This window comes from Microtus oregoni, unplaced genomic scaffold (genome assembly GCF_018167655.1).
Source record: "Microtus oregoni isolate MIOR12 unplaced genomic scaffold, Mior012 000015F_ref0000493, whole genome shotgun sequence".
Lineage (NCBI taxonomy): Eukaryota > Metazoa > Chordata > Mammalia > Rodentia > Cricetidae > Microtus > Microtus oregoni.
The window spans coordinates 15,884,598-15,947,633 of NW_024543074.1; the positions used below are offsets into that span (position 1 = coordinate 15,884,598).

Sequence of the window (63,036 nt, forward strand, 5' to 3'; positions counted from 1 at the left end):
TGTAAGCATATGACTCTTAATCTCAGGGCCATGGGTTCAAGCCCCACATTGGGTACCAATTGTAAGCAGAGACTGCTCTTTCATTCCTGGCCACCCAGACCCAAATAATCACACAGAAACTATATTAATTACAACACTGTCTGGCCAATGTCACAGGCATATTGCTAACTAGCTCTAACATCTGAAATTAACTCATTTCTAATATTTTATATTTTACCATGAGGCTTGTGATTTACTGGTAAGGTTCCGGCTTCCTTCTCCTTAGGCAGCTACATAGCGTCTCTTTGACGCTGCCTACTCTCGCTCTGTATCTCTGTTTGAATTTCCTACCTGGCTCTACTCTGCTAAGCCTTTGACTAAAACAGTTTTATTCATTAACCAATATAAGCAACCCATCCATAGAAGGGCATCCTGATATGGGATTCCCCTCTGTATTCTGTGAATGCCACTGGTTACAACATCCCTCATCAGATAATAGTATCCTTAACTGCATTTCCTAATAGGAAAATAGCAAGCATGGGCAATGAATAAGTGTCCACAATGATATGAATATATTTCAGTCACCCAAAGCTAGGGACATGATTAATATCCATGTGCCCCAGAGAAAGGAGTGGCCCTATTTTTTTCTTCTTTTTCTTTTACCTTTTGTTTTATTTTATTTTTTTTTTAAAAGAAAACAAGCCGGGCAGTGGTGGCGCACGCCTTTAATCCCAGCACTCGGGAGGCAGAGGCAGGCGGATCTCTGTGAGTTCGAGGCCAGCCTGGTCTACAAGAGCTAGTTCCAGGACAGGAACCAAAAGCTACAGAGAAACCCTGTCTCGAAAATAAAAAAAAAAAAAAAAAAAACCAACTATCCTTTTTCATTTTACATACCAATCCCAGTTCCTACTCCCTCCCTTCCTCTCATTTCTTCAACCTTCCTACCCACCCCAACTCCCATCCACTCCTCAGAGAGGGTAAGGAACATTGCTTTGGAGAAGGTCCAAGGCCCTCCCTACTATATCTAGGATGAGCAAGGTATCCCTCCAAAGAGAATGCGTCCAAAGAGCCAGTACAAGCAGTAGGAATAAATCCTAGTGCCACTGCAAGTGGCCCCTCTGTCTGCCCCAGCCATACAACTGTCAACCACATTCAGAGGGTCTAGTTTGGTCCTATGCTGGTTCCTTCCCAGTCTGGCTGGAGTTGGTGAGCTCGCATTAGCTCAGGTAAACTGTTACAGTGGGTGTCCCCATCATGGTCTTGACCTCTTTGTTGATATTCTCACTCCTCCACTCTTCAATTGGACTTTGGGAGCTCAGTCCAATGCTCTGCTAGGAGACACTGCGAGTGGTCCCTTTTTAAAGATGACTTCTTTTAAAGCCTGCTGTCCTGAGTTGGGTTATTTCTTAATATGTTACCATATGTTGGTAAGTATCCTGTGGCTGCCAGACAGTTTAAAATGTTAATAGAGTGTCTTACAAAGTTTGTTTATTTATTATGTATACAGTGTTCTGCCAGTACAGGCTTGCACACCAGAAGAGGACACCAGGTCTCACTGTAGATGCTTGTGAACTACCATGTTGTTGCTGAGATTTGAACTCAGGACCTCTAGAAGAGCAGCCAGTGCTCTTAACCTCTGAGCCGTCTCTCCAGCCAGTAGAATGTCTTAGGAGTTTAACTTTGTAGGCCTACCAATAAGAAGACCACCTATGCACTGAGGTAAACAGCTGTTCTTTAGAGCCAAAGACTCTCATTATATGTGGACAAGGCTATTGGGTAGAAACCCAAAGACCCCTGGGACAACCAAAGTTCGAACTGAGAGTCTGTATTAAGCCTGAAGAGAAACACTTTTCACAGAACAGTCTCGAATGCATATTACAGGGATTTTTTTTCTTTTTTGGTTTTTGGTTTGATATTTTTTGGGGGGGTGGGTCGTTGAGACAGGCTTTCTCTATATTGCTTTGGGACCTGTCCTGGAACTCGCTCTATAGACCAGGCTGGCCTTGAACTCACAGAGATCTTCCTGCCTCTGCTCCCAAGTGCTGGGATTAAAGGTATGAGCCACCACCACCCAGCTTACAGGAAGTTTTTGAAGACAAAGAACACAGAAAAACTACATCCTGGTTGTCAATTGCAGGGGACAGTAAAAGTTAGCAAGCAGTTTAACAAGAGCCAAGAACACGCAGTCAGCTGCGGGATTTCCACCCTGAGCTTCTAGAACAGGGCGGAGGGCTTTCAGGGAAGGCAGTAGAAAGGGCAGGGAAGGGGAGTGTTCAGTTTTAGTCCAAACCAAGATGGCTTCAGCTGAGACAAGATGGGGAAACTTTTGCCCTGTTACACTGTCACAAGGATTCAGAGACCTGTTTGGGAGGCACTGCCTAAAGAGCCACTCTCAGGCTACAGACATGGTTCAGCAGTTAAGAGCACTGGCTGCTCTTCCAGAGGACCTGAGTTCAATTCCCAGCAACCACATGGTGGCTCAAATAGTGTCTTCTTTTGGCATACATGCAGACAGAATACTATATTCATAATAAAATATTAATCTTTAAAAAAAGAGCTGCTTTCAAAGTATCAGAAATAATTCTTTTAAAGACAGACATGAATTATGGCTTGGGATACAGTGAAATGCAGAAGGAAGCATCCACTACACATTTTCATTGGGAATAAACTAAAATGGCAGAGGTACGTGGGAGTGTTGAGTGTAGCTTAATCTCTCCTGTTTTAGTTGCCCTCAGATCCTGAGACAATCAATACTGCACAGTAGCTTAGAATATTGGAGGTACTGAGCTGTTACATGGAGGTGCTAGGGGGCCAAAAGGCCATATCTGAGAAACTTGGAAACACTCTTGTGTTTCCGCCTTGCCTCAGGATTGAGAAGACACATGCGTGCCTGCTGCACTCAGAGGCCAGGAAAGGGCATTGGATCCTGTGGAATTGGACGGTTGTAAGCTGCCATGTAGGTAGGTGTTGGGCCTCAGACCTTGGTCCTCCAGAAACACAGTCAGTGTTTCTAATCTTGAGCCATTTCTCCAACCCCATTAAATGAATAAACACCAGATAGAACATTGATTGTCCCAGGGTCTCTACATCTCAGAACTGAGGATCTTCTTGAGGTAATATGTCTTTGTGTTTTTAAGATTGATTGATTGATTGATTGATTGATTGATTGATTGATTATGTGTAGTGTTCTGCCTGCATGTATTCCTGCATGCCAGAAGAGGGCGCCAGATACTATGAATGCTTGTGAGCCACCATATGGTTGCGGGAATTGAACTCAGAGGAGCTGCCAGTGCTCTTAACCTCTGAGTTATCTCTCCAACCCCTTGGTAATATTTCTAGAGAAACATTTGAGGTGTCCTTTGCCACCTTGCACAGAGCACGCTAGTGAAAGAAGATGTACTCTCTGGGACCAGTTGGAGGGTTGCATTCAAGAAAGCTAAAGGGCATCTTTCTAAGAAAAAGATAGGACCTTCAGGAAGACCTAAAAGATGAGCAAAACTAAACCTCCGAGTCTTCCTGCAGACAGTTCAGTGAGACCCAGGTGCTAAGCAATACCAGTTGTCACCGTCTAATGCAGACAGCTGCCTGGGTCCAGCAAGGCAGGGAAGAAAGTCTGTGTTCAAAAGGAAAGGGATACTTTTACCTGCCATTTCCGGCCTCCAGTTGCCAAAGTGACCTTCAGCAGGGACATCGATGCTCAAGCCTCCACAAGACCCAGGTATGACCTCAAGTCATATTCTAGAGCCATAGTGACAAAACCTCATGGTAGTGGCACAAAACCCAGATGTGTAGACCAGTGGAATAAAAGAGAGGATGTAAAAATAATCTACACACTTATAGCCACCTAAGTTTTGATAGATCATAAAAATAGATATTGAGACATTCAAGAATATAGCCTCTTGACCAACTATTCTACTTCCTGTTTGTGCTTGGGTGCTCTTCAATGAATTTTATGCTTAGACAGGTAAATTCTGAGCTAAAATCAGATATCATGTCCCTCTATAGGTCTCAGTGGCCATTCTGACTGGGGTGAGATGGAATCTCAAAGCAGTTTTAATTTTCATTTCCCTGGTGAATATGTATCATTACTTTTAAAGATCTGTGTTGTTAACTTGTAGTTCTGAGGACTGACATTTAGCCTCCACATAACTCTTCTCGTAGTAAAGACTTCACACGCCTGGCTCTAAGTGTCACTCTGGTACGAATTTCCATCAGCCTTTTAATGTCTCATGTGATGAAGATCTGCTAGTGACGAATCTGTATTTTCTATCCACTGGGTGGAGAGAGAGAAGGGGGGGGGGGAGAGAGAGAGAGAGAGAGAGAGAGAGAGAGAGAGAGAGAGAATTGAATTATTGAATTCCAGGTCGACAGTCTTTTCCTTTCAACACTGTAGATTCATGGTCCTTGATATATGAACAGTCTGGAAAATAAACATTATAAAGAAAACCCTGAATATGGTGGTAGGAAGATGTACTAAAATGGAAAGTTTGGAACCGTGGAAAAACAGGTTATGAACCACACCGTGTATCATGATGCGGCTGTGCTGACCATGTGTAATAAGTGTACACGCATTAGTAACACACGACATATAAAGATCTGCAAGTATGAAGGGTTAAGGATGGTTTGTTTTCCCCTGAGGCTGGGGCTGAGATCCTGATAAAAACTCCACTCTCACTCTCCTTCTAGACCAGCGTGAATCTGCACTCCTGCCCCGGGTTTTCCACAGCAGAGAATTCAGTCCTCAGTCAGAGAGTTCCACCCAGGGCCCAGGAGGAGGGATTAGCTAAAGAGGGAAGAGCAGCTAGAAAATTAGATTCATCCTAAACCGAAAGTGAGGTCAACTCGGCGGCGGGTCAAAGATCTGTAGCTGACTGGAAAAACTCAAAACAGTTCCATTGTCCCCCAAAGCAAGGAATCAGAAGTTAAAAGGCTTGTTTCAAACACTTGGCTGCCACCACCGCCAATCCCACGTGGGAGCGAGTGCTGCTCCTCTGAGCCTCACCTGCGGCTGACCAATTCACGACTGGAACGCCACCCGACAAGCAGGATTTGTGCCAGAGGCCGAGTTCTAGAAGGAAAAGGTTCCTGCCTGTTTCCAAGTTCTCCTGAGGCGGCCAGGAGAAGCAGAGCGAGAGGACTGAGTCCTTACCGCAGATCAGAAGCGGTGAGTAGTACCCGGTGCGACCTTCGCAGGGACAGGGTCAGAGGGAAGAAGGAGGCAGAGGGAAGGGCCTGGGAAGAGCTTTTCTCCCGTCTTGTGTCACTCTTATAGCATTTGATTAGATTCGATAGATTAATGGTAGATGCAACCGCTGGGCAGGTGACAGAGCGCTGGGAGAAAGGAAGACCAGGGAGGAGTAAGAATGGCAGCTAAGACCAAAAGAGGAACCAAAAACGCTAGGAACAATCCAAAAGCTCAATATGTCTAAAGTTTAGGATGATAAAGTTTAGTTTATTAAAGACATTCTGTGTCCCGCAAGGATGACGCGACCACCGGAGCTCTTCTCACTGCAGTTTTAATCCAGGACTTTATTCACTTTCTCTCTCTCTTCCTTCCTCTCTCTCTCTCCTCTCTTTCTCTCCCTCCTCTCTCTCTCTTCTCTCTCTTTCCTCTCTCTCTGACCTCTCTCTCCTCTGGGCAAACCTCTCTTTTCTCTTCCCTCTCTCTCCCTGGGCAAACCCTCTCCCAGCCCTTAAAGTAGGCATGGGCTGCCAATCCCGAACTGCCAAGTGGGCATTGCCCATAGGTTCACGCATATGCAGGCAGCTGATAATCATTGCGTGATCATAGCATAGGTCAGGCCTTAGCCATCTCAGGAGTTGATTATACATCTCCATCAGGTGTGACACCACGCAGCTCGCTACAATTCTGAGATTCTAGTTTCCCAGTATTTAATAGACTTCCTATTGGTCTCTTCGTTTCCGCTCCTTTGGCGAGGGGCGGAGCCAACCATTGCTAGCTGGGCCAATTGTAATTGTAATTGGCCTGCAATTGTAAGGCCAGTAAGGGGTGCTTAGAGCCCTGCAACTCCATACCACCACTACCACTACCACAACCACAACCACCGCCAAATCCGGGACCTGAGTGGCCTGAGCAGCCCAGAAGCCAAGGTGACATCTGTGTGTCTCTCCTGCCTGAAGGCCCAGGTATTTTATCAGGCTTAGCAGCAAGTTCGGTAAAAAGCAAGAGAGTGATAAGGATGTCTGGGGTGGGTGTGAGCCTGGCCAGGCTATCACAGGGGACGGGGAGAGGGCAGAGGAATGAGGGTCGGGGCAGAGTGGGGCAGGACCACTTGCCCAAATGCATGCTAGGGCACAGGTGCAACACTCAGCAGCAAAATTCTGTGCTGGCAAAGCCTGTCACTGTTAGCAGGTGTAAGTTAGTGCAAGTGCCTCAGGCCCCCAGTTGCAGTTTTTGAAATTATTGTGTTGAAAGATTCTGCAGATGCTACTGAGTCACCCCTGTAATATACTGTCCTTAACTAAGAGGCGCTAAGAGGCAGAAACAGAACCATTGCTATCTAACCCAGAGTTTATCATCTAGAAGCTATTGGAAAAGAGCCAAAGACCCTGTGATTTCAGTTTTCCTAATGCCACCTGTTCTACAGCCCTATTTCCTTTCTGTTCTGGTTCCCCAAGATAGCCAGTACCAGTATAGCTTTATTTTGTGTCGTATGACATTTTTTTAAGATTTTACTTCCTAAAAACTCTGCTGTATGGAGCTGGAGAGATGGCTCAGCACTGAAGAACACTTTTTGCTTTGGCAGAAGACCCAGATTCAATTCCCAGCATCTAGAACTCAGGTCCATAATGCTGGTCCCAAGGATCTGATGCCCTTTTCTGACCTCCACAGGGACCAGACAGGTGGTACAGAAGCATACATAAAAGCAAACATTCATATGCACTGAGCCATCTCTTCAACCCCTCGTCTTTAAGTTTTTTATGCAAACACTATCATACACTATGTACACTATCATAATTATAAAATAGCTTTTTCAAGTAATTATTACACTTCCCAAATTTATGTGTGTTGGATGCATGAAGACATGGTATAACAGTATTCAATGTCAGCTTGATGGGATATGGAATTGCCTATAAGAAAGGCCTCCAGGCACATACCTAGGGGATTATTTAATCTGTGTGTATATCTGTGAGTGATGATGTTGACTGAGAAAATTAAGAAGACTCATTATTCTAAAGGAGGGTGGCACCATTTCCAGGCTGTGGTTGCTGGACTGAATATAGGCCTTCCCCACTGTCTTCCTGACCGTGGGTGGCTACACTGTGACCCAGCTGTGTAAGTTCCAGCTGCCTTGACATCCTGGCTCTGGTGATGCCTACTTGGAACCCTGCCTTCCTGAAGTGGCCTTTGTCTGGGCAGTTTTATCACCGCAGCAGGGGAGTAACAAGACACATGGCTCCTCGTTTTCTCTGCAGTATCTCCCTGTGCGCACACCCTTTGTCCCCATATCGCTGTGATGTCTTCTCAAACTTCTCCCTCTCTGTCACCTACATTTCTCCTGCTTTTTCAGCAAAGGGTTCTTTTCAGACAGGTGACTTTGTTCCCTAGCTGATGGGAGAAAAGGAAGGCATTGGAAGACTCTCCCTTCTGCCTCCCCCACAGCTATAAACCTAACCTCACCACCAAAGGTTTTCTTTTCTCCTCTTTACCTTCTTCCAGATTCTGACCCACGATCTTGTCCAGACCTTGACTCTCAGGATCCTATTGTTTCAGTCACTCAGTCTCCTCCTTCTCCTTTAAGTTCTCAGCTCCCTACTGCCTTTCTCTCATCCATGGTAAATATGGTCAAGCCTTTCCCATCTTAAAGAAAAAGCAACCTTCAACTTCTCTTCCTTCATACACATCTGCACCTCTCTTCTTTAGTAAGTTTATCTAATGACTGATTGTCTACATTTGATAATATTATTACTATGCCTGGCATTCACTCCTCAGCCCATGTGACATTTTGCTTACTGAACATCTGTGAGCCAAAGCATAGTGTTCAGCACTTGGTGAATTATTTAATCCTTACACTAAGAGTCATATCAAGGTAAAAGATCCTTGCCCTGTTAGCAAGCACATAGGGTTAGGCATTTTAAGTATCCATATAAATAAAACAATAGTATGCTGTAAAGAGTCTTTCTCTGTCCCAGAAGGTAGCTCCCAAATAACAACATGGAAAATTCTTATTAATTGTGAATGCTCGGCCTTTGCTTGTTTCTAACTAGCTCTTACAACTTAATTTAACCCGTTTCTATTCATCTGTGTGCTGCCATGTGGCTCGTGACTTTTGCCTCTCCTTCTACATGTCCTGCTTCCTCTGTATCTGGCTGGGAATCCACCTTTCTTCTTCCCTGAGTCCTCTCTACCCCCAGAAGTCTCATCTAACCTATTCCTGCCTAGCTATTGGCCCTTCAGCTCTTTATTAAACCAATCACAGTGCACATCTTCACACAGTGTAAAGGGATGATCCTCAACAGTATGGGATAGAGTTGCCAGCCAAGCCATGTCTGTTGGCGCTCGTCTCTAAGACCTCAGCTTCTGCAGTCTTCAAAGTCTGTGTCATGCATTAAATCTATTTTTGCAGGAGAGAATGGAGACAGGGTTTCTCTGTGCAGCCTTGGTTGTCCTGGAACTCACTGTGTAGACCAGCCTGCCCTTGAACTCAGAGCTCCTCCTGCCTCTGTCTCCCACATGCTGGGACTAAAGACGTGCACCACCAGCTCCTGGCAGTTCACTAAATCCTACAATAAGGCTTTCCAGTCTCACTTGCAGCACCTGTAGGTCGCTTAGAGACCTGGAAAGTCAGCAGGTGGCCTTGTGCTCCATTCCCTGATGCCATATTCCTTTGGTTGTCTCCCACCTCTCCGGGTTTTCATGACCCTTTTGACATCTCCTTTGAGTATATTCTCTATTTATCCCCTAATTCTTTGAGAATATGTCCCAAGCTGTGAAATCTCGTGCCATGCCATACCCTTTTGTTAGGTGATCTCTCCTGCTCCTGTACCTCAGTGCTGATACTTTCACCTTGACAGTTCCAGTGAGTGGGTGACATTAGCTCCTCCTGGGAGCATTGTTAAACTAAAGAGTAATAGCCAAAGTAGTTCAGACACCTCTTTAGTGTGTTTTTCCTCCTATAACCCATATCACATGTGATACTAAGTTCTACTTTACTCTCCCTCAAAAACAATTTCTAAGAGAAAGGACTGTTTTTATCTTACTTAATATTTTCCTGCTTTGACAGAATATATTTGGCTTAAATTAATATTTTCAGTAAGTAGATGAATGAATTGTGTCCATGAGAGAATTAATCTTAATAAAAGTAAAACAAGTGTTTGGATTGTTTGACTGTAGGATCAACATGGAAAGAAATCTCTCCTTAGAGATGATAAAGTCTCACCCAGACTTGATCATCCGCGTAAAAGATGTGACTCTCGGCGAAGAAAACCGAAAGAAAATGGACTCGAAGAAGAGAAAGCTGGAGAAGACAAGAGTTACAGAGGCTGTCTGTGCTCTGTTAAACTCCGGAGGAGGAGTGATTGAGATACAAATGGCCAACAAGAGTGAGCAGCCTGTGGAGATGGGACTGGATTTGGAACAGTCTTTGAGAGAGCTTATCCAGTCTTCTGATTGGCAGGCTTTCTTTGAGATCCAACAACGAGGGAACCATTTTTACATTTTTGTTAAATCTTGGAGCTGCGGCCCTGAACATGGTTCTTCTAAACCTCGCATTTGCAGCCAAAACTCTTTCTTGTACCGTAGATCTGGCACGTCAGTAATTGTCATGAATTCAACAGATGCATTCGCATTTCTAAAACATAAGAAGAGTGACAGATGTGACCTGACTGATGGAGGAGCTCCACCTGTTAAAATTCCCAGAGTTATGCATCAGAACAGCCGTGAAATTTTCCGAAGTGAGAAACTCGAATATGGTCAAATCTTGACTTTTCCTAAATCTATACAAGTAGAGTTTAAACAATTCGATACAAAAAAAGCCCTAGACTACATTAAAAATATAATTCCAGAGTATGTCTCTGCATTTGCAAACACCAGGGGAGGCTACCTTTTCATCGGTGTGGAGGACAAGAGCAGGAAGGTCCTGGGATGCCCAAAAGACTATGTTACCCATGACTCTTTGGAAAGAGTGGCAAAAGAAGCAATATCTAAGTTGCCAGTTTTCCATTTTTGTTCATCTGAAGAAGAAGTGTCTCATGAGACCAGAGTCATAGATGTGTTTCACGAGGGGAATTTGTGTGGTTATCTCTGTGCGATCAAAGTGGAGGCTTTCTGCTGTGCAGTGTTCTCAGAAGTTCCCATTTCATGGATGGCAGACAAGGAGAAAGAAGACATCTACAAAATGACTACCCATGCCAAGGAATGGGTAGGCATGATGATGGCTGCTGATCCAGGTAAGAGGGGAGAGTTCTTCCTGCTCTGTGCTTTCTGCCTCTTTTGAGTTCCTCTGTATTGTTCACACTTTGAAAATCTGAGTTTATTACTTCTACTGAAGTTGGGTCTTTATGCTTTTTGGACACAAGAAATTTAGGGCTGGAGAGATGGCTCAGAGGTTAAGACCACTGGCTGCACGTCCAGAGGGCATTAGTTCAATTCCCAGAAACCACATGATTGCTTACAACCATCTGTAATGAGATCTCGTGGCCCTTTTCAGGCTTGTGTGCATACATGTAGGCAGAACACTGTATATATAGTAAATAAATAAATCTTTTTAAAAATTGAATAGGGACTTCTTTTGTGTTTGTTTGTTTTTTGAGACAGTTTCTTTGTGTAATAGTTCTGGCTATTCTAGAGCTCACTTTGTAGACCAGGCTGGCCTTGAACTCACTGAGATCGACCTGCTTCTGCCTCCCCAGTGCTGGGATTAAAGATATGTGCCACCACGATCCGGCTGAATATGGACTTCTTTTTTGGCACACACATGCAGATGCCACAGTTCACACATGGAGGTCAGAGACCAACATGAGTCACTTCTCCTTCCACCAAGTGTGTGCCAGAGCAAACTCAGGTCATCAGGCCTGGAGGCAAGCACCTGTCTTAGTTAGGGTTTCCATTGTTGTGAAGAGATACCATGACCACAGCAACTCTTTTTTTTTTAATTAGGGGAAAGCACAAGTGTGGTCCCCACTACCACAAATTATGCAGTCCAGTGTCCCACATTTGAAGGAATCCCAGGAGTCAGCACATCCAGAGTGCAATAGATAAGCCTTGGACCGATCATGGCAACTCTTATAAAGGAAAACATTTAATTGTGGTGTCTCGCTTACAGTTTCAGAGGTTCAGTCCATTATCATCATGGTGGGACATGGCAACATCCAGGCAGATATTGTGCTGGAGAAATAACTGAGAGTCCTACATCTTGCCTTCAAACAAGAAGTGATCTGAGAGACTGTAGTCTCTTAAACATGTATGAAACCTCAAAGCCTGCTCACACAGTTACTTACTTCCTCCAACAAGACCACACCTAATCCAACAAGGCCACCTTCCCAGAAGTGCCACTCCCTTTGGGTCCATTTTCTTTAACAAGACCACACCTAATCCAACAAGGCCACCTTCCCAGAAGTGCCACTCCCTTTGGGTCCATTTTCTTTAAACCACCACAGCACCTTTACCCACTGAGCCATCTCACCAGCACCATGAAAATGGAGTTCGTATTTACACGCATGTTATTTAAACTGCTCGCACTGTAATTTGCTGGAACCTCATATAAGAGTGGTCACCTGGTGCCAAAGTTTAGCATGTTACCAACTCTGGGAGTCAGGAACCTGCACCAGATATGGTGTATTTTGGTTAGACCTAATTGCTCATTTTGCTAAAGGCTTCTTTGGCTAACCAGTCTTTTGTGCTTCTAAATGAATATCAGGATTTTTCTTAGTTCTGTGAAACACATTGGAATTTGATAGGGTTTTTATTGACTCGGTAGACTGAATTAAGTAACAGCCTATTTCGTAGGAGGCTTTTTTCTTCTGGGTTCTGCCTCAGTGTTTGAAAGTTTTCATCATATAGGCCTCTTGCCTCCTTGGTTAGGTATGCTCTCATGGATTTGTCTGGTGCAGTCATTAAGGAAATTTTCCAGATCTGTTTCTCGGCAAGTTTGTTACTGGTATATAGAAAAGCTGCTTTGTCTCTTGGTTTTTTTATCCTGCTACCTTGCTGAAAGTTATCAAATATAAGAGCTCACTGGTAGAGTCTTTAAGGTCTTTATGTTTAAGGTCAGATCATCTGCTAATGGGCATGACTGAGTTCTATTTGTACTCTTGCCTTGAATGAGAGTGAGCCCTCGATTTTGAAGGCGGAACTTTTTGCTTTTTCTCACCTAGTCTGATGTTAGGTTAGGTTTGTCATATGCAGCCTGTATTGTGTTGACGTCTGTTCTTTCTGTCCCTGGTTTTTTCGGGGTGTTTAAATCATGGAAGGATGTAAAATTTTGACATTCATATTTTCTGCTTCTGATGAGATGATGGAGGAAGGTCATTGGCTAATAAAGGAACTGCCTTGGCCCATTTTATTGGTTAGAACATAGGTAGGAGGAGTAAACAGAACAGAATGCTGGGAGGAAGAGGAAGTGAGCTCAGACTCCACAACTCTCCTCTCGGGAGCAGACGCCTCAGAGAGACGCCATGCTCCTGGCTCCTGGGCAGACGCACGCTATGAAGCTCCAACCCAGGATGGACATAGGCTAGAATCTTCCTGGTAAGCGCACCTAGGGGCGCTACACAGATGATTAGAAATGGGCTAAATTAATATGTGAGAATTAGCCTAGAAGAGGCTAGATAGAAATGGGCCAAGCAGTGATTAAATGAATACAGTTTGTGTGTTGTTATTTTGGGCATAAGCTAGCCAGGCAGCCGGGGTGCTGGGGACGCAGCCCCGCCGCCCTTATTACTACAATGATCTGTGATTTTTGTCCCTGATTCTACTTATGTTACACATTGCATTTATTAATTTGCCTTTGTTAAGACACACTTGCCTCTATGGAATGAAACCAACTTGATCTTTTCAGTGTTAGGTTAAGTTTGGTTTACAGATTTGAGTTTATCATGGAAATTGTGCAGCTGGGTTTTTTTTGTTTTGTTTTGTTTTTTTGGGTTGTTGTTTTTTTTTGTCTTTTTATGGTTGTGCTCCCAAAGTAATTCAGCTTTATGGGGTAAATTAATAGTGTCTCTTCCCTTGTATTTCACAGAATAGTTTTAGGAACATTGTTATTAATTCATAGGTGATGGTCTATTAGAAGTCACAATGAATCCATCCAGTTCTGGACTTTTCTTTGCTAAGATTCTCTTTATCTTCTCTTTGGGTAGGCACAGATGGGACTGTACTTTTGCCTCAGCTCTTTGCAAAGAGACAACACAATCTTCCTGGAAATGTGAAAAACTGCATTGAAATTAAAGGGATTTAGCTTCATTTTGATGGCTGTCACTTGAGTGATCTTGACTTAGTTTGGGTAGGTTATGTGTGTCCAGGGATTTCTCCTTTGATCCAAAACCCTAGCACCCTAGCTTTTTCACCTCTTTAGAATATAGGTTTTCAAAGTGTTCCCTAAAAAAAAAAACCTGGATTTTAGTGATACCTGTTGTAATATTATCTCTTCTCTTTCTATAGTTGGTTAGGTAAGGTTTATCAATCTTAACTATTTTTAAAAGGTCTGTTTTGTTCATTCTTTTGATTATTCTTTTCATTTCTACTTGATTAATTTCTATCCTGGTCATTATTATTTCTTTCTATCTACAAATTTGAGGCTTGGATTGTTCTTGTTTGTTTAATTGTTTCTCTTAGTTAAATTTCATGTTGTTTCTTTTTTATTATTTTAAATTGATTTTTATTGAGCTCTACATTTTTCTCTGCTCTCCTCCCTGCCTCTCCCCTTCCCCATTCATCCCTACCCTAAGGTCCCCATGTTCCCAATTTACTCAGGAGATCTTGTCTTTTTCTACTTCCCATGTAGATTAGATCTATGTAAGTCTCTCTTAGTGTCCTCATCGTTGTCTAAGTTCTCTGGGATTGTGGTTTGTAGACTGATTTTCTTTGCTTTATGTTTAAAAACCACCTATGGTGAGTATATGAATAATTGTCTTTTTGTGTCTTGGTTACCTAACTCAAAATAATGTTTTCTAGTTCCATCTATTTTCCTGCAAAATTCAAGATGTCATTATTTTTTTCTGCTGTGTAGTACTTCATTGTATAAATGTACCACATTTTCCTTATCCATTCTTTGGTCAAGGGGCATTTAGGTTGTTTCCAGGTTCTGGCTATGACAAACAAAGCTGCTATGAACATAGTTGAGCACATGTCCTTGTGGCTCAATTGAGCATCCTTTGGATATATACCCAAAAGTGGTATTGCTGGGTCTTGAGGAAGGTTGTTTCCTAATTTTCTGAGAAATCGCCACACTGACATCCAAAGGGGTTGTATCAGCAATGCAGAAGTGTTCCCTTTTCCCCACAACCTCTCCAACATATGTTGTCATCAGTGTTTTTATATCTTGGCCATTCTTACAGGTGTAAGATGGAATCTCAGAGTTGTTTTGATTTGCATTTCTCTGATGACTAAGGATGCTGAACATTTCCTTAAGTGTCTTTCAGCCATTTTAGATTCCTCTGTTGAAAGTTCTCTGTTTAGGCCTGTACTCCATTTTTTTATTGGATTATGCATTCTTTTGGTGACCAATTTCTTGAGTCCTTTATATATTTTGGAGATCAGACCTCTGTCTCATGTGGGGTTAGTAAAGATCTTTTCCCATTCTGTATGCTGTCGTTTTGTCTTATTGACCATATCCTTTGCTTTACAGAAGCTTTTCAGTTTCAGGAGGTCCCATTTATTAATTGTTTCTCCCAGTGTCTGTGCTGCTAGGGTTATATTTAGTAAGTGGTCTCCTATGCCAATGTGTTCAAGTGTATTTCCCGTTTTCTCTTCTATAAGGTTCAGTGTGGCTGGCTTTATGTTGAGGTCTTTGATCCATTTAGACTTGAGTTTTATATGTTTTATGGTGATAGATGTGAGTCTATTTTCATTCTTCTACATGTTGATATCCAGTTTTGCCAGTACTACTTGTTAAATATGCTTTCTTTTTTCCATTTGATATTTTTTGCTTCTTTGTCAAAAATCAGGTCTTTGAAGATGTGTGGATTGATATCCGGGTCTTCTATTCAGTTCCATTGGTCCGCCTGTCTGTTCTTATGCCAATACCAGGCTGTTTTCAGTACTGTAGGTCTGTAGTAGAGTTTGAAGTCAGGGATTCTGATGCCTCCAGAAATTCTTTTACTGTACAAGATTGTTTTGGCTATCCTGGGTTTGTTTTTGATTTTTTTGTTTTTTTGTTTTTTTTTTTGTTTTTTTTTTGGTTTTACATATGAAGTTGAGTACGGTTCTTTCAAGGTCTGTGAAATTTTTTGTTGGGATTTTGATGGGCATTGCATTGAATCTGTAGATTGCTTTTGGTAAGATTGCCATTTTTATTCTGTTAATTCTGCCTACTCAAGAGCATGGGAGATCTTTCCACTTTCTGGTGTCTTCTTCAATTTCTTTCATCAAAGATTTAAAGTTCTTGTCATACAAGTCTTCCACTTGTTTGGTTAGAGTTACTCTGAGATATTTTATGCTATTTGTGCTATTGTGAAGAGTGTTGTTTTTCCTATTTCTTCCCCAGCCCTTTTATTATCTGTGTACAGAAGAGCTACTGATTCTTTTTAGTTAATCTTGTATTCTGCTACATTACTGAAAGTGTTTATGATTTGTAGAAGTTCCTTGATAGAATTTTGGGGATTGCTTATGTAAACTATTGTATCATCTCCAAACAGTGAGAGTTTGACTTCTTCTTTTCAGATTTGCATTCCCTTGTTCTCCTTTTGGTGTCTTATTGCTCTAGCTAGGACCTCAAGAACTATATTGAAATAGATATGGAGAGAGTGAACAACCTTGTCTTGGTCCTGATTTCACTGGAAATGCTGGGAGTTCCTCATTTAGTTTGATGTTGGTTGTTGGCTTGCTCTATATTGTCTTTATTATGTTTAGGTATGTTCCTTGTGTCCCTGCTCTCTCCAAAACCTTTATCATGAAGGGGTGTTATATTTTGTAGAAAGTTTTTCGGCATCTCATGAGGTGATCTTGTGGTTTTTATTTTTCAGCTTGTTTATATGGTGGATTATGCTGACAGATTTTCAAATGTTGAACCATCCCTGCATCTGTGGGATGACGCCGACTTGATGATGGTGGATGATGGTTCTGATGTGTTCTTGAATTCGATTTGCCAGTATTTTATTTAGTATTTTTGCATCAATGTTCATGAGTGAGATTGGTCTGTAATTCTCTTTCTTAGTAATATCTTTCTGTGGTTTGGATATCAGGGTAATTGTAGCCTCATAAAAAGAGTTTGGCAATGTTCCTTCTGTTTCTATTGTGTAGAATAATTTGAGGAGTATTGGTATTAGTTCTTCTTTGAAAGTTTTGTAGAATTCTGAGCTGAAACCATCTGGTTTGGGGATTTTTTTGGTTAGGAGACTTTTGATGACTATTTCTATTTCTTCAGCAGTTATATGTCTGTTTAATTTGCTTATCTGGTCTTGATTTAATTTTGGTAAGTGATATTTATCCAGAAAGTTGTCCATTTCCTTTAAGTTTTCCAATTTTGTGGAGTACAGGTTTTCAAAAATTGGTCTGATGATTCTCTGTATTTCTTCCATGTCTGTTGTCATGTCCCCCTTTTCATTTCTGATTTTGTTAATTTGGATATTCTCTCTCTGCCTTATGGTTAGTTTGGATAAAGGTTTGTCTGTGTAACAGTCCTGGTTGTCCTGGAACCTGCTCTGTAGACCAGGCTGGCCTCGAACTGACAGAGATCTGCCTGCCTCTGCCTCCCAGCTACTGCCCTTGACCTCTGAGTCATCTCTCCAGCCCCAAGTTTCCTTTTCTGAGTCCAGCCTCCTACTACCTGAACTTTTTGGCATGTCCATGCCCAGTTCTTCCTCTGCCTTCCACAGCTGTCTCCTACCCCGGAACTGTGGCAGGCTGACACCAGAATCACTTATCTGAGATTGTTTCTTGCTATCAGGACCCCAGGGTAGCTCGGTACTAACCAGTGGGTTCTCTACCCAGCTGGCACCCAGTGAAGTGACAAAGTGGGCCTCCTCTCCACTGTTTACCCATGATGTCAGAGGAGTCACTGCCTCCCCAGAACCTTCCATTGGACTTGAAGCTTTTGAGGATTCTGATTTTGTCATTTGGCTGGGACTAGCAGTCTCTTCACCAGGGTTGTTTATATTACCTTCTGGATCAGGCTTCATCTTCCCTTCTGTGCGGTTCTGGTCTTTTTCCCATTCTTACCCTTTGGAATAGAGCTTGTGCTTTGTTATTCTGATGGGTTTCATTCACTGTGTCACAGAGACAGCTTCCAGTCAGTCATCTTCCCTCAGTAACCTGTATGAAGATTTTGAGTGTCAGCTGACTCTCTCCAACAGCCCTCCATGCTGCAGACAAGTGTATTCTAAGAAAGGACTGGAGAATAAAGTCGACCTCCAAAAGCGTTTATTTCCAGGTATGAACAGCTAGTTTTTCCATTAGGAGAAAAAGACAAATCATTTAACACCTTTGCTAAAAAAGAAATCAAAGAGAATGCCTTGTGCAGCACCAAGTTTATGATGTAACAACACTACAAACCTCTTGGGAATGAGGTGCAGGTGCCCGTGAAGTCATGGAGCTAGCAAAATCTGATAGCTAAATATGTAGAGATCAAGGTCCCCACCAGGAACTTAAAACAGCATTTCCAGGACTTGAGCACATGCATTTGAGTCAGCTTCTCAAAGGTTCAGACCTCAGTGAACCAGTACAGCCATAGTAGAAGAATCTAATGTAACAATAACTGCACAGATTTTTCCACTTCCTTAGCTCAGTAACTTCCACTTTGGTTGGCACAGACTTTTCTGTAAGATAGTGGGAGAGCCACATCATTCCATCAGCTTGGTGGAATATGAGCTGCAGGGGATGTAGACAGACGGAATTTCCCTTAAGTTGTATTGCATTATGAGCTTAGTTTTCTTTGGGTTTGAAAATGTTTTATAACTTTAATTTTTGTTGAAACAGATTTTTTACATACAATATATTCAGATCACATTTTTAACCCCCTGTTCCTCCCAGCTCCTCAATACCTCCCTACCCTAAAATCCACATTCTTTCCCCTCTCTCCCATTGTAAACAAGTAGGCAACTGAAACAAACAAAGCAGAATAGGGCAAAACAAACAGAAAATAAGAACCAAAGAAAAAGAACAAGAAACACACACACACCATCAGAGCATAAAATCAGAAACCATAATAAAGAAGCAAAAAACCTATAAGGTAAGAAATATACCCAGACAAAGCATATGCGAAGAAAAAACTCGAGAAATACCATTGAGTTTGTTTTGTGTTGGTCATCTACTTAATTCTCTGTTTTAAACATAAGTGAGTTATACAAAACTATACAAACACTTATTTGAAATCTTGCTTATTCTTCCCATGTCCAGTGTCACCAGGATGTTTGAAATATATTCCTGAATCCCTCTGGAAGGAGCTGTGCTCACAGAATAAGGGACTGGAGGACTTATTAATCCAGCAAATGCACTCTGTCCCCTGCGGTCTACTGATCCTCTCTAGAAGCTGGGCTGTGGACCTGAACTTGGAGGAGAGGCAGGGAGTCATCTGTGATGCCCTGCTGATTGCAGAGAATAGCCCTCCCATCCTCTACACCATCCTTGGGCAGCAGGATGAGGGGGCACAGGACTACTGTACCCACACTGCCTTCACTCTCAAGCAGAAGCTAGTGAACACTGGTGGCTACACTGGGAGGGTGTGCGTCATGACCAAGGTTCTCTGCCTGGAATCCGAGAGCAATGTAGAGACCAGTGAGAGGTCAGCCTCTCCTATAGATTATCCATGCTCCTATAACCTTGCAAACACCCAGGAAATGGAAGCCTTGCTGCAGGCGCTTGTGATTGTCTTGCTCAATTTCAGATCTTTCTTGAGTGACCAGCTTGGCTGTGAAATTTTAAATCTTCTCACAGCCCAACAGTATGAAATATTCTCAAAAAATCTCCGCAAAAACAAGGAACTGTTTGTGCATGGCTTACCAGGGTCGGGCAAGACAGTCATGGCCATCAAGATCATGGAAAAGATCAGGAACACATTTCATTGTGAAACAGATAGAATTCTCTACATCTGTGAAAATCAACGCTTGAGGGACTTTATCAGGTAAGTGTTGGTCTTACATCTGTGTGTTATCAGTCTGGGCTCAAATATTTCTCTTAAGTGACCCTGATTCTTGGGAATTAGGCAGTACAAGGACCTGTGACAGCAGTGCTGTATCACGGGGCATTGATGCATTTGAGAAACACCTAATGTCCTTTTCACTGTTACAGGGCAAAAAATATTTGCCAGGCCGTGACCCGGAAAACTTTCATGAAATATGAGTTTGAGACAGACATGATCCAACACATCATTGTTGACGAAGCCCAGAATTTCCGCACTGAAGATGGGGACTGGTATAAGAAGGCAAAGCTCATCACTCAGAGAGAGAAAGATTGTCCCGGAATTCTCTGGATCTTTCTAGACTATTTTCAGACCAGCCACAGGCAAGAGAGTGGCCTCCCACTTTTCTCATGCCAGTATCCAAAGGAAGAGCTCACAAGAGTGGTACGCAATGCAGATAAAATAGCTGAGTTCTTACAGAAGAAATTACAGGAAATCAAAAATAACCCTCCATGCATGATCCCTTCTGAGTCCCTGGAGATGCTCAATGAATTTACCTGGGCTCACAGTGTACCAGGCAGCTTTGATATCATACACTTGAGCTGGAGAGAGGTGGTAGAATTTGTAGCAAACAAGTGCAGTTCTTTCTTGGAGAGTGGCTATTCTCCCAATGATATTGCTGTGCTTTTCAGCACGAAAGATGAAACAAATACATATATAGATGAGTTCCTAGAAGAAATGAAGAAGGTGAGAGTGTCTCAGATGAAGGATGAATTCGTCTATCCTCTTGACATGTTTGACAGCATCCGTCGATTCTCTGGCCTAGAAAGAAGCATTGTGTTTGGCATTGACCCCTATTCAGTTGAACCAGGCATTTCCTGCCACCTATTGGTCTGCTTGGCTTCCAGAGCAAGGAAACATCTGTATATTTTGTCGTGTCCTGATCGTTCTACCCCTATCAGGATGTAGCTCAATAGCCGAATGGGATGCATGAGGTCCTAGGTTCATTCTCTAGGCAAAACCTAGTTGAGGCTCTTCAGTAAAAGAAGAAAAATAAACATGCAACAAAACTCTTGTCCTATAGTTTCAGAAAACGCTGGCAAAAGATTACCAGTGGACACTGAAACTCACTGTGACTCTGAGACAAACTACAAAGTTGAAGAAAAGACTGGGAAAACAATGTGCATTTGACACATGCTGTGAAAATATTGAAACCACAAGAATTGAAACAGATAAAAGCAATGCAATATTCTAAGTTTTAAAACAGACCTCCATGTTAAATTGGTAAATACATTTGTGAAAATTTAATGTATTTACAAGTGTAAAGGTAAAGAATAAAGACACCCCGGGCTTCAAAAGAAAACATTGGCCCAACCCAGTACCTTGCAGCAGCAGCCAGAAGGCCACTGTTAGAGTGAACAGGGGTATGGTATGGTGTCCTACAGAAAGAGAATGGTTCAGGCTCTGTAGACAGAGGACTATATGAAGAGAGGAGGAAAGACAAGAGCAGGCTGAGATGGTGGGATAGCTGACCCCTGGGCCAGCAGCAACACACTGGAAAGTGAGCTCTGAACTTTGTCTGGGCAGCATAGCAGAAGTGACCCTACCCTGAGGGCCTGAACGTGGGAGATCTAACTGTACTGTAGGAGAACCCGAATAGAGTAATCCCACACTAGCTCAGAACTGAGTATAATAAATGAATTCTTAAGGGTAGATTCACAGATCATAGTACTCTGCAAGAACAGGCAACAGAAACTGAATCCAGCAGCCAAGAGAGGTAGTGAGAGCCCATAAGTACTCAAAGCCAGGTCCAGCCTTTCAAAGGCCATTAGCTGAAAGACATTCCCCAGCACATCCCCCTTTTGTCTAAATAAGAAAGTTCAAAACCAATACAAAACCATACACAATAAGAACAGATATCAGGTATAAAAATTAGAATTACAACCAGTATAAACAACATTAAGCAAGAAACATATGCTAAATGTTTAAATAATTATTCTATCCTAAGGAGTCTAAATCTTGTATTAGATATGGCTTGGTTAAGTCATGAGAGGAAAGTAAGTACAACTATCTAGTCTTCAGTCCCATCAAAGACCTAAGAAGGGAGATAATGTCACTTGAGTAGACAGGAAGTTCAATCAAGCAACTTCCAAAAGTGCAACAATTGACAGAGACGACTGGCTACCTGGACAAAATAACCCAAAGTCCCATTTGCAACTTTGGAGCAACCAACTTTGGCTAAGACCTAGAGTAACTGACAGACCATTTTCTGTCTGCCCGGGAGAGGGGCATGACGTCTCTTCTGAGGCGTCTGCTTCCGAGAGGAGAGCTGTCGAGTCTGAGCTCACTTCCTCTTCCTCCCAGCATTCTGTTCTGTTTTCTCCACCCACCTGTGTTCTAACCTATGAGGGCCAGCCAAGCAGTTTCTTTATTTTTTTAAGCAATGACCTTCCTCCATCAGAAATGTACATGCATACAATATAACAAAATAACTTTGCATGAGTGTACAAATATTATAAACAGGAATAAAAGCATACTCAATATAACAAATATAATTTGAATTTGTATCAATATAAAAGAATTTATATCAATATAACTTGTCAATAAATAATAGCTTACAACTATTCACTCTATTACTCACTATTATTATTAGTGTGAGTAAGCTCACACTAATCTACCTATTATCCAATCTAATTATCCTTTTTTCTTCCAAAGAAGATTTCTGAGCCTATATAATTTCCACCCCAACCCCCAACGCTATACCAGTTATAATAAACCCCTAATTGAGGTCCCTAACCCTGAAGACAAACTGGGAAAAGGAACGTCGCCTTCTAGAATGACTTCCAGCTGTCATTGGGACAATGTTCTTTCTATGGGATCCTGTAAAAGTAAAATGACGGTTAAGTTTCAAGATTACTGTTTGGTGTAATTGTAAATAGTCTCTGAGTAGTCAATAGTGTTTTTATAAAGTTCTTATTTGAATTTCTGGCCAATACATTGTAAGAAGGTACACCATTTCTAAGTTGGAACCATCTTGAGCACCTGGTACCCAACACCAATCAAGTAGTGCTGTTAGCATCATGATGTGATATCAACCAGATGGAGTCATTGTTGTGGGGCCCCATTTTCTTCCTGAAAACTTCAAAGATTATTGCAGGAAAAATTTTTGTTCATTGTGGAAACTTAAAAATTATTCATATAGACATATGTTCAACAAAAAGTATGATAGAGACAAAAATAGGTATTAAGATAAGTAAAATTCTTCCTAAATTCTTTCTTCTTTTTGTACTATACCAGACGACTCCTGATATGAGACAGAAACTCTGGATTTTCATTTTAACAACATACATGGATTTAGAGAAGGACAGCCATTTCCAACTCCAAAGTCAGCTTTAAAGTAGAGATATATACATGTTCAGGCCATGAAATTTTACCTTGTAGATGAGATTTCTCTTCACTCGGTGATTCTTTTCTTCTTTAGGCATCTAAATGTCTGAGGTCTCGTGACTTATTGAAGATGAGTATTTTCTCCTTCTCAAGATGTTTCTTCTTTTCAAATTGAAACTGTATTAATTTTGATCGTATCCATAGCTTTTCTTCTCCTGTGAAGCAAAACCCCTTCCACAATGTAGCACATCTCCTGGTTTCCATTCTGAGGTCAACACATCCTTGAAATACATCGGCTGAATTCAGAAGTTTTTTTCCATTATCCAACGTCTCTCTGCCACTGTTCTTCCTTTCTCATTAGCGTTAAGAAAATTCAAGGTTAATAAAGCATTATGCAATAATTTCTGGGGATATTTTCCATTCCTTTCTGTTTGTTTAACATATCCTTTATAGTTTGATTTGATCTTTCTATAACTGCCTGACCTGTAGGATTGTTTGGTATACCTGTAATATGCTTTATATTATAATAAGCAAAAAACTGTTTCATTTTCTTAGAAACATGTGCTGGACCATTATGTCTTTATTTGTGCAGTTATACCCATGATAGCCATAACTTCTAATAAATGCGTGATTACTGAATCAACCTGTTCTAAGCTTAAGGCAGTTGCCCATTGAAAACCTGAATAAGTGTCAATGGTGTGGTGTAAATATTTTAATTTTCCAAATTCTGTAAATTGGAACACATCCATCTGCAAGATTTCATTCCCTGGAGTACACTTTGGATTAGTCCCTGCAGGTAGCAGTGTTTGGTTATAGAAAAAGTAAGTAGGATACCTCTTTATAATCTCCTTAGTTTGTTGCCATGAAGAGAGAGCCATTTCTTTAAACATTTGCTATTGACATTATTTTTTAATGAAATGCTGAGGCTTTCAGCACATTTCCAATTAATAATCAATCAATTTCTGCATTGCCTTGTACTAGAGGACCTGGCAGAACCATATAGAATTCAGATGTGTGTTATATATATGGGACAAAGCCCATTCCTGAATAGTTCTTGAAACTGAATGAATAATAAAGTAAATTTTGTATCTTCTGGTATAAATTCAGCAGTTTCAATATGCAAAACAACTCTTTCTGCATATTGTGAATCAGTAACTATATTGAGAGGTTCCTTAAAATCCCTTAGTACCATGAAAATAGTATACAACTCTGCCTTTTGTATAGAATTATAAGGCCTTTGTTCCACTTTACTTAACTCTTCTGATTTGTAACATGCCTTTCCTGCATCAGTATAGAATGTATTGCTTTTGGGATAATTGCTATTAATCTTTCCTAAAAATTAGCACAAGCTCTTTCAGTATTCATTGTCTTCCCATAGCTTTTTAATATCATCAGTAGTAAAGAGCAATAAAAGCTCTGCTAGGTCTATCCCTGCTAGTTGACAAATTAGCAATTTTAATTAGAATTTAGCAATTTCTAATTAGAAATTAGAAAATTTCTCAATTTTCCTTTTAAAATTAATTCAGAGACCTTTGCCACATAAGTTTTTAATTTTTAACTTTGTTTATGTGGTTAAAAAAAAATCCATTCTAGAGAGAAGATAATATCTTCTAGTAAACTGAGAATTATTATAAATAGGAACTGTGAAGGCAAAATTTTCTCTGCCCTCTTCTTATAAAGGTATAGTGAAGAAACAATCTTTGAAATCAATAACTATAAGAGTACATCCTTTAGGTAATAGAGAAGGCAAAGGAATTCAGATTGTAGAGGTCCCATAGGTTGAATTACCCTATTGATAGCTCTTAGATCTGTTACCATTCTCTATTTTCCAGATTTCTTTTTAACAGCAAATGCAGGAGAATTCCAAGGGTTGGTTGATTCTTCAATATGGTGAGCATCTAGTTGCTCCTGTACAAACTGTTCTAAAGCCTGCAATTTCTCTTCTGTTCATGACCATTGTTTAACCCATATTGCTTTCTCAGTTAACCATTTTAAAGGTAGGGCCATAGCTACCTCTGAAGGTTTGATAGTTGCGTTGTGTTCTTATACAGCCTGAATAGCTGCTGACCTCTTTTTATAGTACCTTATAATATCCTTCCCAGAAACATAAGATTCTGGGACTGCAGGAATATTAATCTGGGTATTCCATTGCTGCAGCAGATCATGATCCTATAAATTCACTGCAATATTAGCCGGATATGGCCTCTGCCTTCCTCTCTGTCCTTCTGGCCCTGTGCATTCAACCCATCTCATGCTTTGTTTCACTTTAGATAGGGGTCCAGTTCCTAAGAATTGAACTTCTACCTCTTGAAGAGGCCAATTCAGATGTCAAGATTCTGAAGTAATGATAGTCACATCTTCACCTGTGTCCAGTAATCCCTCAATTCCAATGCTCTCTATATGCACTCTTATGTTGGTCTTTGATCATTTATAGAAATCTGCCAAAATAACGTTTCCTATTTCCTATTGAAATTTTTGATTCATCCTCTATGTCCATTTCATCATCCAAAACAGTATTTTTTTTATAGCAGGCACTGGATTTTTTAATTTTCCTGGTGAGACATGTCCTCCACAGTGACTAGGAATGCCTGGACCACATTTGACATGGGGGCCTGCAAGAGGTCCCCCAAAGAGTTTCCTGATGGTATCAGGTTGCCTTGTCTGTCTTTTGTTGTTCTACATTTATTGGTCCAATGTCAGCCTTTGACTCATCTTCCACATAATCCAGAAGATTGAGTTCTATTTTTGCCATTCCTAGAGGAGACATTATTTCTAGGAATGCCTAGTCTACAATTCCTTCTCAGGTGTCCTATTCTGCCACAATTAAAACATTTGGAATCTTGATGCCTCCTCCTACCTTTGAAAATTGCTTCTTCTACCCAAGCCTCACCATTATAGTCAAATGTTTCAGTGTTCATTGTTTGCAGTATCCATTCATCCATTGGTGCTGATCTGACCTTTAAAGGCCCAAGAATCTTTTCCATTCTAAGTTGACATTTTCAAAAGCCAGAGATTCAATAAGTACTTGTCTAGCTTCTGGGTTTGTTACTCCTATTTGTACAGCCTTTGTTAATCTTTGTGAAAAGGTTACTAAAGTGTTCTCTTTGGCTATGTTTAACCCTAATATATGATTTTTTTTCCTGATTCTTTTTTTTTATTGAAAAAATTTCTGCCTCCTCCCCACCTCCCATTTCCCTCCCCCTCCTCCCACTCCTCTCTCTTTCCCCCCACTCCTTTCCCCTCCCTCTTCAGTCTGAAGAGCAGTCAGGGTTCCCTGCCCTGTGGGAAGCCCAAGGTCCTCCCCCCTCCATCCAGGTCTAGGAAGGTGAGCATCCAAACAGGCTAGGCTCCCACAAAGCCAGTTCATGCAGTAGGATCAAAACCCAGAGCCATTGTCCTTGGCTTCTCATCAGCCCTCATTGTCCGCCATGTTCAGAGAGTCCAGTTTTATCCCATGCTTATTCAGTCCAAGTCCAGCTGGCCTTGGTGAGCTCCCAAGAGATCAGCCCCACTGTTACAGTGGGTGGGTGCACCCCTCGTGGTCCTGACTTCCTTGCTCATATTCTCCCTCCTTCTGCTCCTCATTTGGACCTTGGAACTTTTTCCTGATTCTTGAATCCTGTCCCAAGGTTTAAGGCTGCTGTGTGGCATAGGGACAAGGTGTGGTCGTCATAAAGAGCTTTATCCTGTGGGTCAGTGTAATAACCCTTGCCAAGAATTTGACCTTGGGAAGCCACAAATTCTCTTGCTCCTTCCTGTTGTTCTAAAATTTTTGTCCCTTCTTGCTAGTAGCATTTCCATAATAATTGAGTTCTGTCTTCAAGGACTGCTAAGACTAATTGAAGCCAGTGTATGTGGTAGCCTTATTGCTTGAAGCCCATGCTTTCACCATCTCCCTAAAAAATGGTGAATGCAAGCCACAAGATACACTGCAGTGGGAAGACAAGTTCCAGTACCTGAATCACCTGAGACTTAATTAATTAAGAGCAGTGCATTCATATAGGGAAGATTAGTTGGCCAAAATATCAAGGAACCCAAAGCTTGCCGGTAGTTGAAAGTCGCCAACAGGGCCAGCAGATGGGACACAGTGGGAGAAAAATGTGCATAAGTAGGGGGCTCATCTAAAAGCCATGGTGCAATGACCATGGGGCCTAGGCGCCAGATGGAGAGGCCACTGCCACAGGCTGTGGGCAATAAGAGTGCAGTGAGGGGAAAGCATGCACAGACCTCTCGGTAGGTGTGGATTCGGGCTCCATGTTGGGCAGCCAGATTAGGAGAACATGAATAGAGTAAGCTCACACTAGCTCAGAAAATGAGTATAATAAATGGGTTCTTTATTTAGGGGTAGACTCACAGATCATAGTCCTCTGCAAGAGCAGGCAACAAGAACCGAATCCAGCAGTCAAGAGAGAGAGAGAGAGAGAGAGAGAGAGAGAGAGAGAGAGAGGATATGAGCCACCCACACATTTCCAGTACCCAAGGCTATGCCCCACCTGGTCCAGTCTCTCAAAGGCCATTGACCGAAGGAGGTTCCCAAGCACCCCACCCCTCATCTGCCACATAGCAGCATGGGCTGAAGAGAGATGCCCTCCCCACACCCATCAATGCTTGGGGCAGATGGGAGAGCTGGCCCTGTGATCACAAGAGCAAGAGAGCTGTCCTGACTCCCACCAATTGCAGCACTCAGGAGAGCATGCCCTGCATCTCGCCAGGCAGCACAATTGAGCCAACACTGTTAGCACAGGTGTAAGTGAGCCAGCCCTGAAATTATTACTATGGAAGAATATCCCCATTTACCATCTGGTGAGCCAACCCTGAAATTATTACTATGGAAGAATATCCCCATTTACCATCTGGTGAGCCAACCCTGAAATTATTACTATGGAAGAATATCCCCATTTACCATCTGGTGAGCCAACCCTGAAATTATTACTATGGAAGAATATCCCCATTTACCATCTGGTGAGCCAACCCTGCAGCTACCCAAGCCCAAACCCAGGGTTATGCCTGGCCTGCTCCAACATCCATGATCTGCTGGAGCACAGTGAGGGGACCTGACCCACAGACCCAAAGCTGCAGGATGGAATCCTAGTGGGGACCCAGCATCAAATGTGTAATGGAGACCAGGAGCCTTGAACAAAGATCAATGACTCCTTGCAATGAACACTTGCAAGTAGAGATATGTGGACAAAGGAATATACAGCATGACTTGTTGGGTTGCACTGCAGCTTCCATGATATTTTTGATTCCTTCCTTTTTATTTTTCTCATTTTATTTTTCCTTTTTTTTTCTTGAATTTTGTTTTATTGGGATACATAGGTAGAGGGCAAATGTGAAGTGATGGGGAATAAGTGGAATCAAGATACATGATGTGAAAAACACATAGAATTTAAAAAAAAAAGACTAAAAGCTTCATGCTATTAAGTGGTAGTAGACAGTCTGGTCCTTGTTTCCATCTCAGTAGTGGAACTGTTTGGGATAGATTAGGAAATGTGGTGCTGGATGCCTTTAATTCCAACACTAGGGAAGCTGAGGCAGGTGGGTCTCTGAGTTCAATCAAGGCCAGCCTGGTCTATAGAGCAAGTTCCAGGATGGCCAGAGCTACACAGAAATATCTGTCTTAAAAATAAAAAGCCCATCCCGTTCTTGGTTAACTCTCTCTGCCTCATGCTTGCGGACCAAGATGTAAGCTCTCAGCTGTTGCCCCACCATTGTGTTACTCCCACTGGGTGAGAACAAGACTACTACCACAATTTTTAACCCAAATTTTAAGCAAACCTTATTAATTACATACTGGCCAGGTCCATAGATACTGGCAGCGTTCATACCTGGGATTCTCAGAGTATGGCCCTGAATGACATTAGTCAGGGACTTGTAAAGGCAAAATCCATAAGTCTATGTACTTCACACCTTCGCCCAATCAGAGACAAGCATACATCCTGATGTATGTCCTGACTGTGTGCCTCCTGCCTCATGTGATCAAGCATACATGCTGTGCAATTGGTCCATCCACACTTGTTTACAAAAGTGAAAACACTGCATGGGTTATCCTACATGAACCCCCTGCATCCCATCTGTCCTTGGATGAGTGGGGCTTACAGGCTAGAGGTATTTTTATCACATAGATGTCTTAAGCACAGCAATTTAAACTTAAAACATAACATCGACCATCATACCCTCCCATCCCTGAGTTGCATCCTGAATCAAATCCTTGACTCTGTGGTGGATACCTGTTTATATTAAGATCTAATAATAATCAGCTTAATGGCACCCAGTTGGGAATTTATGTATCTAGTTAAGAAATTAGTAATGCAATGGCCAACACTAATTAGCAGAAACCGAAGAGCCAAAGGCCCTGCAATGGCTGACATCAGAGTTACTATCTAAGCGGAACCTGAAAATCAGAATAAGAACCAGTCATTTGGGTTCCTGTTTTTGCATTTTTTGAGTACATCTAGATTATCTCTAGTTATTTCCAAGTGGTTTGCAACAGTTTTTTCTTAAAACCATACACTAACCCTCTTCTTTTACACAAAGCAGGTTGAGTGCCCTATCAGATTATAAAACTATTTCAGCTAATGAACCTATCTGTTGATAAACCTGGATCTATTTGGTTTTAATAGGCACCTTTCCTGGGACAATAGACACTATAGGTAGTCATTTTGTCCCCTATGCCAGGGAGTTTCTTTTTGATCCAGCCTTTTGTTGAGGGCAAGGGGGTGATGTATTCTCCTCTGTAACTAGTTTCTGCTAAAATTAGAATGTCATTGTCAGACCCAGGAAGGCTGGAAAGTTGGTCAAAAGCCAGGAGGGGATTCAGGTGCTGAGGCATTCAGGCAATGGAACATTCATCAGAAGCATCTGGTTCACTGACCCAACTGGAGAGACGGGGAGCAATCACATCAGGTGAACTGGTTCACATCAACTTTCGGCAAGTCCAGGGCTCACAGCTATTTGGAACAGTTGTCTGCAGCTCAATCCTGGATGGTATCTGGTAGTCAAGTGGAAACTTGCTGGGACAGATATAGACTAGGGATAGAATTAAAGTTTAGGAACTTGAAGATCTTGCATTTTAACTTCCAAGCTCATGTTCCTGGTAGTTGGGAAAGGGAAGGAGTCCCACAACCAGAGGAGAGACAGAGAAATCCCACACTCAGGAAAAGGCAGGTGGGGAAATTTAGACTCATGATTGACAAGAGTACTTATCTGGAGTCCATTTGACCTGTGAGAGGTGGATCCAAGTCTTACAACTCCCTCAACTCCCTGAGGTTTGCATGAAATTTAGTTTACAAAAAGAGATAAGAGTTTTAGATATATTAGTCTCATCAGTGTTTGTAATCTGTACTGAAATACACATTGTAGAAAAGGCAGCTAATAGGTGTCTGTAAGACAGCTGAAGTAGTCTTATTCCTTGGAACCAAAAAAAGCTATAGCTTTGGGTTGAAAAGCCTGAACAGTCTTTTCATTGTCCAGAGCACTGAATGTATGGATTGGTCAGAGATGTTTTAACCCAACTAGAAGCACCTTTAAGACTATAATTAGGGGCTGGAGAGATGGCTCCGCGGTTGCCTGCTGTTCTTCCAAAGGACCCCAGGTTCAAGTCCCAGCACCCACATGACAGCTTACACCTGTCTGTAACTCTAGTTCCAGGGATTCAATGCCATCTTCTGATCTCCTTGGACACCAGGCAAGGACATTGTGAATATATCTCATACATGCAAGTAAAACACTCATATACAAACAATAAAATTTAAAAAAAAACAGGAAAAGTAAATTTGGAGTTTTGAGCTTGTGACTAATAATAGTAGTTGGTGCTTTTACCAGCGTATTAGAACACCATTGATCGATATTAAAACTCTGAACTTTTGAAATCTTAGCATAACAATATAGCATAGAGAGGAAAAGAAATCTGAGACATTTTTCATATACCTTAAATTACTTTCTTGGATCTTTAGAACTTACTTAAGCTCTCACATTCTCAGACCTTCGAGCATCTTAGAATACTTACTTAAATCATCAGAGCCTACATAAACTTGAAGTCTTTTATTTTGTTTGTTTGTTTTTTGTTTTATTTATTTTTTTAAGTCTTTTTTAATCCAGTCATTTACCATGAGACTCAGGTGGTTGGTTACTGTGAGCAGTCATTGCAAAGCAAGTTCCTTTAATGAAAGGAACAGTAAAAAGTTACATCTGAAACCTGTTTATCCTTTCATAGGAAGTCTGTAAGTTTGCTTTTTTTCAATCAGGAAACCTAACAGCTCTAGAAAAGCAAGGAAGGCCTGAGTTCCATTTGTGGTATGCATGGACCAGGCAACTGCAACCTTGGGGGAGAAGCTGGGTGCCTGCATTCCCAAACTGACAAAGCTACAGTTAGCCATCAATTCCATCAGAGATCGGAGAAGGATATATTATAGCAGGAAGTATAAACCAAATGGCCTCTGTATTGACTAAAATGACAGAGAACTGCCAGCTAACTGGACTATTACTCTAGTAGGTTGCTGTGATCTCAATGGTTTTGTTGTGGGGTGGAGGTCATGGGTCTTTGGCTATTACCCAGGAGAGCAGTACATCTTCATGTGCTGCACAGTACAACATAGGCCTACAGCTGACAGATCCAGAAGCTCTGTGATTTTCCTATGGATGGAGAACTTGGGGAAATAGGCAGAGTGGGGCAGTCAACCCAGCAATGTCCCAGAAAATGGACAAGGGTCCAGTTTCTGCTGGACTCTGGAAGCAGGCAAGATGTGGGGCAGTTTTCCAGGTGTTAATGTCACCACGATCCAGGTCTGTGCCCCATCAGTTTTCTTTGAAGACCTCGGGGTTGCCTCTAGGAGTTGCCATTTCTGTCTCCCACAGGAAGCTTCTTCCATTAAGCATCCTAAATGTCACAATCAGCAGATCTCTGAAAAGTTTTGAGGGCCATCTATTAAGTATGCCAGATTTTAAGTAAACTTTGTTTTTAGCTCTTTGCTTTAGTCTCAACCTTGAAAACACATACAGGAGGCTAACTAAAGCTTCTTCCTGTAACTAAGTCACATTCCTACATAGTATGACGACAGTTATAGCTCTGTACACGTTAAGGCATTGGATCGTTTATGAAGTGACTAACCATTAACTTGCATGTCCTGGTCATCTGTAACAGTTCACAATAAGTTAATAGCGTTTGTAAGATTAGGTTTAGCCTTATAAAAATAACAATTTTTGTATTGAAGCTCTTTTAGTATCAAAATAAAACTTCAAATCCTGAACACAGTCCACAGGATGACTGGGAACTTTGCTTCCTTGGCCCTTTCACAGTGCACCATGACAGAACATCACAGTTTCTTGTGTGACTCAGTTGATCAAAATAGCTAAAGTTAACCAAAGTAGCGAAGACAAGGAGGCTAACCACACATTCTTAAGCCTGAATAGACCTTTAGTAAGGAGAGACATTCTATAGGCTCTTAGCCATACTTCTTAGGTCATTGTCTTGCTGTATTATCAAATAGGAATATCCAAGTTTCTGGTATTTAGTGTTTGGTGCTCATAGCTGTGGCCTTAACTCTTTAGCCTTTTTAATGTTGCATATTAATAAATACATCATAATATAAAACATTTATAAACATATAATGTCTCATAGCCTTATAAATTTAAATATTTTTAAATCCAGATTTTTTTACTTAAATTTTTAAAAATATTCTAAAATTCCCTTTCTAAAAAGGCTTTAAATTTCTCAAATGTGGGTTCCTACAATATCGAAGAATAAATTAAGTATCTGTTTTCCTTCAAGAGAGAAGCAGGGCACTGTCATAGTCTGGACAAGGCAAAACCAAGGTCCAGTAGTGCAAGCAATTCAATGTTCAATATCTAGGATTCACTCACGATACTCTTGAGCTTTCCCAAGGGGCTCGGGCCACCTCTCTGACTACACCCTCAGCAGCATGTACAATCTGTCTTCTATGCCCCAGCCGGCTCCATGTCATCATGGCTGTTGTTTCTGGTGTCTATCACATGGCACTGGCATCTCAAAAACCGCGGGGATCCCTCCCGGGCTCTCTTGAGGATATCAGCCCTGCCACACAGTACCAAGCCTCAGCTGCTCTCCATGGCCCCTTCATGTCTTTAAAACCAATACTACCTGGGTGACTCTTAGATTGCAAGTTCGGCTGCCAGCACAAGGTACGTTCTTGTATCTGAACACAGGAGGAAGCTGGCTGACGGTCCCAGAGTGGCGGCCAGAGCAGTGGTGGTGGGCCATATGGCAGCAGGCAGTGGGCCCCAGGCAGAGTGGGCTGCTGGTCCCCGAGCAATGGCTGGTCCCAGACAGGGAGACACATGGCAGGTGGGCAGAAGACAGAAACATGGATAGACACGACATGCAGGGTGAGGTTGAATGTTTATTCAGGGGGTTATGGAGGAGGAAGGGTGAAGGGGGGACAGAGAGAGAGGGGAGAGAGAGAGAGAGAGAGAGAAGAAGAGAAAGAGACAGAGAAGGGGGGAAGCAGAGAAGTGGGGAGAGAGGCAGAAGCGAAGCTGCCTCTCCGAGAGGAAGATGGAAAAGAGAGCGAGCTCAGGCCGGAAGCTGAAGATCAGCCTGCCTCAGCGGATGGGGAGGGGAATGGGTGTGGCTTGTCTCTTAAATGGACCAAAACCATAACATTCCCAGGTCTTCCTTATAATAAAAAGCGCACGTCAAGGAAGCAGAAAAGGAAGGGCCCAAGATGGCGGCGGGCAGGTCAGAGGTAATGGGAGTGGGCATGGCCTGTCCCTTAAAGCGACAGGAAAGCACAACAGAAGCAGCTTTAAAACTTTTTTTTAAAAAAATATTTATCTATTTATTATGTATACAATATTCTGTCTGTGTGTATGACTGCAGGTCAGAAGAGGGCACCAGACCTCATTACAGATGGTTGTGAGCCACCATGTGGTTGAACTCAGGACCTTTGGAAGAGCAGGCAATGTTCTTAACCTCTGAGCCATCGCTCCAGCCCAGCTTTAAAACCTTTTAAACAAGCGTTATTTTTAAATCCTGTCTTTCATGAAGCATATTTTTATGACTTTGTTTTCAGAACAAAAATTCTACAAAAATCCATTCTAATCCAAAATATCTTGGAGACCTATTGCTACCACCTTGGTTGGTTTATATCACGTGGTCACCTTTAATCAAGATGGTGAAGTCACATGACATCCAGCCACTCCAGCCCTAGCAAGCAATGTCAGCCAGTCACAAGACTGCCTCTATCCATGACAGCAGCTATGATGGTGGCAAGCCACATGTTGTTTGGATCCCAAGATGGTGTCAAACCACATGACTCCTTTAAGGTTACCTATGTATAGATTTTTAACTACCAACCCCTGTGTTATAAGTTTTAAGTTAACTTTTTTTGTCACAGAATTTGAACCATACCCAATAAACTTACAAATCTCAAGTACAGAAGATTTCTTTTTTAGTTTTTTTTTTCTGTTTATCTCTGACTGTCCTGGACCTCACTCTGTAGACCAGGCTGGCTCAAACTTACAGAGATCCACCTGCCTTTCCCTCCCAAGTGCTGGAATTAAAGGCATGGGCTGCCACCACCCGGAGAGGTACAAAAGATTCACATAACAATCTTACAAATCTTGAGATAAGATTTATATCTTACCAAAAGTTTTAGACAGTTAAATAAAACCAATAGTCTAATTTTTTATGGTTTTCTTTGCTTTCTTTTCCCTGTCACAAAAGCAGATGACTCACCTGCCACAGGACAGAAAAGAGACTTTTTTTCTAGTATATTACCTTTTATTTTATTTATTTATTTACTTATTAAAGATTTCTGTCTCTTCCCCGCCACCGCCTCCCATTTCCCTCCCCCTCCCCCAGTTAAGTCCCCCTCCCTCGTCAGCCCAAAGAGCAATCAGGGTTCCCTGCCCTGTGGGAAGTCCAAGGACCACCCATCTCCATCCAGGTCTAGTAAGGTGAGCATCCAAACTGCCTAGGCTCCCACAAAGCCAGTACGTGCAGTAGGATCAAAAACCCATTGCCATTGTTCTTGAGTTCATAGCGGACAATGAGGACTACAGAAAAGAGACTTTTAAATAAGCATGCTTGGTTCTAGAGAAGAGAGTCCTAACCCAGCCCCCAAACCAGCTTTCCAATAAAGTAAAATAGCATAAAACAACTCTAATATTATCCATATTCATAAGGCATTTGATTCCCTGCTAAACTGAGTCCAGTGACCAGAAAGCTCAGAGATAAGAAACTCTGAGCCATCTAAGCAGCCATGACAAATGGCAAGTGGAGGCAGAGACAACAAAACCAAAACCAATAAACACAGAACACAGTAAGCTCATGCCCTCAAAGGAGACCAGTCAAATGCAAAATAGGCAAAATAGGTGGTGGCCACCATCATTCATACATTCAATTCAACCTAACCCATATCCATCTCAGCTCCCATGTCTGCAACAAAACTTATACAAAGACAAGACAAACAAGACCAAAAAACACACACACACAAACAGAACCTCAGGTGAGCAGGTACGATATTTTGTTTTTTAGCTTGAACAGGAGAGTACCAGGTCCCATCATAACCTTCCTCATCCCAGATCAGGATCCCAACAGAAGCAGATGTCACAGAAATTACTGTGACTTACCATGGGGGACCTCTGCACATGCTTGTTGCTTTTCTCAGAGTCACAGTTTATTCTATAATCTGCGAAACCGAAGGCACACCTTGGAGACTTGGAACATCTCAAGGGACACCCCTCCTGAGGTGACCCTTCAGCTCTTGGAGTCCCAGAGTAAAGGTCTGGCTTTAGACTTTGAGTGGACCAATCTCTCTGGAGACTCCAGAAAATGTTAATCCCATCGGGCAAGAATAAGACTACTACCACTGTAGAACTCTAAGACAACTCTGAGGCTATTTTCTGAGACTTTCAGCCTTAGCACTCCCCCCCCCCCCAGAACCTAACAACTACACCAGCATGTACTGGAATATTGGGGACTTTCCATCTCCCTGTGTCTTTGTGAATGTTCTCCAAATAGAGCTCCACTCCTAGAATTGGGACAAGATAACCCACAGATGTCCACAGATGTTTTGACTTAGTCCCTGGGAAGGGGTCAGAGTAACCCTTAAATGTTCCCTCTTACCTTACCTGATCTGGCAACCGCTCTCCAGCCCGGGCACAGACCAATTGTTGTTAGTAACCCTTTGAATAAGCCAATCCTAATAGTTGAAAAACAACCCCCAAGTTTCCCCACCTTGCTTCTATGGCTTTTTGCTTTAAAAATAGCTTGTAACAGTCATCCGGGGTCTTTTGGCTTCTCGAATGCTAAAAAATCCTGTCGCAACAGAATTAAATCCTCTTGCTTTTACATCAACTGCGGTGTGAGAGTGGTCTCTTGGGGCGACTCCTCCTTGGTGATTGGACTTTAGGGTCCAACACCACAATTTTTTGAGCCAAATTTGAAGCAAACTTTATTAAATACCAGCCAGGTCCATGGATACTGGCCAGGTCCATTCCTAGGATTCCCGGAGTAGGACCCCAAATTACATTAATCAGGGGCTTATCGAGGCAAAACATACAGGTCTGTGTACTTCACACCTTCATCCAATCAGAGACAAGCATACATTCTGATATATGTCCTGACTGTGTCCCCCCTGCCTACATTTGATCAAGCATACACGTTGTGCAGCTGCTCGGCCCACTCTCGTTTACAGAAGTGAAAATACAGTACCTGCTATCCTACATGAACCTCCTGCATCCCATCTGTCCATGGACAGTGGGACTTACAGACTAGGAGCATTTTTGTCCTATAAATGTCTTAAGAACAGTAATTTAAACTTGAAAGAAAGCTTTAGCAATCACACATGCTCACCTGCCCACTGCCATGTTCTCCACCATGATAGTCTCTGGAACTATAAGCCCCCAAATTAAATGCTTTTGAAAACAGTTTTTCTTGTCATGGTGTTTTGTCACAGCAATAAAAAGTAACTAAGACATCCCCCCTACCCCTGCTCCGTATGAGTGTCTGCAGGACCTCGGCTCCACTTTTGCTTGAGAAGAACCTTGTTTTGGAAATGACCCTCGTATTCTTTGACAGCTGCAGGCAACAAATGCTTCTCGATTGTGCTAATTTTGGCTTTGCGGGTCACCAAGATGTGGACTCCCAGCATTCTCTCAGTTACGGCTTTAGGTTATTTTGCTGAAATGCGAAGAGGAGAAGCAGGGTGGCCCTCCGAACTCTTAATACTTTTTTCTTTTACTAATCTTTGTGCATTTTGCCTTAACTTTAAATTAATTTAATTTAAAAACTACTTTACAAAAGCAGGGGAGTGAGTGGGGAGTCATCTCTTACATAGCAGGAAATAACAAAGAGACTGTTGTCTCTGGTCCAGCAAAATTACTCAATTGCCTTGGAACCTTGCCCTGTGTGTCACTGTGGGACAGATTAGGGAAGTTTAACCTTCCCGAGGGGATATACTATCTCTCTGTAAAGTCAGTTGGCTAGGAGTTAAAAACTGGATAAAATCCACTGAGGGAAAAAGGATTTAATATTTAATAATACTTAGATCCTGAAGGAAAAGGAAGAGAGATATGGCTGCTCCTAGGCTTTGTTAAGGAGAAGGCTTTTGTTGTAGATATGAGGGAGGGTACAGCAAGAGGCATCTGGAAGGGTCCAGACTGACCAGGCCATGAGAGAAAAGAGTGGGTTGAGTGAGAGAGGGAGAGAGGGGGTCAGAAGAGAGGATAGGCAGACCAAGAAAGGAGCCTAGGACCAAGAGAGTGGATGACTGAAATGACTGGTTTATGGAGGAATGAGAAGCTGGGCAGAGGAATCTGCTGGAGAGGATTAAGGTAGGGGACGTGGTGAGAACTATTGGCAGGAGCCACAGGTATAGTCCAAGCCTTGTCCTGGGTTTCTTAGAGAACTGACAGATCTTTGTGACAAACACGAAGAAGTCTATCTTTTAAACAACTGGAATTGTGAGTGAAGGAAGCTTTGTTGAAATGATTTAAAGTAAGGAAGAAAGAAGCCAGTTCCCAGAGCCGTTACTGTCATCCTCACAACCCCAGACTGTTAATACTTAGAAATCATATGTATGTATTTACTGTGTCAGGGAGACGTGTGCCAAAGCACTCATTGGCGGTCAGAGGCAATTGTGGACTCTGCTTTCTCTCTCCACCGTGTGGATTTCAGGGCTCAAGTTGTCAGGCTTGGTGCCAAGTGCCTCCCCCTGCTGGGCTATCTCCCTGCCCACTGCCATGACTTTTGTGGAAACTGCAAATGCTGTCCATCAAGCAACTCCTTCTTTCAGCTGGCTCCAGCTGCCCTAAGTGCCCACAGCTGCTTGAAGGGCTTAGTTTCAGCAGCACAAGCTGCAAGGAGATTTCCAGGTCACAGAAACCATAGTAGTCCTTGCATAGCTCCTAGAGAAACCACCTCATCTGTTCCAGAGCAAGGCCACCATGGGGACAGCCTAACGAGATTCTAGGACAGCTACCATTGCTCCAGAGGGTTATCTAAACTGTCCCTGCTCTCACTGTCAGCATGTCCAAGTCCAGGAGACCTTGTTCCTGAGCACTGTCCCCTGGTGCTACAGCAGAGACCTCAGTAAAGCCCTGTCTGGGTTCCTTTTTGTCTATGCCTGTGGCCTTTTATCAAGGAAAGGTAAGCTGGGCTAGTTGCAGGAAGAGCAGACAGCACCAGGGCTGATGGCCAAGCACACTGTTAGGGTTTTTACTGCTATGACAAAACACCATGACCAAAAGCCAGTTGGGGAGGAGAGGGTTTGTTTTGCTTACACTTCCAGGTACCAGCCCATCACTGGGGGAAGTCAGGGCAGAAACTCAAATAGGTCAGAAACCTATATCCACTTCCCCAGTGCTGGGATTATGTGTGCATCACCACGCCCCAATTCTTTCTGTAGTTTCTAGCTTCTGAACTCAGCACAGCAAGCAATTCACTGACTGGGCAGTTTCTCCAGACCTCTACTATCTGTACAATTACTATTGTTGCCATAGAAACCAAATGTCAGTCATTTGAATTCCCAGTCTTGCCTTCCGTCTTGACTTTATTCTATTGGTTAGTGTGGTCTGATGTCATCACGTGTGTGTGTGTGTGTGTGAGTGTGTGTGTGTGTATGTGTGTGTGTGTGTGTGAACACTTAACAAATATCCCAAAAACCTGATTGTCATTGTCCTTAAGGGAAGGAAAAAGAGAGCAATAAGATGCAAAAGAAGAAAGAATAATTCCATTATAAGTGCAATAGTTTATGTCTTTTATTTAAAAAAATAAAGCTTGAAACAAATATGACAGTGAGTCAGTACTTCAAAATTCTATGTGGTAAAAATCTATTTTGTGTAGTTTTCAAATCCCCCACTCACTATACATCAACATTCACTATGAAATGCTTATCCGGGATACAGGTTGATAAAAACTGAGAAAGTGATTCATAAAGCCATTATATTCATAAGCAAAAACACACCCAAGGCAAGATCCCATCGAGTATTACATGGTACAGAACCTAAAGTCATCAAAAGCAAAAGCTGGGTACTCCCTTTGGCATCAATTTCCCTTCCCCAGAGTCAAATACTGCTACCAATTTTTAAGATACATTTCCAAAAATCCTTTATGCGTCTACAAGCAACGACTCAACTCTGGAAGCATAGGATAGACATGGTTTTGAATGATGCTTTGTTCACAGTACAAAACATCTTAGAGATGGTCCCACACAAATGTGATGAAGATCTCACCTTTTCTGGCTCCATGATGTGATGGATGCTGTGACAGTCTGCAAATTACTCCCTTCCAGCCATCTGAATCAACATTACTATTGTTCTGCATTCTGCTACGAGAAGCAAAACCCTATCCTTCCACCCAGAAATCTTTGCACATGTGTAAGTTCTCTGTGAGAGTAAGTGCCTTAGAGAGGAATCTCAACCTAAATTTATAAGCATTCAAGCTTCTCAGGGTCATTGCTAGACCCTTCTGGAAGTACAGTACACAGAAGTATTTCCCACTAGATGGCACGTCATCACTCGGGCTGGTTATGCCACACTGCTGCCCCCATAAGCAATCACTCTATGTATAGGAACTATTTACACTCCTGTGCCCTTCCACCTATTGCATTCTTTGTCCTACTTTCCTTTAATCTTGGAAATTTTCTGTTATGTATAGAAAAGAAATTTTTGAAGCAAGGTCTCACTAAGCAACCCTGTCTGGCCTGAAACTCGCTATATTAACCAAGCTGGCCTCAAACTCTCAGAGATCCACCTGCCTCTGCCTCCAGAGGGTTGGGATTAAACTACCAGGTATAGGAACTTTAGAGGGGGAAAGAAACTAAATTATGACCTTTGCTGCCAGCATTTCCCCAGCATATTGGTTTTTGACCCTTTTGTCTTTTTGTTGTTGTTATCTGTTTTTTAAGACAGGGTTTCCCTGTGTAGCCCTGGCTATCCTGGAACTCACTCTGTAGACCAGGCTGGCCTTGAACTCACAGAGATTCACCTGCCTCAGCCTCCCAAGTGCTGGGATTCAAGGTGTGCACCACAATATCTTCCCCCCCCACACACACACACAAACACACACAACTATAAGAGAGAAAAAGATCTCAATGCCAGCTAATTACCCTGGTCTATCTTACTACTATCTGAATTCTTTGCACTTGTAATCGAGGAGAGTACATGACTTGGCAGGTGGCTGTACGGGAAATGTTTTGCTGTGTAAATGTTGAGATCAAAGAGTTTCCAAGTCATCCAGAGGCCAGCCCTGTCTAATTGAAGACTGGTATCTTCTTATCAAAGCAAAACCTTTATAATGTACAGATGGGTTCTTGCCCTGGAAGCCAGGCAGAGCAGAACATTGTGAAAAATGTCTGTCTCCGATCCCACTGGAATGATCCCAAACACTATGCTTCTTTCCATGCCTGAAAATTGGTGAACACCAGCCAACACGATGTGATTCCCCAGATTATCCAACTCCTCCCTGACCTGCACTGCTACACTGATCTGAGACATGGTCCTCCTCCTCAATGCTAGGAGAATCTTTTCTTTAAATTTTACTACATCTTTGGCTTTGCTGCAAAGAACAGCAACATCCCTGGGGTAATAGCCAGACCCCCAGAGACACCAGCACTTCTCTGCTACAAAGATTGCCATCTGCTCCAAATTCAAGTAGTCAGTTATCTCTAAACTGCCTGTGACACCTGGAGTCAATTCAAGTTCTTGGCCCATGTTCAGGGCTTCTGGGGGGACATTTGGGGGAGGACTGTCTCTGATTTGCTGCATTATCTCTTGTAGGTAATTGACTATGTTGTCTCCATTGCGGAGCATCCTACTGAGCTTCAAAACTGGCTCCTGGTGCTGGAGTTCAGGGAGGCCACTGCAACACAAGTGGTTGGTCTGAAAATAATCCAGAAAAACGTAGAGAACTCCTGGACCATCTCTCCCTCTCTGGATGATGGATTTTGCCTTTGCATACCAGTCCCCATCTTCAGTTCGGAAATGCTGAGCTTCATCCACAACAATGTGTTTAATGTTAGCAAAGGTATCTCTCATGAAGGCTGTCCGTGTCACTGCCTGGCAGATGTTTCTCCGGCTGCAAGTGTAAGAAACACAGTCAGTGAGTTCGAGGCCAGCCTGGTCTACAAAGGGAGTTCCAGGACAGGCGCCAAAGCTACAGAGAAACCCTGTCTCGAAAAACCAAAAAAAAAAAAAAAGAAACACAGTCAGGTTTCTTCAGCCAAGAGAAGTAAGTCAACCTAAACTATAGTTACAGTTCCTGAACATGGTTACTACAACCCAGAGCTTAGCCTGTGAATGCCACACTCACTAAAATTGCCCAACAGAAAGAAACGAATGGAGTCAGGCTACATACCTCACAAACCTCTTCAAAGACTGGTTCTCACAGATGTAGAGAATGTCGTCAGCTTGACATCTAAACACATTCCTAATCTTCTCCATGATCCTGAGGGCCAGAGTGGTCTTCCCCGATCCAGGTGTGCCGTGAACAAACAGCTCTCTGTTCTTGCAAAGATCCTTTAAAAGTAGCTGGTACTGCTGGTCTGTGAGTAGCGTCACCACCTCCGAGTGAAACTCTTCACTTAGGAAGGATCTGAACCCTAACGAGACGATCACAAGGGATTGCAACAGAGCTTCCATCTGCTGCACGCTTGTGAAGTTATAGGATTCAGGGTAAATGGGTGTTTCTACGCTGGCCCTTTGTGTTTGGCCCAGCTGCAAGGCCAAGGGAATGATGCCTAGTCTCCCAGTGTATCCGCCCATGTTCACCAGCTTCTGCTTCAGGGTCCGGGAGACTGTCATAGAATACCTCCTGTACGCCAGATCCAACTTGTTGCAAATGGTGTACAGGATTGGGACATTGTTTGGGGAAATCAGAAGAGCATCACAGATGACACCCTGCTTCTTTTGAAGACCCAGGTCCACAGCCCAGCTGTGGGAGAAAATCAGTATCCCTTGAGAGACAGAGCGCATTTCCGTGTTTATTAAGTTTCTGAGTCCTCTGTGCTCTGAGATGAGGTCCTTGTAGAGCCATTCTGGAGTATATGTAATCCTGTTGGGTGACACTAGGCAAGGAAAACAATCCAAATAAGTTAGAGACTCACAGGACAAGCTAATAATCACAATGACGGTGGGAATCTTTCTGGAATAAGCACTCTGACACCAATGAGCGGGGAAGAGAGGAGATGTCACCAGGATGGCTCCTGAAAGCCTTCAGATCCCAGGTCTAATCCATACGTGCATTTTATACTCTAAATTACAAGGTGGAGTAGGCAAGCATGGAAGATTTTACAGAAGGGTACAGGGCTGTCAACAGGATTTTAAGAACCATGACCTGTGTTTCAGCTATTTCTCCAGATCATTCTGTTTCAGGTAGTAAGCAAAGTCATCCTTGGCAAACAAGCAGTACAAGCAGCGCCTTAAGTAAATAACTAAATAAGTTGATAAATCAGTATCTAATAATTGGTCTTTTCCACTTTAGTCTACTTCATCATTATATGATGTAGATCCTGCCAGCCTTTGGGCCCTACCATGTGTCAAGGATCAGTTTTATGTTAGTAACAAAAAGATAAGCCATCCTGTGTCTGGGGAAGCCCATAACCAGTTGTGATAGACACAAACAACTGAGTACAAAGTAGCAAAGGCAGCAAGAAAGAGCCCCATTAGCACTGTGTGAACATTAGTGAAAAATACAGCTTAGCAAAAAAAAAAAAAAAAAAAAGCCAAATGCAAGTCTTTACAAGTCTTTATGGGAAAAAAAAAGACACAGCTCAGCTGAGCCTCAGAGGGTGCCATCTAGTTGGCCAGCAAAAGGGTGTGGGACTAGAGAGATAATAAAAAGAGAAGCATGAGCTGGGAATTTTGACACAAGGGTTTAATCCCAGGACTCAGGAGACAGAGGTGAGCAGATCTCTGTTGAGTTACAAGCCAACCAGGGCCACATAGTAAGACTGTCTATAAAAAGTAGAAGCATGTATAAATGTGGAGGCAACAAACACCACGGCTCGGTCAGATAACTTCACCCAGTTTGTGTTTCCAGAAGAGAGAGACCAAGAGAGGGGGATGGTGGTACAGGGAAAGCATTCAAGGAGCCGTCTGGACACTTGGCAGAAGCCACATGCTGACCGGCGTAGGCAGCAGAGCAACACCTGCCACGGGTTAGGAGTTAGGGCAGTTTGGTTATAGGAGAGGCAGCATGAAGGAGGTTTCCATTGTGAATGCTGGAACTATTTTGTGTGTTGACTGTGATGGTGGCTACACAAAATGATGGGTGTGCCAACATCCCAAATTGCACCACAAAAATGTCTACCTCAAGGGGTTAATTCTGATTTTTAAGTCTTTAAAAAGATTTTTATATGTTGTATGTATGCGTATGTATAAAGATGCAAGACACCTATAAAACTTTTTGGATGTATACTATTAATAAATGATGTATACCTATTGGGTACATATTATATGTATTTGAGTCTCTTAGAATCTGGAGTGTTATAAACCCTGACTGGAATCTAACACAAACTATAGATACACTTCAAAAAAATCAAATTCACACTTGGAAGGCAGAGGTAGGTGGATCTTTGTGAGTTCAAGGCCAGTCTGGTCTACATAGTGAGTTCCAGGACAGCCAGGACTACATAGTGAGACCCTGTCTAAAAACAAAGACAGAAACAAAAAAAAAATCAAATTCAAACCAAAATTTGTGTTTCAAATTCAAGGTACAAAGTAGAACCAAGGTTATGTTCATGTTTCTGTGTCTTAACTGTCTGAGTGAATGTACAATGAACACTCCAAAAGATAGAATTTTGAACAATTAATTTTTTTTCTTTTTAAAAAAATTGATTTATTTTTTATGTACATGGGTATTTTGTCTGCATGAATGTCTGTGTACTGTGTGTGTACAGTGCCTGCAGAGGCCAGAAGGTGGCGTCTGATCTCTTGGCGCTGGAGTTTCAAATGTTTGTTAGCCTTTCTGTGGATGCTGGGAATCAAATCAGGGTCCCTGTAGGAGCAGCAAGTGCTCTTAACTGCTAAGCTGTCTTTCCAGTCTCTGAACAATTAATTTTTAAAGTGCTTACACAGAGAAATATGCAGATTCTAAAACAAAATGGGAGGTTGTCATAACAGGAGATACATCTTGGTGATGCTTAGTTAACTCGATACACAGACAGCTTGGACGCACCAATAAAGTACATCTGGGCTGAGAGAAATACTAGACTGGACCCAGTAGTATCCTGCTACATTTTTTCTACTGTTATTTTAATTTGACATTGTGTTTGAAATAATTAACCAATGAACTAAAGAAATAAAAGATCATGAATACAGGAAAAGTTACTTAAAATTATCTTTTCTCTTTGCATTAATACATTTATTAAGTAAGAATTTAATAAAACCATAAGTTTTTCCTGCATATGGGCAGATCACCATAAGAAATTATAATCATAAAAGAACACACTCTAAAAATGGCATTAACATATAAAATAACAATGTTATAAAGCTTTGAAATGATTGGGACATATGCCATATTTCATTGATTGTAAATGTACTTCAATGTTTCACTAGTCGCATATCTAATAGTTTAATTAGCAATATTATCTTTCAAGGCTAATAAAATGATAATAGGTTGTTAAGCAAAAGTAAGAGAGAAGTTGTGTATAATCAACCAGGCAATCCATGTTGAACTATGAAAAAAATTACTATTGTAAAACTGACAATTATTTCCAAATCAGCTCACTGATTACATATATTGGCCATTAAAAGAATATCGGATTCTTCTCTTTTCTTTTTGATATAACAAAATGCTTCTAAGATTCTTCTAGAAGAAAATCACCATGGTAAGACCACATTGATGAACATGGGACTGGGCACATATTTTGGATTGCACTTTGGCAATGTTTATCTAAATGAATAAACAATCATTACTGCTCAGAATTTATCCTTAGAACACATTAATTATGTATAGAAAATGTGTATCATTCTGCTTAAAATAGAAAAGGTGCCAGACTTGTGGCACATGCCTTTAATTGTGAGTTCCACACCAGCCTGGTCTACAAAGTGAGTTGCAGGTCAGCCAGGGCTATACAGAAAAATCCTGTCTTGAAAAACAAAAGAGAGAGAGAGAGAGGGAGAAAGGAAGGGAGGGAGGGATGGAGGGAAAGAGAGAGGGAGGAAGAGAGGAGGGAAGGAGAGAAGAAAGATGAGAAGAAAGAAATAAAGAGAAAAAAGTTTGTTCAAAATAAGGGAATTTGAAAAAGAAATGATGGCAGAGCATTTGTGGAGTTTAGTTACCTATTTTATTTGTGTGGTAGTTATACAAGTTTCATGGTACAATACTTATTAAATTGTATCGTTGTTCTATGTCCTGTCTGTATGCATAGTGAAATAACTAAAACAAAGAAAAAATCCATGTTTAGAAACACTAGAATGTTTAGAAACATTTTGCAATGAAAAAATCAAGACTATCCACGAACAGGGTCATGACGAGATGTGCCTGAACATGGTTTACACTCAGCCCTCTGCTTGCACATAGCAATTAATGAACACATTTGTAGCAGCCTCCATGATGACACACACCTTTAATCCCAGTAGCCACAATGACACACACCTTTAATCCCAGTAGCCATACTAGCTTGCCATAGAAACCAGGCGGTAGTTTTGCACCCCCTTAATCCTGGAACTAGAGAGGATTATAAAATGGGAGGAGACAGCTCTCAGTCTCATTCTGAGGTTTCCTGGGGGCAGGATCACCTTTTTTCAGACTGAGGTCGAGGTAAGAGCCAGTGACTGGCTGCTTTGCTTTTCTGGCCTTCAGGTTGAACCCCAGTATCTGTCTCTGAGTTTTTATTAATCATGCTTCGCCCATTTTCCCTGCTATGTTCCATTCTGTAACTATATTGCGATGTACTTACCCATTGTGGTAGCAGTTGTAAGCCATCACGTGGGTGCTGAGAATCAAACCAGGGTCCTCTGAAAGAGCAGCCAGTGCTTTTCCCTGCTAAGTCATAGCTCCAACCCCTCTCTAAACTTCCCCATGAATAGTTTTACATGGACATAAAAATCAAGGGTTTTTTTTTTCTCTAAATATAAGAACAATCAACATGTCTTTTGGTGGCCAGAGATGACCATTACCTGGAAAGTAATCCTTCTGCAATTCTTCCACACTCTTCAAGTTCTTATGTATGTACACAGTCTTGCTGCGGGGTGTGGTGTGTACAGTCCTCGAGACGACCATCTGAGGAAAACTGGAGAGATCTGAGGAAACAAGAGTGGAGTATACAGAGGGCAGATCCTGCTTCTTAGCTGAGCCACGTTGACTCGAAGCTGGGATCTGTGGATATTTGCATCTCCAGCACAGATGGAATGGAAGCCAAGCCCAGGTCCTCTGCAAGAGCCACCCATGCTCGTAACTCATATTGAAATAAAATCTTGTATATTTTGAGAATGCAATTTTAAGTATATGTGAGTAGAAGATGAGAAGGTCAGTGGGGGTAGAGTGCTATGCAGTTCTAAAATGGACCCTTTTGTTTGTTTGTTTTGTTACTTTTGAAGTTACCATTGGCTTTCTCTCGTCTAATTTTGTTTTATCTTTCCTTGTCCAAAGCTTATGCCTATCACATCCCTGTTCTCTAGCCTACCATTTATGGTCCTGAAATGGGAAAATGGGGAAATTGTGGTTTGTTCATGAAAAACTCAAAGAAAGCATTAAGAATAATTTTTGTGGGTTGGGAGATGGCCCAGCAGGTAAGAGACTATTCTTCCAGAGGACCTGGGTTCTGTTCCCAGCACCCACATGGCAACTCCCAACTATCAGTAACTCCAGGTTCAGTGGATCCAATGCCCTCTTCTGGCTTCCACAGGCACTGCACACACATGTTACACAGCTATCATGCAGGTAAAGTATCTATATATGTAAAATAAAATTAATTTTTTTCTAAGACTGCTTTAAACATGAGAAGAGGAAACTGTCAGGAAGTTAGAAAAGACACAGCTATTGGTGTAGAAAAGGGGTTTGCTGAATAATTAAATACAAGCTGGTCATCAGAAAGGAAGAGGTTTCACCACACACGGGAAGCAAGCAGTGCCAAGCATGGTGGTTCACATCTGTTGCCAACACACTTGAAGGCTTCAGCAGGAGGGTGTTGAATCTGAGGCCAGCCTAGGCTACCCTGCCTCAATTAAACAAGAAAAGAAAGAATGTCGAATAGAAGTAACTAGTTCAGATTGCCCCTGCACCAGCCTCTAGTGGGACTGCCATTGTGGTGAACACACAATATTCAAGATGAGCAGTCACGGGGAAGGACAGTGGCCCAACATCTATAGGAATCAATCTCTTTCCCCAAATACCACAGAATTACACATCTCCTTTTTCTTTCTGCCCTCCCACCCCCGGGCAAACATTCTAATATTTCAGTCTTGTTCCCTCACCTGAGTCAGTTTCTATCATCCAAGCTGCCCAGTCCTTTGTGGCTAGCTGCTTCTTCTGATTGTCCTTCATCTCCCAGGAGTCAGGCACTTTGGCAAACGCTGCACAGCAGAACTGTCCCACCTTGATTGCACAGACGTACCCATGGAGAGCCCCCTTATCATACACTTCAAGGACATTGATGTCATATTGCACTTTGTGGACTTGTGAGCAGAAGTGGTGGACAGGCATCTTCCTGATGCAGCCATCAATAGTGGCCCGCAAGGTGGAAGGATTTACCTTTTCCTTTTCACATCCAATGACTTGATGGGTCTCATCATGCACACCGAGAAACACATATCCTCCTTCAGAATTGGCAAGTGCAGAAACACACTTGGGGAGTTTCTCTTTAATGCCCTGGGAAAGGTCTGCCGAGAACATTTGAAATTCAACGTGTGGGGACTCTGTAAAGCTGAGTGTTTCCAGGTACTGAAGCTGCTGTTTACCAAATAAATCAGAAGCTAAGATCATCTGATCATCAACCGCAAGTTCCTGTGGATTTAATAAGTTGGGATCATCGACATTCCCACAAGCCCGAACCTTTCTTCGGAGGAATAGTAGGGCTTCTAGAGAATCCATGACCTCAGTAGATGTTCCACGTCTATGGTACAGATTGGAACACAAGGTGGCGAGCCGCACACCTGAGGCTGCCACGTTCCATGAATTCACAAATAGTAAAAAGAGTTTTCCCTGCAGCATCTGATCTACATGATTTCTGAACAATGGCGGCAGATCCAGGCCCTCTCCATCACTCTCATAATGGTAGTCTTCATTCTCGATCTCAACCTTGACCACTCCCCCGCCAGAATTCAGCAGAGCACACACTGCTTGCGAGATGGCCTCATTCTGTCTCATCTGCTGCGCAGGGTCCATTCCCGCCCTTTGCCTAACCCCAAGGGTGGCTTTTCCTCCATCTGTGATACATTCAGCAAAGCTCGATTCTGGACCTTCCAAGAAATTCATCTTCTCAACTGTTAGTTGAAATGTTTTCCTGAAAGGGGGAAAGATAGAACCATTAGGACAGGACAAGAATGAGGAGGCGGGAAAGCAGATGTAAGGACACCTTTCTGAAATTGGCCCTTTATCCCTACACAGCCTGAGGCCAGCTTCATGAAAGAAGCTAAGTCTGTGGGATGCCCATTTTCACCACAGAACTGATCACAAGTTCATCCTGATTTTGCTTTCTTTTTAAACTTTAGTGTGTGTGTGTGTGTGTGTGTGTGTGTGTGTACACACATGTCACAACGCATGCATGTGGAGGTCAGAGGACAGCTCTCAGGAGTCAGTTCTCTCCTACCTTGTGGAATCTGGGGGTAGAACTCAGGTTGCCAGGCCTATGGGCAAACACCTTTACTCATTGAGCCATCTGTGAGGCTCACTGTGATTTGGGGAACTATTTTGGTCAAGTTCTCTGAGTGGCAGCCTCTTGGGTCATTTGCAAAACCCAGGAAATTTTCTGGTAGTACTTGTGGGCTTCAGGTAGGAAGCTTGCTTAGCCAAATGCAATCTCTGCTGTACGCTGATTTTTGACACTTTTCTTGGTCCTTTGCCTCTCTCCACTGATTGAGAATGGGGGATTTTTAAGTATATTTTCTTAACCCAATCAATTTTGTTAGGAATTTGTCATCATTGCTATTGAACAGCTCTGATCCAGCTGTTTTCCTCTGGATCATAAAGTTACACACACACACATATTCACACACAGAGATAAACACTGCATGCCCACATACAGAGTATCCATGCAATGCAAATTTGATCAGGGAGATTGAAACAGAATGCTTACAGCTATACCTGGAAGAATTTGGAGTTCTCTAACTCATAAAGAAAATCAGTTACTATTTGGAACAATGAGGACATCTGTTTGATGTATACTCTAAACATTTAAGAAGCAGGTTTTTCTAGCCGGAAAGTGGTGGCACACACCTTTAATCCCAGCACCCGAGAAGCAGAGGATCTCTGTGAGTTCGAGGCTAGCCTGGTCTACAAGAGCTAGTTCCAGGACAAACACCAAAGCTATACAGAGAAACCCTGTTTCGAAAAACAAAACAAAAATAAATAAATGAAGGAGGAGGAGGAAGAAGAAGAAGAGGAGGAGGAGGAGGAGGAGGAGGAGGAGGAGGAGGAGGAAAGTTTTTCTAGATGTGCAGGGTATTTAGACTTACAACACCCTGAAGAGCTGTCTATCATTGGGAAGAATAAGAAAAGAAGTATCTCTCCACCCGCTTCTCATGTCTCCAACCTTTCACCCCAGACTCTACAATCTGCATACCCTCAAGAGGCTGTAAACCAGATAGATGACTTTTTGGATCAAGATAGATAATTAACCATACCTGGTTTTATTAGTGACCTATGATTATTTGTCTAAATGGACACCAGTTTAGAGAGAACTGCAAATTCATTGATCTGTAAGGCCAGTTCTGCCCTTCAAATCTCATTGTTATGAGCAACACAAAAAAAGAGATGGGGATAAAAAGGAATAAGCTGGTCCTAGCAAGGACTCCACAATATGAGAACCACTAACAAAACTCAAGTACCAAACTGAAAGTAGATAGCTACAAACCCAACGCAAAGAAAAAGAATTCAGAGTCAGTGCCTGCTCACTACATCAATGCAGAACCAACAGTTTCTAGCAAATGTGCAAGATGATCTATGGGTCCTCACTGGTCAAAGAGGCGCTGTGGGCACTCACCTGGCCAAAGAGGCTCTGTGGGCACTCACCTAGCCAAAGGCTGGGATCTCGAGCTACAAGTGGTGGCACAGCGTCTTGTTGGGACCTCTCAGGAACTGTGAATATAAGTTAATAAGAGCACTCACTTGAGAACGTAGTATTGGTTCTGCACTCACTATAAGGGATTCGGCCATCACTTGCTTTGGCTAGAACCCAAAGACAGGCAGGGGAGTGGGAAAGCCTGCTAAAGAACCACAAAGGAAGGCTTGGGTGTGGTCTGACTGAGATTGTTGTCGGTGGGGAAGAGGCAAGCTGCTAGAAAGGGATCGTCCTTCATGATTAGTTTGGGGAACACTACTGGTTTTCTGAGTTGGAAGTGGAGGCAAAATTAGGGAAGTTTTTAGCTATTACCCAACGAGCTTTTGAACAATCGGGGATTGTGGTCTAGTTGCTACAGAGTGTAGTCAAAATCGTATTCTCTCTTCCTCTCTTTCTTCCCCCTCCCCGTGTGTGTGTGTGTGTGTGTGTGTGTGTGTGTGTGTGTGTGTGAATATTCTTCCCACAGTTTGGGCAGACATTTCATATAAATGACATTAAATGCATAATATAGAGAGAAAGGGATGGAGAGATGACTCAGTGAAAGAGTACTGACTACTCTTCCAGAGGACCTAGTTCAAATCCCAGCCCCACGTGGTGTCTAACAACTGTCTGTAACTCCAGTTCCAGTGGATCTTGTGCCCTCTTCTGACTTCCAAGGGCACTAATACACATGGTGAACTGGCATGCAGGCAAGTCAAACTTCCAGACATATAAAATAAGTCTTTTTAAAAGTTATTTATTCATTTGGTTGGTTGGGTTTTGTTGTTGTTGTCATTGTTTTCAGACAGAATTTCTCTGTGTAACAGCTCTGGCTGTTCTGGAACTTGCTTTGTAGACCAGTCTGGTCTCAAACTCATAAGAATCTGCCTCCAGAGTGCTGGGACTAAAGGTGTGTGTCACCATAACCCGGCTTAGTTTTACTTTATGTAGCTGGGTGTTTGGTCCACATGTATGTATGTTTGTGCCTAGTACCTGTGGAGGCCAGAAGAGGGAGTAGATTCCTTGAAACTGGAGTTACTGATGGTTATGAACCACCATGTGGGAGCTAGAAATCAATCAAAGTCCTCTGGAAGAGTAGTCAGTGCTCTTAATTGCTGAGCCACCGCTCTAGCCCCAAACAAATAAATCTTTTTTAAAAATTAGAAAAGAAGGCTAGGATCCCTCCAAACCCAAACCCATCCAGCCGCTATCCAAACTACTAGCCACACCTCACACCCAAACCTGCCTATCCTCCTGCAACCTTGGTGGAACTCTGAAACACAGCTTGCTCCAATACTGAGGGGACTTAAGAGGGACCAAGAGCTTGCTACAACACTGGGGTGGGGGGGAGGCAATCTTGACTTGCCTTGTAGTCAGACTGATGATTATCTTAAATATCACCATAGAACCTACATCCAGCAACTGATGGAGACAGAGGCAGAGACCCACATCAGAGCACTGGACTGAGCTCCCAAAGTCCAGTTGCAGAGTGGAAGGAATGAGAATATGAGCAAGGAGGTCAAGACCATGATGGGTTCACTCACTGAAACAGTTTGCCTGAGCTAATGGGAGCTCACCAACTCCAGCCAGACTGGAAAGGAACAGGCATAGGACCAAACTAGTGCCTCTGAATGTAGTTGACAGTTGCATGGCTGGGGCAAACTGAGGGGCCACTGGCAGTGGCACCAGGATTTATCCCTACTGCATGTACTGGCTTTTTGGGATCCAATTCTTTTTGGATGTATACCTTGCTCAGCCTAGATATAGTAGGGAGGGCCTTGGACCTTTCCACAAGACAATGTGCCTTATCCTCTCTGAGTATTAGATGGGGGTACGGTGGGAAGATGTGTGGAGGGAATGGGAGGAGGGGAGGGAGTGGGAACTTGAATTGGTATTTTTTAAATCTAATAAATAAAATTTAAAAAGTTTAAAAGTCAAATTGAATTAAAGGTAACCTATTGTGGAGAAAGAGCCTATTCTCCCTTACAGCTACTTAAGAGCAGGATGGAATCGCCTCAAGGAATTTGAGAGTAGGTTTTTTTTTTTTCTGTTGTGTTTTGTTTCACATTGTTACTAACAAAGATACCAGGGCTTCGAGACAGTTGTTTGGACCCAACAGCACCTACTGAAAGTCCTCCCACCAAGATAATTCTGAAATGGATTTCCGCTTTCTAATGAGCACAATTCCCATCAGCCAGGAAAGCACGTGATCACGTCACCCTCTTCTTTTGTTTGCACAAAGATAGTGAAACTCACCACAAGTTTTTAAATGCCGGCTGGCATTTAAACCCTTCCTTCTGGCTCAGGATGCTGTCACACTAAGCATTTAAACCCTTCCTTCTGGCTCAGGATGCTGTGGCACCAAGCAGCTGCTCTGGTACTGATGGAGCCACAGGAACCCTTAGTTCCCCTCTGCCTGCCCCGCATACACACATACAGGGAGAGGAAGAGGGAGAGAGAGATCGGATCAGTTTCTATTTCCCCGTAAGGACAAACCCAGTTTTGATCTTTTGGGTAGGGAGGGCCAGGCGACTTTTCAAAGACTGCACCCACTTCCTCTTAGGAGCTTGCCTCTGAACCACCAGCCACCACCTCACCCAACCCTTCAGAAAAAGGACCTGAGAAACTACTACAAATCCCTCCCTCTCTCCCCTCCCTTCCTCTCTCACTTCTGCTTTCAGAACTACCCCGTGTTAAAGGGATTCAGAGTTACACTCCGCAGACCTGCTTATTGAAACTGCCTACTGAATTCTACTTAACCCATTGTCATCAGTACTGGGCTCCCCTGAAGGTCAGTCGAACCCTAAGGCCCCCGGGGAGCTTAGAGGCTGCTCTGGTGGCACACCTGACACTATCTCTCCCCTCCACGGGACAGGACCTCACTTGGCCTTCTTCCTCAAGACTCCCGGGTAGCAGATTCAGATATTTGCCCTCAGTGCAGCAAGACAGGTCTTACAAAACTGGGTTTGGGACGGTTTGGGCTCCCCTTCCCAAGCCTCCCAGCTCCGGGCTCCCAGTGGGAAGAAAATTCTGAAATTCCAGGCACTGTCCACTGACTTCCCACAACCTCCGGGGGGCTGGGGGAGCGACCCCGATGACCCTGGGTTTTAGGAAAACTTGTGCAAGGGACCGCAGGGGACCCATTACCGGCCGATTTCTGTCCTCCGCAGCGCGTCTGCCTCCTGGCGTCAGAGCTGAAGTCCCCGCATTCCAGAGTGGAGACCTCTACTCTTCAGGCTCTCGTCCTTATATCAGCTGAGCGTGCTGACATCGCACGGGGTGGGGCACTGTGTAAAAAATAGCCCTGTTCAATTGGACCAGGAACACCCCCCCCGCCCCCACCCCCAAGCAGCCAACAACCTTGGTTAACTTTAAGGGAAAGGAAAGGACTATTTTTTTTTCTTATTTTTCACTTCGAAGGGGCGTTTATAGTTCTTACCGCCACTCAGGGAAGGAAATTTGATGTAGTTCCATGTCCCCCTAGACCTCCCCGACCCCATCTGGGCCTTCTCGGGACACTCCAGACTCCACTGTTCCAGGTTCCCTCTCCTCTTGGAGGTCCCTCGGTTTTTGCTGGAATCGCCACCTCAGGGGCTTCACCTCGCCAAGCGACTGCGATCCTCAGGGCGGAGGGAGGGGGTGATAAAGGCATCGGGAAGAAGTCAAGGCAAAAAATTAAAGATCTCTTTTGTCTCTACTTCCCCAAACATTCGAGGCTGTTGATTCCTCTACTTTTTTCTGCAGGTGCTCTACCCTCCAGTCGCTGGTTCCTGCCTGACACGTTGGCTCGTGGGCTGGGAGCGGGACTTGCTAGTTCGCAAGGATCCAGAGCGGGATATGCTGCAACTTGGGAGGGTGGACGACGACGACTACACCTGGTGCAGCCAAGATCTCCTGATCTTGTGACACTTGGAACTCCTAAAGCGTTGGCTCTGGTCCTGACTCCAACTGTCGCCTCTTCTGCTCTGCTCTTCCTTGCACTTCTTAATATTCTGACGAGCATGTATTTCTCTTCTTACAAGTCTGGGACGCAGGACCGGTCAGCCCTAGAACCGCTGTAGCCCAGGGAAGTCTCTCCTCCCTCCTCCCCTTGTCTCCCATACAGACTAAAGAGGCAGGGCGACGGGGGTGAGGTGGGGGGGGGTGTAGGAGGGGGATTGTAAGAGACTTAAAGCTACTGATAATCCCTCTATTTATTAGGGCTTCTGCTGCCAGCACTTTCCCTCCTTCCCCAGTCAGGAGGCTGCAGTCAGTCAGTCCTGGCCCATGAAAAAAACTCAAGGGTGTCTCAGAGAGACTGATGTTGGGATTCTGTGGCATCGTGACTGATGAGGCCTTTGGGGGGATGGGGGCACTTCGGCGAAAACACCCTGAGCCTGATCAGCCCTTTCACGTTTTTCTTTTGGAAATACAAATATCCAGTTTATTATATTCCCTTTAAAGCAAAAATGTATCTCCTACTTTCCCTATGTGTGGGTGTTCATGTGTGTGCAAGTGTGCATGTGTGTACAGATATGCATGTACATGTATGTGTTTATACATGTAGGCCAGAGGATTTTTGTCATTTGTCATTCTGTAAGCATCATCTACCTTGTGTTCTGAGGTAGACCCTTTCATTGGCCTGGAACTCACCAAGTAGGCTAAGATGGCTAGCCAGCAAGCCCCTGGGATCTGAGTGATAGCGTCTAGGGTTGGAACTCAGATCTGAGCCAGACCTCTTTACCTCTCCTGACAACAAGTTAAAAGTAAATTTTTCAGAAACATGTTTATGATGCTCCTTACAAGGCTTGCCAAAGTAGAATAAAACCTTATTCAGACAAGTTCAAGCAGGAGGATTTTGACATTCTTGCAACATTCGTTTAAATGAACAGTACGTAGCATAGTTAGTGGAAGGGGGAATTAGCTCTGCTTTCTGACCCTCAGAGCACCAAGATTAGGGGCCAAGAGTGTCCTGACATTTCTTCTGTCCCAGTGGGTAGATGTCTTCCTGAGGGAGCTTAGTCCCGCCCAATACTTGATCTGCTCCTGAGGGTACAAGAAAACGAAAGTTACTCAGAGTTTTCTTTCTGCTCTTCCCCCTCAGAATCATCTGGGCAGAAGCAAAAAATATTCTAGAGAGTGCCTGCCAGAGTGCCTCTGGGTTGTCAGACCGCTAAGGTAGTGGACACCGAGGACTCCGAAATTGCCTAGAGAATCTCACACTAGAAAAGCGGAAAGGCTGGCAGTAACCAGAGGAGGAATTTGACACGCATGGAGAGATTTCACACAGTTCTGACTTGTCAGACTTCTTCCAGACAATGACTGATCAATTTACTAGCAAGACCACACCCTGACCAGAACTACTTAACTATGCACACCCTTAGCCCCTGTTTAAGCCTAAGCCGCCTGTCAGTCAGTGTCTAGAAGAAGGACTTGTGGTCACTGGGCCTCTTTATTTGTTCCTTTTCCTAGTGTGGCCACAGTGAGCAAATTTCTCTGCTTGTCACTACTACTTATTTCTACAATTGCTGTCTTAAGGACAGGTGACTAAACTCAACTTATTGGGGGGGGGGGGCGGCGGGTACCAGGGCTCAGGCTTTGTCCCTAAAATCTACCACAGACAACCTTTCATCCACTGAGAATGCATGTTGCCACTGAGAGAAGTAGCTCTCCAAAGACGTCCTCATCCTAGTCCCAAGAGCTGGAAAGCATATGGCCTCTCCTGGCAGGGAATTAAGGCAGTAAATACACACAGAGGCTGTGAATCAACTGCCCTTCAAATACAGAGGTCGTCCCAGTCAAGCATTGGCCAGAGAGATCTTTATCCAGCCCCTCTCCTTAGAGCTCACCTCCTAAGAAGGGGAGGAAGAACTGTAGGAGCCTGAGGGGTCCAGGATACCAGGAGAACACAGCCCACAGACATCAACGAAGCTGGCCTCATAGGGGCTCACGGAGACTGAAGTGGCCATCACTGAGCCTGCATGGGTCTTCGCTATGTCCTCTGAATACATACTGTGGTTAGTTAGCCTGGTGTTTTTATGGAACTCCTAATGTGGGGCGGGGGCAGGATCTCTGACTCTTTCTCGTCTGCTCTTGAGATCCTTTTCCTCCTACTGGACTGCCTCGCCCAACCTTGACATGAAGGTTTGTGCCTAGCTTTACTATATCTTGTTATGCTGTGTGTATTGGATATTCCTGGGAGGCCTGCTCTTTTCTAAAGGGAAATGGAGGAGGAGTGGATCTGGGGGAAAGGGAGCAGGGACTGAAAGGAGTAGGGGAAGGGGAAACTGTGATGGGGATGCATTGGAACATGAGGGATAAGATTGAGAGGTGTAGGGAAGGAGAGAGCAATAAAAGAGGTGACTTGATGGGAGGGGCAGGCATTTCAGGGTCAGGTGCAAGGGAAACTCTCATGATTCTACAAGGATGACCCCAGCTAAGACTTCTAGCAATAGGGAATAGGTATCCTGAACAGGCCATCTCCTGTAATCAGTCTGGTAACTACACCAATTGCCATCCGAGGGCCTTCATCCAGTAACTGATGGGAACAGATGCAGAGATCCACAGCCAAGCAGGCACTGGGCTGAGCCCAGGGAAACCTATTGAGGGAGGGAAGAAGGATTATATGAGCCAGAATGATCAGGATCCTCAAAAGGGAGCCTACAGAAGCAACTGGCCAGCTCATGGGAGCTCACAGACTGTGGACCAAAGGCTAAGGAGCCTACGTGGTACCTGCCCAGGCCCTCTGCATATGTATAATGGTTGTGTACCTTGGTATACTTGTGGGACTCCTGGCAGTGAGAGCAGGCCTGTCCCTAATGCTTTGACTTGCTTTTGAGAACCTGCTCCTAATGCTGGATTGCCTTGCCCAGCCTTAATAGAAGGAGAGGAACTTTAGTCCCAACTCAACTTGATATGCCATGCTTTATCGGACACCCATGGGAGGCCCACCCCTTTCTGAACAGAAGTAGAGGAGGGGTGGATTGGGAAGAGTGGGCAGAGGGGAGGGGGTATGGGAGGAGGGGACAAGGAAACTATAGTCAGGAAGTAAAATAAATGAAAAGTGTAGCTAATAAAAATTAATTTATAAAGGAATGTAAAATAAATAAATTAAAGCCGGGCGATGGTGGCGCACGCCTTTAATCCCAGCACTCGGGAGGCAGAGGCAGGCGGATCTCTGTGAGTTCGAGACCAGCCTGGTCTACAGAGCTAGTTTCAGGACAGGCTCCACAGCCACAGAGAAACACTGTCTCGAAAAAACCAAAAATAAATAAATAAAATAAAAATTAAGAGGTCATCCCTAGCTGCCTATGACAATCAGAAGGATGCTATCAGTACGAGGGAGGTAACACAGTGATGGAGTGGCAGCTGCTGGCCTTGGGAATGAAGAGTGCTGTGCCATAGTTCTTAACTAGAAAAGCAGTTTGAGCCAGCAAAGTGGTTCATCGGGTAAAAGCTCTTGCTGCCAAGCCTACCAAACCCAGTCCAATACTTGGGGCCAATATGGTGGAAGGAGAGAACCAACTCCTACAAGCTGACACTCATTTGCACACTGTGACACACACATGTATAGATAGATACACACACTTAACACGTGCACATAAACCAAACAAATGTAAACGTTTTAATGAAACCACTTTTTACAGCCTTTTCATTTTTTATATAAATTGAAAGGTGCCTCAAGCTTGGGCTAAAGCATCTGTAGTAGGACTTTTCCGGTAAGAGAAAAAAAATCAAAGCCTTGTTTCATTGGAGTCATGGGAGTCTGGGTTCTCTAGGCTCTGGGCTGTCTCTGTATGAAAGTGTAATGTTGGTGACCTTTTGGTAGTTTGTAAGATGTTCCTGATAAATTTTAAAAATATTTGCTTGGGAGGCTGGAAAAATGGCTCAGCAGTTAAGAGCACTGGCTGCTCTTCCAGAGGACCTAGGTTCAATTCCCAGCTCCCATGTGGCCATTTACAGCCCTCTGTAGCTCCAGTTGCAGGAGATCTGATGTCCTCTCTGACCTCAAAGGGCACTACATGTATAGGGTTCACAGATACACATGTAGACAAACACCCATACACATAAAATAAAAATAATATCTCAAAAAATTATATATATATATACACATAATATGAACATGTATAACTAAAGTGGTTTGTCCTGTAATTACACATTTTTAAAAAGAAGTTCACACTCGAGCAGATGAGGGAGGGGGACTTGATCGGGGGAGGGGGAGGGAAATGGGAGGCGGTGGCGGGGAAGAGGCAGAAATCCTTAATAAATAAATAAATTTAATAAAAATAAATAAATAAAAAGAAGTTCACAAAGCTAAAACTCATTAACTTAAGATATGATTGGATTAAAGGAGACTGAGGTTTTGATTTAGAGCCTGGAAGAGAAAATGCTTCCAGCGTAGTGAGGGATTTGAATCGGCATGGGAGTCGTCCATGGCGCATTAGAAGGCACAAGGAGTGGGCTCGAGAAGGGACTGTCCCTTCCTCGTCCTTCCAGTCACTTTCCGCACACACGATGCTTTCTTTTGCTCTGAAGTTGAGAAACAAAACAAAAGGTAGACCCTGTAACAGCTGGAGAAACTTTCAACTTCTCAATAATAAGGAAACCAGCTGCTTAACCAGCATCCTTCCTGTGTATGCCACAGCCACTGAAGCCCAAGAAGCTGCCTTGCTGATGCAGTGCTCAGAACCGTTTTAGGGCAGTGGGAGACTGTTCTGTGTATACTGCAATGGCAGTGTTTGTCAAAGTCCACAGGCCCCACGACCTAGGGTGAATCCTAGCACAGTCTTTGAAAGAGTATGCTGTGCCATTGTAGGCACGTCAGCTGTCACAAGCGTGCCCCTGTGCAGCAGGCACCCCTGCGCGGAGACAGAGGTATGCGGGGAGTCTCTGCACGCTATACATTATATACATATACACCCTTATATACATATACATGAACATCAAACTGCTGCTGAGGGCTGGAGAGACGGTTCAGCGGGAGAGGGCATACTGCTCTCTCAGAGGACCCCAGGTCATTCCTCACCCTCGGATGGGTCACAACTACCTGTGAATTCAGGTCCTCTTGCAGGTGTATATAGTGTACCTCTTTCTCTCTCTCTCTCTCTCTCTCTCTCTCTCTCTCTCTCTCTCTCACACACACACACACACACACACACACACACACACACCGCCTTCAAAAAATAAGTAAAACTGCTCCAGATGACAGTCATTCATCTTGAAGTTGTGGAGGGGGTGCACACACTACTCAAAAGTGAAGCTTCTTCGATGTAGCCAAGAGTCGTCTTATGTGTGCTGTAGGCACTGAAGATCAGGAGCCGACCTTGGTGGCACAGTGCTCAACTAAAGAGCGTGCTCATGTTGATGGAGGTGTGGAGTGCACCACAGTGCTCTGACATGATGCTTTATTTAGTATTTTTAGGGTTCATGTGAATCAGTGGGGGGTTCGGGTTTTAAGTTGCAGGTGTTTTTGGGAAAGAAGGGGGAAGGAGCAAGTGGGGGAGAAGGAAAAAGAGATAAAAGAAAGAAAAATGGGTAAGGATACAGTTAAAGCACAATCTATACAGGTATGAAGATGTCACAGCTGGCCAGCAAGATGGCCTAGGGATAAAGGCACTTACATCAAAGCCTGATGACCAGGTTTCAACCCCTAGAACCCATATAGAGGTAACAAATGACTCCACAATGCTGTGGGAACTCCTTTAGCCTTTAAGATACTGGCCCACTCTGGGTGTGGCCACATGTGCTATATAAACAGATGTAAAAAACATGCGCAGCCTCTTGGCTGCTGGATTCGGTTTCTGTTTCCTGCTCGTGCAGAAGACTGTCAGTCTGGGAATCTACCCCTAAATAAGAAACCCTTTACTGTACTCCATTCTGAGCTAGTGTGGGACTGCTTTATTGTAATCGTCTACACCACAAAGTTGTCTTCAGGCCTCCATATGTGTGCCCTGACATTCACACACACACACACACACACACACACACACACTTATATACATATACAGACCTTTATTGTTAATGTTTATGTTTAGTACGCATGTTTTACTCACATGTATGTGTGTGTCTCAGATTCCCTGGAACTGAAACTAGAGACCGTTGTGGTTTGCCCAGTGGGTACTGAGAAATGAATCCTGGTCCTCTGAAAGAGTAAGCAGTGTTCTTCACTGCTGAGCCACCTCTACAGGTCATAAACGGCTTTTGTTTTTATTGAAGTGGAGTACACATGTGTGGGTGACTGTGCATCTGGGTTTTCTTGGTTTGAGGTTTTTTGGGGTTTTTTTTGGGGGGGGGTGGTTTTTGGTTTTTGGAGACAGGGTTTCTCTGAGTAACAGCCCTATCTGTCCTAGAATTAGCTCTGTAGACCAGACTGGCCTCAAACTCACAGAGATCCACCTACCTCTGCATCCCAAGTGCTGGGATTAAAGGCATGCACCACCGCCACCCAGCAAGACTGTGCATTTGTATTGCGCATGCACATGGAAATCAAAGAAGCACCTCCAGTATTTCTCCTCAAGAATCGTCACCCGGTTTCATTTGTCTGTTTTCAGATTTTTAAAACATTTATGTTCTGAGACTGGAGAGACAGCTCGGCAGTTAAGAATATTTGTTGCTCTTCCAGAGGGCTCAGATTCGATTCCCAGCATCCACAAAGTAGCTCACAATCATCTATACCTCCAGTTCCATGGGATCCAACACCTTCTTCTGTACTCTGTGGTACCCGGGAAACACTTGGTGCACAGACATACCTGCAAGGCATCCGGGCACGTAAAATTTAAGAAAGGTTTTTTTTTAAAAAAAAAAAAAAACATATGTGCATCTGTGTGCTCCTACTTAAGTTTACGTGCACTACATGAGTGCTGATACCCAAGGAGGCCAGAGAGCATCACACCCCCCTGGGAATCAAAATTACAGTTTCCACCATGTGGGTGTCCTGAGATGCAAATCCAGATCTTCTGCAAGAGCAGTAAGTGCTCTTAATTGCTGAACCATCTCTCCAGTTCCTGGCTTGTTTTTCCCCCCACAGGCTCTCTCACTGAGACAAAGGACTCATCAATCAGGCTTAGTTGGCTGTACAGCAAGTCCTAGAGATTCATTTGTCTCTGCCCCCAAACAGTGCTATCACAAGCATTTACCACCACACCCAGGTTTCTAAGTAGACCCTAGTGATCCATTCAAGTCCTCGGCTTTACCAACTGAGTTATCTCTCCAGCACCCACCTCCCACACAGCACACTTTTTTTTTTTTTTTTTGGTTTTTCGAGACAGGGTTTCTCTGTGGTTTTGGAGCCTGTCCTGGAACTAGCTCTTGTAGACCAGGCTTGTCTCGAACTCACAGAGATCTGCCTGCCTCTGCCTCCCGAGTGCTGGGATTAAAGGCGTGCGCCACCACCGCCCGGCCACAGCACACTTCTTAACAGACTCACACAAAGATGTCTCATCCAGTGAGAGGCAGCAAAAACCAGATTCAGGGCTCCCTTTCCTCTGGAAGTCTGTTGGCTTTCCCTGTCTCTTCTTGGACTGCTGACAGGAAGTTCACACTAAGGAATGCGTTCGCTCTAACTCCTCAAAAGATGCGATTTGTCCAACCAGCTCTGGGTAGGCAATAATCTCGTGAGACTGAAAACGGGTTAGGCTGTGAGTCTACATCTGATGATGTTTCATATGAGGAACTTACGGTACCCACTCACCCCGTGAATGTGAGGAAAGGAGCAAAATGAGAACCTGGGCAAAGGTCAAGCATGCCATTTAGTGCTAATTAGTGTATATTTGCAAAAGGGTTGCACCCCAGTGTTGACTTTCAGCCTTATCCTGTCTGAATAACAGATCTAATAAGCACTATTGGAAAATAAGCCTGTGTCAGGAGTCAATGTGAGGTTCGTTGCTGCAGAAAAGATCTGAGAAACTCATTCATGTTTGCACCTATTCTCTGAGAGCAGAAGGAAACACTGCCTTAAGATTTTGCCCACATCCTGACAGTACAACATTCCAATAACCAATTATCAATCAGACAATATCTCTGTCTCTTTCGCTCTGCCCCACGCCAGCTGATAACACATGGATATCGGACAATTTTATTTATTGCACCAAAATAATTTAATTATTGTATTGAGGACCAAAAATCTAAATGTCACTTTCTAACCAATGTTGATGTCAGAAGCGTTGTTTGTTTTAGGCAGGGTCTTGCTATATAGCTCAGCGTGGCCTCAAACTCGTAATCCTCCTGCCTCTGCTCCCTGTGTGCTGGTAGTTCAGATGCGGCATGACATCTGGCTTCAGAACTGTTGACCCTTCGTTAACTGTGGGTAGAACTGAGACACCCTGGAGTGATGAGATGTAGCAACAGCTTTCTGTGTTTCTGTGTTTTCATTTTATGCTTCTGGGTGCTTTGACTATGTGTAAGTCTGGACATCACATCTCTGCAGTGTTAAGACGAAATGAGTTCCGCTGGGGCTGGAGTTGCAGACAGCTGTGAAATATCATGTGGTTGCTGGGAATTGAACCTGGGTCCTCCGGAAGAGCAGCCAGTGCTCTTAGCCAGCTCTCCAGCCCTAGTGTAACATTCTTAATCATTCCAGGAAGTTCACATTAACAGATCTCCACAGTGCACTGATCTTGTGTGCCTAAGCATAATACACAGAATATATGTTCTTTTTTTTTCCTTTTATGGATGACATCAGTTTATGTTTTTTTATAGAGTTCAATGGTAGAGCTTTTCTTTTTTCTTTTTTTTAATTTATTTATTTATTAAGGATTTCTGCCTCCTCCCCGCCACCGCCT

The 63,036-nt window shown here is 43.2% G+C and overlaps 2 protein-coding genes and 1 pseudogene across 2 annotated transcripts; 1 reads left to right on the forward strand and 2 right to left on the reverse strand.

Moving 5' to 3' along the window:
- Positions 1–4,839: 4,839 nt before the first annotated feature.
- Positions 4,840–20,378, forward strand: LOC121456780 (schlafen family member 9-like). Its single transcript, XM_041665231.1, has 5 exons — positions 4,840–5,143; positions 9,335–10,389; positions 17,373–17,525; positions 18,491–19,214; positions 19,382–20,378. Exons 2-5 carry the CDS (start codon positions 9,342–9,344, stop codon positions 20,178–20,180), a joined length of 2,724 nt encoding a protein of 907 aa, XP_041521165.1. The 5' UTR covers positions 4,840–5,143; positions 9,335–9,341; the 3' UTR covers positions 20,181–20,378.
- LOC121457224 lies at positions 11,097–11,225 on the reverse strand (annotated as a pseudogene).
- Positions 20,379–38,819: 18,441 nt separating the features above from the next.
- On the reverse strand, positions 38,820–54,041 carry Slfn5 (schlafen family member 5). Its single transcript, XM_041664935.1, has 7 exons — positions 53,718–54,041; positions 53,426–53,565; positions 50,251–50,316; positions 47,496–48,523; positions 46,200–46,322; positions 41,434–42,142; positions 38,820–41,154 (listed from the first exon to the last, which is right to left on the reverse strand). Exons 4-7 carry the CDS (start codon positions 48,493–48,495, stop codon positions 40,356–40,358), a joined length of 2,631 nt encoding a protein of 876 aa, XP_041520869.1. The 5' UTR covers positions 48,496–48,523; positions 50,251–50,316; positions 53,426–53,565; positions 53,718–54,041; the 3' UTR covers positions 38,820–40,355.
- Positions 54,042–63,036: the final 8,995 nt, after the last annotated feature.

What these genes read in the sequence shown, in the direction of transcription:
- LOC121456780 (XM_041665231.1), top strand. Translation starts at nt 9,342, where the DNA reads ATGGAAAGAAATCTCTCCTTAGAGATGATAAAGTCTCACCCAGACTTG. An exon ending in GATGATGGCTGCTGATCCAG is followed by an intron (nt 10,390 to 17,372) that starts GTAAGAGGGGAG and finishes ACTGTGTCACAG; the next exon opens with AGACAGCTTCCAGTCAGTCA. An exon ending in CGCTTGAGGGACTTTATCAG is followed by an intron (nt 19,215 to 19,381) that starts GTAAGTGTTGGT and finishes TCACTGTTACAG; the next exon opens with GGCAAAAAATATTTGCCAGG.
- Slfn5 (XM_041664935.1), bottom strand. Translation starts at nt 48,495, where the DNA reads ATGAATTTCTTGGAAGGTCCAGAATCGAGCTTTGCTGAATGTATCACA. An exon ending in GATGATAGAAACTGACTCAG is followed by an intron (nt 46,323 to 47,495) that starts GTGAGGGAACAA and finishes TTGTTTCCTCAG; the next exon opens with ATCTCTCCAGTTTTCCTCAG. An exon ending in GCAGAAGGATTACTTTCCAG is followed by an intron (nt 42,143 to 46,199) that starts GTAATGGTCATC and finishes TTCCTTGCCTAG; the next exon opens with TGTCACCCAACAGGATTACA.